The sequence below is a fragment of the Pleurodeles waltl genome, chromosome 4_1 (assembly GCF_031143425.1).
Source record: "Pleurodeles waltl isolate 20211129_DDA chromosome 4_1, aPleWal1.hap1.20221129, whole genome shotgun sequence".
Classification (NCBI taxonomy): domain Eukaryota; kingdom Metazoa; phylum Chordata; class Amphibia; order Caudata; family Salamandridae; genus Pleurodeles; species Pleurodeles waltl.
In genome coordinates, this window is record NC_090442.1 from 38,124,111 (window position 1) to 38,196,199 (window position 72,089).

Sequence of the window (72,089 nt, forward strand, 5' to 3'; positions counted from 1 at the left end):
TGTATGTAAAGATAAGTTGGGTGCTGCGAGAAAAAGACTCTACCATGTAGGGACTTGAACCCTCAATCTTCTGATGCGAAGTCAGACACCTTATCCATTAGGCCACATGGTCACTGACTGCAATATGATTGGGTGTTTAGGGTTAGGTGGTATGAATGGATGTGGAACATATCAATTACAGGTGCGCAGGACAGGATCCCATACCGTTCTTCATCTTCTTTCCATCAAAGGAGTTTTTTCAAACAATATCTAGATAATTTCCAAAGTTTCATATCTTATGATGTGCTTTTTTGCCGTTAATCCTCCTTTCTTCTTTTATTGAATACTCTGTTTTATGCTGCAATGGTATTTTTGGATTATTTGAAAAGAGAATGAAACTGCTTCGACAGTAGTTCAGACTTCCCATTTCTTGACTTGCTAATTTGCTCCCTGAATTAGCTTATACAAGTGACATGAACAGGGCCTTGACCTAAGCACGTACCTGAAAGCCTGTCACCACCTCTAGAAATAAAATTGACAGCAGCTCAAAACATTCATTTTGAAACAGAATATTTCAAGTGAGTCCAAGTTTAATTTCAATAAAGAAAGCTGTATAAAATGACACGCTGCACATTTGGGTAACCAGCATGAAACTGTTCATTGAAGAAGTGGAATGGTTCTGTTGCAATATACTATCACCCTGGCAAGCTGCTACGAGGAAGAGTAAACAATATGATTAGGTTTCAGCAAAAATGCATTAGTTCAGGGTGTGCACCTCAGAGAGACTTAAACTTACACCCCCTGGTCTGTGAGAGTAGTGCCCTATCCATTGCGGCATTGAGGGTAATCTGCAAGAAAGAGTTCCAAAATCATCCTTTCATCTCAGTTCATGGCCACATACAGTATTTCTGCAGTCATTCGTTTCACTTTTCTGTCTTTAATTAAACTGACCATTTTAAACATCCGGCACCCACCACTTCAATCTTACCGTTTTTGTGCTATCATAGGGCCTTGGAACTTTTGGCAAGTGGACAGAAGCAGTCAGAGAACCACATCACAATACATACTCCTTTGCCTGATACCTTTCACAACAAATTGCTCTTGGAAAAAGACGTTAACCGGTCCTTGCTCTCAGACAGACACAGAAAGCCTATCACCACCTCTACGAACATATTTCAATCAAACCAATAAATATAATTCAACAATTATGCCTCTGTATCAATATAACTACATCTCGAGACAGAAAGGAATTTAAAAAACAATCTGCCCATTTGAATAACCAGCAGAGTTTTAAGGACGTACAAATTGGAATGTGACAATTTCAGAGTTCCTCATTCATAAGAAGTCTGTGAGATAGTATCTCAGAAAGATCTCAAGTTTATAGCAAAAATGGTTGTAAGGGTGATTTTTACCACACAATTGCAACTAAGTGCCTCAATCTGCAAGAGACCAGTCCTTGACAGATTACACAACTGGGGCAACAGCAAAGGCAGCAATTGTGTCAATCCTTTATGATTCTTCTCTAGTACTATACTTTTTCTGAGGGACAATTTGCATTATTCCTGGAGAAAATCATAGAGCTTCTACCCATGCATAGTTTCTGCTTTCTGCACGCACACACTCCCTGCACTGAATCTACCCACAGTTCTGTTCGGAATGATTGTGCCATGTCATATTGTTGTATACGTATTGCATATCCGTGGCATTTATGAAGAGGTACTTTGGTATGGCAGAAAGACAGAAAAGTAGCAATGCTCAAGGCATAACGTGACTGATTGTGCAGTTTGCATTGGGCTTTCTTAATAAGTGAGAGTGAAAGGAGTATTGTAAGAGTGTGTTTCCAGTTTGTATGTAAAGATAAGTTGGGTGCTGTGAGAAAAAGACTCAACCATGAAGAGACTCGAACCCTCAATCTTCTGATCCGAAGTCAGACGCCTCATCCATTAGGCACATGGTCACTGACTGCAATATGTTTGGGTGTTTAGGGTTAGGTGGTATGAATGGATGTGGAACATATCAATTACAGGTGCGCAGGACAGGATCCCATACCGTTCTTCATCTTCTTTCCATCAAAGGAGTTTTTTCAAACAATATCTAGATAATTTCCAAAGTTTCATATCTTATGCTGTGCTTTTTTGCCGTTAATCCTCCTTTCTTCTTTTATTGAATACTCTGTTTTATGCTGCAATGGTATTTTTGGAATTTTTGAAAAGAGAATGAAACTGCTTTGACAGTAGTTCAGACTTCCCATTTCTTGACTTGCTAATTTGCTCCCTGAATTAGCTTATACAAGTGACATGAACAGGGCCTTGACCTAAGCACGTACCTGAAAGCCTGTCACCACCTCTAGAAATAAAATTGACAGCAGCTCAAAACATTCATTTTGAAAGAGAATATTTCAAGTGAGTCCAAGTTTAATTTCAATAAAGAAAGCTGTATAAAATGACACGCTGCACATTTGGGTAACCAGCATGAAACTTTTCATTGAAGAAGTGGAATGGTTCTGTTGCAATATACTATCACCCTGGCAAGCTGCTACGAGGAAGAGTAAACAATATGATTAGGTTTCAGCAAAAATGCATTAGTTCAGGGTGTGCACCTCAGAGAGACTTAAACTTACACCCCCTGGTCTGTGAGAGTAGTGCCCTATCCATTGCGGCATTGAGGGTAATCTGCAAGAAAGAGTTCCAAAGTCATCCTTTCATCTCAGTTCATGGCCACATACAGTATTTCTGCAGTCATTCGTTTCACTTTTCTGTCTTTAATTAAACTGACCATTTTAAACCTCCGGCACCCACCACTTCAATCTTACCGTTTTTGTGCTATCATAGGGCCTTGGAACTTTTGGCAAGTGGACAGAAGCAGTCAGAGAACCACATCACAATACATACTCCTTTGCCTGATACCTTTCACAACAAATTGCTCTTGGAAAAAGACGTTAACCGGTCCTTGCTCTCAGACAGACACAGAAAGCCTATCACCACCTCTACGAACATATTTCAATCAAACCAATAAATATAATTCAACAATTATGCCTCTGTATCAATATAACTACATCTCGAGACAGAAAGGAATTTAAAAAACAATCTGCCCATTTGAATAACCAGCAGAGTTTTAAGGACGTACAAATTGGAATGTGACAATTTCAGAGTTCCTCATTCATAAGAAGTCTGTGAGATAGTATCTCAGAAAGATCTCAAGTTTATAGCAAAAATGGTTGTAAGGATGATTTTTACCACACAATTGCAACTAGGTGCCTCAGTCTGCAAGAGACCAGTCCTTGACAGATTACTCAACTGGGGTAACAGCAAAGGCAGCAATTGTGTCAATCCTTTATGATTCTTTTCTAGTGCTATACTTTTTCTGAGGTACAATTTGCATTATTCCTGGAGAAAATCATAGAGCTTCTACCCATGCATAGTTTCTGCTTTCTGCACGCACACTCTCCCTGCACTGAATCTACCCACAGTTCTGTTCGGAATGATTGTGCCATGTCATATTGTTGTATACGTATTGCATATCCATGGCATTTATGAAGAGGTACTTTGGTATGGCAGAAAGACAGAAAAGTAGCAATGCTGAAGGCATAACGTGACTGATTTTGCAGTTTGCATTGGGCTTTCTTAATGAGTGAGAGTGAAAGGAGTATTGTAAGAGTGTGTTCCCAGTTTGTATGTAAAGATAAGTTGGGTGCTGTGAGAAAAAGACTCAACCATGAAGGGACTCGAACCCTCAATCTTCTGATTCGAAGTCAGACGCCTTATCCATTAGGCCATATGGTCACTGACTGCAATATGTTTGGGTGTTTAGGGTTAGGTGGTATGAATGGATGTGGAACATATCAATTACAGGTGCGCAGGACAGGATCCCATACCGTTCTTCATCTTCTTTCCATCAAAGGAGTTTTTTCAAACAATATCTAGATAATTTCCAAAGTTTCTTATCTTATGCTGTGCTTTTTTGCCGTTAATCCTCCTTTCTTCTTTTATTGAATACTCTGTTTTATGCTGCAATGGTATTTTGGGAATTTTTGAAAAGAGAATGAAACTGCTTTGACAGTAGTTCAGACTTCCCATTTCTTGACTTGCTAATTTGCTCCCTGAATTAGCTTATACAAGTGACATGAACAGGGCCTTGACCTAAGCACGTACCTGAAAGCCTGTCACCACCTCTAGAAATAAAATTGACAGCAGCTCAAAACATTCATTTTGAAAGAGAATATTTCAAGTGAGTCCAAGTTTAATTTCAATAAAGAAAGCTGTATAAAATGACACGCTGCACATTTGGGTAACCAGCATGAAACTTTTCATTGAAGAAGTGGAATGGTTCTGTTGCAATATACTATCACCCTGGCAAGCTGCTACGAGGAAGAGTAAACAATATGATTAGGTTTCAGCAAAAATGCATTAGTTCAGGGTGTGCACCTCAGAGAGACTTAAACTTACACCCCCTGGTCTGTGAGAGTAGTGCCCTATCCATTGCGGCATTGAGGGTAATCTGCAAGAAAGAGTTCCAAAATCATCCTTTCATCTCAGTTCATGGCCACATACAGTATTTCTGCAGTCATTCGTTTCACTTTTCTGTCTTTAATTAAACTGACCATTTTAAACCTCCGGCACCCACCACTTCAATCTTACCGTTTTTGTGCTATCATAGGGCCTTGGAACTTTTGGCAAGTGGACAGAAGCAGTCAGAGAACCACATCACAATACATACTCCTTTGCCTGATACCTTTCACAACAAATTGCTCTTGGAAAAAGACGTTAACCGGTCCTTGCTCTCAGACAGACACAGAAAGCCTATCACCACCTCTACGAACATATTTCAATCAAACCAATAAATATAATTCAACAATTATGCCTCTGTATCAATATAACTACATCTCGAGACAGAAAGGAATTTAAAAAACAATCTGCCCATTTGAATAACCAGCAGAGTTTTAAGGACGTACAAATTGGAATGTGACAATTTCAGAGCTCCTCATTCATAAGAAGTCTGTGAGATAGTATCTCAGAAAGATCTCAAGTTTATAGCAAAAATGGTTGTAAGGGTGATTTTTACCACACAATTGCAACTAGGTGCCTCAATCTGCAAGAGACCAGTCCTTGACAGATTACTCAACTGGGGCAACAGCAAAGGCAGCAATTGTGTCAATCCTTTATGATTCTTTTCTAGTACTATACTTTTTCTGAGGTACAATTTGCATTATTCCTGGAGAAAATCATAGAGCTTCTACCCATGCATAGTTTCTGCTTTCTGCACGCACACTCTCCCTGCACTGAATCTACCCACAGTTCTGTTCGGAATGATTGTGCCATGTCATATTGTTGTATACGTATTGCATATCCATGGCATTTATGAAGAGGTACTTTGGTATGGCAGAAAGACAGAAAAGTAGCAATGCTGAAGGCATAACGTGACTGATTTTGCAGTTTGCATTGGGCTTTCTTAATGAGTGAGAGTGAAAGGAGTATTGTAAGAGTGTGTTCCCAGTTTGTATGTAAAGATAAGTTGGGTGCTGTGAGAAAAAGACTCAACCATGAAGGGACTCGAACCCTCAATCTTCTGATCCGCAGTCAGATGCCTTATCCATTAGGCCATATGGTCACTGACTGCAATATGTTTGGGTGTTTAGGGTTAGGTGGTATGAATGGATGTGGAACATATCAATTACAGGTGCGCAGGACAGGATCCCATACCGTTCTTCATCTTCTTTCCATCAATGGAGTTTTTTCAAACAATATCTAGATAATTTCCAAAGTTTCTTATCTTATGCTGTGCTTTTTTGCCGTTAATCCTCCTTTCTTCTTTTATTGAATACTCTGTTTTATGCTGCAATGGTATTTTTGGAATTTTTGAAAAGAGAATGAAACTGCTTTGACAGTAGTTCAGACTTCCCATTTCTTGACTTGCTAATTTGCTCCCTGAATTAGCTTATACAAGTGACATGAACAGGGCCTTGACCTAAGCACGTACCTGAAAGCCTGTCACCACCTCTAGAAATAAAATTCACAGCAGCTCAAAACATTCATTTTGAAAGAGAATATTTCAAGTGAGTCCAAGTTTAATTTCAATAAAGAAAGCTGTATAAAATGACACGCTGCACATTTGGGTAACCAGCATGAAACTTTTCATTGAAGAAGTGGAATGGTTCTGTTGCAATATACTATCACCCTGGCAAGCTGCTACGAGGAAGAGTAAACAATATGATTAGGTTTCAGCAAAAATGCATTAGTTCAGGGTGTGCACCTCAGAGAGACTTAAACTTACACCCCCTGGTCTGTGAGAGTAGTGCCCTATCCATTGCGGCATTGAGGGTAATCTGCAAGAAAGAGTTCCAAAATCATCCTTTCATCTCAGTTCATGGCCACATACAGTATTTCTGCAGTCATTCGTTTCACTTTTCTGTCTTTAATTAAACTGACCATTTTAAACCTCCGGCACCCACCACTTCAATCTTACCGTTTTTGTGCTATCATAGGGCCTTGGAACTTTTGGCAAGTGGACAGAAGCAGTCAGAGAACCACATCACAATACATACTCCTTTGCCTGATACCTTTCACAACAAATTGCTCTTGGAAAAAGACGTTAACCGGTCCTTGCTCTCAGACAGACACAGAAAGCCTATCACCACCTCTACGAACATATTTCAATCAAACCAATAAATATAATTCAACAATTATGCCTCTGTATCAATATAACTACATCTCGAGACAGAAAGGAATTTAAAAAACAATCTGCCCATTTGAATAACCAGCAGAGTTTTAAGGACGTACAAATTGGAATGTGACAATTTCAGAGCTCCTCATTCATAAGAAGTCTGTGAGATAGTATCTCAGAAAGATCTCAAGTTTATAGCAAAAATGGTTGTAAGGGTGATTTTTACCACACAATTGCAACTAGGTGCCTCAATCTGCAAGAGACCAGTCCTTGACAGATTACTCAACTGGGGCAACAGCAAAGGCAGCAATTGTGTCAATCCTTTATGATTCTTTTCTAGTACTATACTTTTTCTGAGGTACAATTTGCATTATTCCTGGAGAAAATCATAGAGCTTCTACCCATGCATAGTTTCTGCTTTCTGCACGCACACTCTCCCTGCACTGAATCTACCCACAGTTCTGTTCGGAATGATTGTGCCATGTCATATTGTTGTATACGTATTGCATATCCATGGCATTTATGAAGAGGTACTTTGGTATGGCAGAAAGACAGAAAAGTAGCAATGCTGAAGGCATAACGTGACTGATTTTGCAGTTTGCATTGGGCTTTCTTAATGAGTGAGAGTGAAAGGAGTATTGTAAGAGTGTGTTCCCAGTTTGTATGTAAAGATAAGTTGGGTGCTGTGAGAAAAAGACTCAACCATGAAGGGACTCGAACCCTCAATCTTCTGATCCGAAGTCAGACGCCTTATCCATTAGGCCATATGGTCACTGACTGCAATATGTTTGGGTGTTTAGGGTTAGGTGGTATGAATGGATGTGGAACATATCAATTACAGGTGCGCAGGACAGGATCCCATACCGTTCTTCATCTTCTTTCCATCAAAGGAGTTTTTTCAAACAATATCTAGATAATTTCCAAAGTTTCTTATCTTATGCTGTGCTTTTTTGCCGTTAATCCTCCTTTCTTCTTTTATTGAATACTCTGTTTTATGCTGCAATGGTATTTTTGGAATTTTTGAAAAGAGAATGAAACTGCTTTGACAGTAGTTCAGACTTCCCATTTCTTGATTTGCTAATTTGCTCCCTGAATTAGCTTATACAAGTGACATGAACAGGGCCTTGACCTAAGCACGTACCTGAAAGCCTGTCACCACCTCTAGAAATAAAATTCACAGCAGCTCAAACATTCATTTTGAAAGAGAATATTTCAAGTGAGTCCAAGTTTAATTTCAATAAAGAAAGCTGTATAAAATGACACGCTGCACATTTGGGTAACCAGCATGACTCTTTTCAGTGAAGAAGTGGAATGGTTCTGTTGCAATATACTATCACCCTGGCAAGCTGCTACGAGGAAGAGTAAACAATATGATTAGGTTTCAGCAAAAATGTATTAGTTCAGGGTGTGCACATCAGATAGACTTAAACTTACACACCCTGGTCTGTGAGAGTAGTGCCCTATCCATTGCGGCATTGAGGGTAATCCGCAAGACAGTTCCAAAATCATCCTTTCATCTTAGTTCATGGCCACATACAGTATTTCTGCAGTCATTCGTTTCACTTTTCTGTCTTTAATTAAACTGACCATTTTAAACCTCCGGCACCCACCACTTCAATCTTACCGTTTTTGTGCTATCATAGGGCCTTTGAACTTTTGGCAAGTGGACAGAAGCAGTCAGAGAACCACATCACAATACATACTCCTTTGCCTGATACCTTTCACAACAAACTGCTCTTGGAAAAAGACGTTAACCGGTCCTTGCTCTCAGACAGACACAGAAAGCCTATCACCACCTCTATGAACATATTTCAATCAAACCAATATATATCATTCAACAATTATGCCTCTGTATCAATATAACTACAACTCGAGACAGAAAGGATTTTAAAAAACAATCTGCCCATTTGAATAACCAGCATAGTTTTAAGGACGTACAAATTGGAATGTGACAATTTCAGAGTTCCTCATTCATAAGAAGTTTGTGAGATAGTATCTCAGAAAGATCTCAAGTTTATAGCAAAAATGGTTGTAAGGGTGATTTTTACCACACAAATGCAACTAGGTGCCTCAATCTGCAAGAGACCAGTCCTTGACAGATTACACAATTTGGGCAACAGCAAAGGCTGCAATTGTTTCAAACCTTTATGGTTCTTCTCCAGTACTATTTTTTTTCTGAGGGACAATTAGCATTATTCCTGGAGAAAATCATAGAGCTTCTACCCATGCATAGTTTCTGCTTTCTGCACGCACACACTCCCTGCACTGAATCTACCCACAGTTCTGTTCGGAATGATTGTGCCATGTCATATTGTTGTATACGTATTGCATATCCGTGGCATTTATGAAGAGGTACTTTGGTATGGCAGAAAGACAGAAAAGTAGCAATGCTGAAGGCATAACGTGACTGATTGTGCAGTTTGCATTGGGCTTTCTTAATGAGTGAGAGTGAAAGGAGTATTGTAAGAGTGTTTTTCCAGTTTGTATGTAAAGATAAGTTGGGTGCTGTGAGAAAAAGAGTCAACTATGAAGGGACTTGAACCCTCAATCTTCTGATCCGAAGCCAGACGCCTTTTCCATTAGGCCACATGGTCACTGACTGCAATATGTTTGGGTGTTTAGGGTTAGGTGGTATGAATGGATGTGGAACATATCAATTACAGGTGCGCTGGACAGGATCCCATACCGTTCTTCATCTTCTTTCCATCAAAGGAGTTTTTTCAAACAATATCTAGATAATTTCCAAAGTTTCATATCTTATGATGTGCTTTTTTGCCGTTAATCCTCCTTTCTTCTTTTATTGAATACTCTGTTTTATGCTGCAATGGTATTTTTGGATTATTTGAAAAGAGAATGAAACTGCTTTGACAGTAGTTCAGACTTCCCATTTCTTGACTTGCTAATTTGCTCCCTGAATTAGCTTATACAAGTGACATGAACAGGGCCTTGACCTAAGCACGTACCTGAAAGCCTGTCACCACCTCACAGCAAAATTCACAGCAGCTCAAACTTTCATTTTGAAAGAGAATATTTCAAGTGAGTCCAAGTTTAATTTCAATAAAGAAAGCTGTATAAAATGACACGCTGCACATTTGGGTAACCAGCATGACTCTTTTCAGTGAAGAAGTGGAATGGTTCTGTTGCAATATACTATCACCCTGGCAAGCTGCTACGAGGAAGAGTAAACAATATGATTAGGTTTCAGCAAAAATGTATTAGTTCAGGGTGTGCACATCAGATAGACTTAAACTTACACACCCTGGTCTGTGAGAGTAGTGCCCTATCCATTGTGGCATTGAGGGTAATCCGCAAGACAGAGTTCCAAAATCATCCTTTCATCTTAGTTCATGGCCACATACAGTATTTCTGCAGTCATTCGTTTCACTTTTCTGTCTTTAATTAAACTGACCATTTTAAACCTCCGGCACCCACCACTTCAATCTTACCGTTTTTGTGCTATCATAGGGCCTTTGAACTTTTGGCAAGTGGACAGAAGCAGTCAGAGAACCACATCACAATACATACTCCTTTGCCTGATACCTTTCACAACAAACTGCTCTTGGAAAAAGACGTTAACCGGTCCTTGCTCTCAGACAGACACAGAAAGCCTATCACCACCTCTACGAACATATTTCAATCAAACCAATATATATCATTCAACAATTATGCCTCTGTATCAATATAACTACAACTCGAGACAGAAAGGATTTTAAAAAACAATCTGCCCATTTGAATAACCAGCATAGTTTTAAGGACGTACAAATTGGAATGTGACAATTTCAGAGTTCCTCATTCATAAGAAGTTTGTGAGATAGTATCTCAGAAAGATCTCAAGTTTATAGCAAAAATGGTTGTAAGGGTGATTTTTACCACACAAATGCAACTAGGTGCCTCAATCTGCAAGAGACCAGTCCTTGACAGATTACACAATTTGGGCAACAGCAAAGGCTGCAATTGTTTCAAACCTTTATGGTTCTTCTCCAGTACTATATTTTTTCTGAGGGACAATTAGCATTATTCCTGGAGAAAATCATAGAGCTTCTACCCATGCATAGTTTCTGCTTTCTGCACGCACACACTCCCTGCACTGAATCTACCCACAGTTCTGTTCGGAATGATTGTGCCATGTCATATTGTTGTATACGTATTGCATATCCGTGGCATTTATGAAGAGGTACTTTGGTATGGCAGAAAGACAGAAAAGTAGCAATGCTGAAGGCATAACGTGACTGATTGTGCAGTTTGCATTGGGCTTTCTTAATGAGTGAGAGTGAAAGGAGTATTGTAAGAGTGTTTTTCCAGTTTGTATGTAAAGATAAGTTGGGTGCTGTGAGAAAAAGACTCAACTATGAAGGGACTTGAACCCTCAATCTTCTGATCCGAAGCCAGACGCCTTTTCCATTAGGCCACATGGTCACTGACTGCAATATGTTTGGGTGTTTAGGGTTAGGTGGTATGAATGGATGTGGAACATATCAATTACAGGTGCGCAGGACAGGATCCCATACCGTTCTTCATCTTCTTTCCATCAAAGGAGTTTTTTCAAACAATATCTAGAAAATTTCCAAAGTTTCATATCTTATGATGTGCTTTTTTGCCGTTAATCCTCCTTTCTTCTTTTATTGAATACTCTGTTTTATGCTGCAATGGTATTTTTGGATTATTGGAAAAGAGAATGAAACTGCTTTGACAGTAGTTCAGACTTCCCATTTCTTGACTTGCTAATTTGCTCCCTGAATTAGCTTATACAAGTTACATGAACAGGGCCTTGACCTAAGCACGTACCTGAAAGCCTGTCACCACCTCTAGAAATAAAATTCACACCAGCTCAAAACATTCATTTTGAAAGAGAATATTTCAAGTGAGTCCAAGTTTAATTTCAATAAAGAAAGCTGTATAAAATGTCACGCTGCACATTTGGGTAACCAGCATGACTCTTTTCAGTGAAGAAGTGGAATGGTTCTGTTGCAATATGCTATCACCCTGGCAAGCTGCTACGAGGAAGAGTAAACAATATGATTAGGATTCAGCAAAAATGTATTAGTTCAGGGTGTGCACCTGAGATAGACTTAAACTTACACACCCTGGTCTGTGAGAGTAGTGCCCTATCCATTGCGGCATTGAGGGTAATCTGCAAGACAGAGTTCCAAAATCATCCTTTCATCTCAGTTCATGGCCACATACAGTATTTCTGCAGTCATTCGTTTCACTTTTCTGTCTTTAATTAAACTGACCATTTTAAACCTCCGGCACCCACCACTTCAATCTTACAGTTTTTGTGCTATCATAGGGCCTTGGAACTTTTGGCAAGTGGACAGAAGCAGTCAGAGAACCACATCACAATACATACTCCTTTGCCTGATACCTTTCACAACAAACTGCTCTTGGAAAAAGACGTTAACCGGTCCTTGCTCTCAGACAGACACAGAAAGCCTATCACCACCTCTACGAACATATTTCAATCAAACCAATATAAATCATTCAACAATTATGCCTCTGTATCAATATAACTACAACTCGAGACAGAAAGGAATTTAAAAAACAATCTGCCCATTTGAATAACCAGCAGAGTTTTAAGGACGTACAAATTGGAATGTGACAATTTCAGAGTTCCTCATTCATAAGAAGTCTGTGGGATAGTATCTCAGAAAGATCTCAGGATTATAGCAAAAATGTTTGTAAGGGTGATTTATACCACACAATTGCAACTAGGTGCCTCAATCTGCAAGAGATCAGTCCTTGACAGATTACACAATTGGGGCAACAGCAAAGGCAGCAATTGTGTCAATCCTTTATGATTCTTCTCTAGTACTATACTTTTTCTGAGGGACAATTTGCATTTTTCCTGGAGAAAATCATAGAGCTTCTACCCATGCATAGTTTCTGCTTTCTGCACGCACACACTCCCTGCACTGAATCTACCCACAGTTCTGTTCGGAATGATTGTGCCATGTCATATTGTTGTATACGTATTGCATATCCGTGGCATTTATGAAGAGGTACTTTGGTATGGCAGAAAGACAGAAAAGTAGCAATGCTGAAGGCATAACGTGACTGATTGTGCAGTTTGCATTGGGCTTTCTTAATGAGTGAGAGTGAAAGGAGTATTGTAAGAGTGTTTTTCCAGTTTGTATGTAAAGATAAGTTGGGTGCTGTGAGAAAAAGACTCAACCATGAAGGGACTCGAACCCTCAATCTTCTGATCCGAAGTCGGACGCCTTTTCCATTAGGCCACATGGTCACTGACTGCAATATGTTTGGGTGTTTAGGGTTAGGTGGTATGAATGGATGTGGAACATATGAATTACAGGTGCGCAGGACAGGATCCCATACCGTTCTTCATCTTCTTTCCATCAAAGGAGTTTTTTCAAAGAATATCTAGAAAATGTCCAAAGTTTCATATCTTATGATGTGCTTTTTTGCCGTTAATCCTCCTTTCTTCTTTTATTGAATACTCTGTTTTATGCTGCAATGGTATTTTTGGATTATTTGAAAAGAGAATGAAACTGCTTTGACAGTAGTTCAGACTTCCCATTTCTTGACTTGCTAATTTGCTCCCTGAATTAGCATATACAAGTGACATGAACAGGGCCTTGACCTAAGCACGTACCTGAAAGCCTGTCACCACCTCTAGAAATAAAATTCACAGCAGCTCAAAACATTCATTTTGAAAGAGAATATTTCAAGTGAGTCCAAGTTTAATTTCAATAAAGAAAGCTATATAAAATGACACGCTGCACATTTGGGTAACCAGCATGACTCTTTTCAGTGAAGAAGTGGAATGGTTCTGTTGCAATATACTATCACCCTGGCAAGCTGCTACGAGGAAGAGTAAACAATATGATTAGGTTTCAGCAAAAATTTATTAGTTCAGGGTGTGCACCTCAGATAGACTTAAACTTACACACCCTGGTCTGTGAGAGTAGTGCCCTATCCATTGCGGCATTGAGGGTAATCTGCAAGACAGAGTTCCAAAATCATCCTTTCATCTCAGTTCATGGCCACATACAGTATTTCTGCAGTCATTCGTTTCCCTTTTCTGTATTTAATTAAACTGACCATTTTAAACCTCCGGCACCCACCACTTCAATCTTACAGTTTTTGTGCTATCATAGGGCCTTGGAACTTTTGTCAAGTGGACAGATGCAGTCAGAGAACCACATCACAATACATACTCCTTTGCCTGATACCTTTCACAACAAACTGCTCTTGGAAAAAGACGTTAACCGGTCCTTGCTCTCAGACAGACACAGAAAGCCTATCACCACCTCTACGAACATATTTCAATCAAACCAATATATATCATTCAACAATTATGCCTCTGTATCAATGTAACTACAACTAGAGACAGAAAGGAATTTAAAAAACAATCTGCCCATTTGAATAACCAGCAGAGTTTTAAGGACGTACAAATTGGAATGTGACAATTTCAGAGTTCCTCATTCATAAGAAGTCTGTGAGATAGTATCTCAGAAAGATCTCAAGATTATAGCAAAAATGGTTGTAAGGATGATTGATACCACACAAATGCAACTAGGTGCCTCAATCTGCAAGAGACCAGTCCTTGACAGATTACACAATTTGGGCAACAGCAAAGGCTGCAATTGTGTCAATCCTTTATGATTCTTCTCCAGTACTATATTTTTTCTGAGGGACAATTAGCATTATTCCTGGAGAAAATCATGGAGCTTCTACGCATGTATAGTTTCTGCTTTCTGCACTCACACACTCCCTGCACTGCATCTACCCACAGTTCTGTTAAGAATGATTGTGCCGTGTCATATTGTTGCATACGTATTGTATATCCATGGCATTTATGAAGAGGTACCTTGGTATGGCAGAAAGACAGAAAAGTAGCAATGCTGAAGGCATAACGTGACTGATTGTGCAGTTTGCATTGGGCTTTCTTAATGAGTGAGAGTGAAAGGAGTATTGTAAGAGTGTTTTTCCAGTTTTTATGTAAAGATAAGTTGGGTGCTGTGAGAAAAAGACTCAACCATGAAGGGATTCGAACCCTCAATCTTCTGATTCGAAGTCAGACGCCTTATCCATTAGGCCACATGGTCACTGACTGCAATATGTTTGGGTGTTTAGGGTTAGGTGGTATGAATGGATGTGGAACATATCAATTACAGGTGCGCAGGACAGGATCCCATACCGTTCTTCATCTTCTTTCCATCAAAGGAGTTTTTTCAAACAATATCTAGATTATTTCCAAAGTTTCATATCTTATGATGTGCCTTTTTGCCGTTAATCCTCCTTTCTTCTTTTATTGAATACTCTGTTTTATGCTGCAATGGTATTTTTGGATTATTTGAAAAGAGAATGAAACTGCTTTGACAGTAGTTCAGACTTCCCATTTCTTGACTTGCTAATTTGCTCCCTGAATTAGCATATACAAGTGACATGAACAGGGCCTTGACCTAAGCACATACCTGAAAGCCTGTCACCACCTCTAGAAATAAAATTCACAGCAGCTCAAAACATTCATTTTGAAAGAGAATATTTCAAGTGAGTCCAAGTTTAATTTCAATAAAGAAAGCTATATAAAATGACACGCTGCACATTTGGGTAACCAGCATGACTCTTTTCAGTGAAGAAGTGGAATGGTTCTGTTGCAATATACTATCACCCTGGCAAGCTGCTACGAGGAAGAGTAAACAATATGATTAGGTTTCAGCAAAAATGTATTAGTTCAAGGTGTGCACCTCAGATAGACTTAAACTTACACTCCCTGGTCTGTGAGAGTAGTGCCCTATCCATTGCGGCATTGAGGGTAATCTGCAAGACAGAGTTCCAAAATCATCCTTTCATCTCAGTTCATGGCCACATACAGTATTTCTGCAGTCATTCGTTTCCCTTTTCTGTATTTAATTAAACTGACCATTTTAAACCTCCGGCACCCACCACTTCAATCTTACAGTTTTTGTGCTATCATAGGGCCTTGGAACTTTTGTCAAGTGGACAGATGCAGTCAGAGAACCACATCACAATACATACTCCTTTGCCTGATACCTTTCACAACAAACTGCTCTTGGAAAAAGACGTTAACCGGTCCTTGCTCTCAGACAGACACAGAAAGCCTATCACCACCTCTACGAACATATTTAAATCAAACCAATATATATCATTCAACAATTATGCCTCTGTATGAATGTAACTACAACTAGAGACAGAAAGGAATTTAAAAAACAATCTGCCCATTTGAATAACCAGCAGAGTTTTAAGGACGTACAAATTGGAATGTGACAATTTCAGAGTTCCTCATTCATAAGAAGTCTGTGAGATAGTATCTCAGAAAGATCTCAAGATTATAGCAAAAATGGTTGTAAGGGTGATTGATACCACACAAATGCAACTAGGTCCTCAATCTGCAAGAGACCAGTCCTTGACAGATTACACAATTTGGGCAACAGCAAAGGCTGCAATTGTGTCAATCCTTTATGATTCTTCTCCAGTACTATATTTTTTCTGAGGGACAATTAGCATTATTCCTGGAGAAAATCATGGAGCTTCTACGCATGTATAGTTTCTGCTTTCTGCACTCACACACTCCCTTCACTGCATCTACCCACAGTTCTGTTAAGAATGATTGTGCCGTGTCATATTGTTGCATACGTATTGCATATCCATGGCATTTATGAAGAGGTACCTTGGTATGGCAGAAAGACAGAAAAGTAGCAATGCTGAAGGCATAACGTGACTGATTGTGCAGTTTGCATTGGGCTTTCTTAATGAGTGAGAGTGAAAGGAATATTGTAAGAGTGTGTTTCCAGTTTGTATGTAAAGATAAGTTGGGTGCTGTGAGAAAAAGACTCAACCATGAAGGGACTCGAACCCTCAATGTTTTGATCCAAAGTCAGACGCCTTATCCATTAGGCCACATGGTCACTGACTGTAATATGTTTGGGTGTTTAGGGTTAGGTGGTATGAATAGATGTGGAACATATCAATTACAGGTGCGCAGGACAGGATCCCATACCGTTCTTCATCTTCTTTCCATCAAAGGAGTTTTTTCAAACAATATCTAGATAATTTCCAAAGTTTCATATCTTATGATGTGCTTTTTTGCCGTTAATCCTCCTTTCTTCTTTTATTGAATACTCTGTTTTATGCTGCAATGGTATTTTTGGATTATTTGAAAAGAGAATGAAACTGCTTTGACAGTAGTTCAGACTTCCCATTTCTTGACTTGCTAATTTGCTCCCTGAATTAGCTTATACAAGTGACATGAACAGGGCCTTGACCTAAGCACGTACCTGAAAGCCTGTCACCACCTCACAGCAAAATTCACAGCAGCTCAAAACTTTCATTTTGAAAGAGAATATTTCAAGTGAGTCCAAGTTTAATTTCAATAAAGAAAGCTGTATAAAATGACACGCTGCACATTTGGGTAACCAGCATGACTCTTTTCAGTGAAGAAGTGGAATGGTTCTGTTGCAATATACTATCACCCTGGCAAGCTGCTACGAGTAAGAGTAAACAATATGATTAGTTTTCAGCAAAAATGTATTAGTTCAGGGTGTGCACATCAGATAGACTTAAACTTACACACCCTGGTCTGTGAGAGTAGTGCCCTATCCATTGCGGCATTGAGGGTAATCTGCAAGACAGAGTTCCAAAATCATCCTTTCATCTCAGTTCATGGCCACATACAGTATTTCTGCAGTCATTCGTTTCACTTTTCTGTCTTTAATTAAACTGACCATTTTAAACCTCCGGCACCCACCACTTCAATCTTACCGTTTTTGTGCTATCATAGGGCCTTGGAACTTTTGGCAAGTGGACAGAAGCAGTCAGAGAACCACATCACAATACATACTCCTTTGCCTGATACCTTTCACAACAAACTGCTCTTGGAAAAAGACGTTAACCGGTCCTTGCTCTCAGACAGACACAGAAAGCCTATCACCACCTCTACGAACATATTTCAATCAAACCAATATATATCATTCAACAATTATGCCTCTGTATCAATATAACTACAACTCGAGACAGAAAGGATTTTAAAAAACAATCTGCCCATGTGAATAACCAGTATAGTTTTAAGGACGTACAAATTGGAATGTGACAATTTCAGAGTTCCTCATTCATAAGAAGTCTGTGAGATAGTATCTCAGAAAGATCTCAAGTTTATAGCAAAAATGGTTGTAAGGGTGATTTTTACCACACAATTGCAACTAGGTGCCTCAATCTGCAAGAGACCAGTCCTTGACAGATTACACAACTGGGGCAACAGCAAAGGCAGCAATTGTGTCAATCCTTTATGATTCTTCTCTAGTACTATACTTTTTCTGAGGGACAATTTGCATTTTTCCTGGAGAAAATCATAGAGCTTCTACCCATGCATAGTTTCTGCTTTCTGCACGCACACACTCCCTGCACTGAATCTACCCACAGTTCTGTTCGGAATGATTGTGCCATGTCATATTGTTGTATACGTATTGCATATCCGTGGCATTTATGAAGAGGTACTTTGGTATGGCAGAAAGACAGAAAAGTAGCAATGCTGAAGGCATAACGTGACTGATTGTGCAGTTTGCATTGGGCTTTCTTAATGAGTGAGAGTGAAAGGAGTATTGTAAGAGTGTTTTTCCAGTTTGTATGTAAAGATAAGTTGGGTGCTGTGAGAAAAAGACTCAACCATGAAGGGACTCGAACCCTCAATCTTCTGATCCGAAGTCGGACGCCTTGTCCATTAGGCCACATGGTCACTGACTGCAATATGTTTGGGTGTTTAGGGTTAGGTGGTATGAATGGATGTGGAACATATGAATTACAGGTGCGCAGGACAGGATCCCATACCGTTCTTCATCTTCTTTCCATCAAAGGAGTTTTTTCAAAGAATATCTAGAAAATGTCCAAAGTTTCATATCTTATGATGTGCTTTTTTGCCGTTAATCCTCCTTTCTTCTTTTATTGAATACTCTGTTTTATGCTGCAATGGTATTTTTGGATTATTTGAAAAGAGAATGAAACTGCTTTGACAGTAGTTCAGACTTCCCATTTCTTGACTTGCTAATTTGCTCCCTGAATTAGCATATACAAGTGACATGAACAGGGCCTTGACCTAAGCACGTACCTGAAAGCCTGTCACCACCTCTAGAAATAAAATTCACAGCAGCTCAAAACATTCATTTTGAAAGAGAATATTTCAAGTGAGTCCAAGTTTAATTTCAATAAAGAAAGCTATATAAAATGACACGCTGCACATTTGGGTAACCAGCATGACTCTTTTCAGTGAAGAAGTGGAATGGTTCTGTTGCAATATACTATCACCCTGGCAAGCTGCTACGAGGAAGAGTAAACAATATGATTAGGTTTCAGCAAAAATTTATTAGTTCAGGGTGTGCACCTCAGATAGACTTAAACTTACACACCCTGGTCTGTGAGAGTAGTGCCCTATCCATTGCGGCATTGAGGGTAATCTGCAAGACAGAGTTCCAAAATCATCCTTTCATCTCAGTTCATGGCCACATACAGTATTTCTGCAGTCATTCGTTTCCCTTTTCTGTATTTAATTAAACTGACCATTTTAAACCTCCGGCACCCACCACTTCAATCTTACAGTTTTTGTGCTATCATAGGGCCTTGGAACTTTTGTCAAGTGGACAGATGCAGTCAGAGAACCACATCACAATACATACTCCTTTGCCTGATACCTTTCACAACAAACTGCTCTTGGAAAAAGACGTTAACCGGTCCTTGCTCTCAGACAGACACAGAAAGCCTATCACCACCTCTACGAACATATTTCAATCAAACCAATATATATCATTCAACAATTATGCCTCTGTATCAATGTAACTACAACTAGAGACAGAAAGGAATTTAAAAAACAATCTGCCCATTTGAATAACCAGCAGAGTTTTAAGGACGTACAAATTGGAATGTGACAATTTCAGAGTTCCTCATTCATAAGAAGTCTGTGAGATAGTATCTCAGAAAGATCTCAAGATTATAGCAAAAATGGTTGTAAGGATGATTGATACCACACAAATGCAACTAGGTGCCTCAATCTGCAAGAGACCAGTCCTTGACAGATTACACAATTTGGGCAACAGCAAAGGCTGCAATTGTGTCAATCCTTTATGATTCTTCTCCAGTACTATATTTTTTCTGAGGGACAATTAGCATTATTCCTGGAGAAAATCATGGAGCTTCTACGCATGTATAGTTTCTGCTTTCTGCACTCACACACTCCCTGCACTGCATCTACCCACAGTTCTGATAAGAATGATTGTGCCGTGTCATATTGTTGCATACGTATTGTATATCCATGGCATTTATGAAGAGGTACCTTGGTATGGCAGAAAGACAGAAAAGTAGCAATGCTGAAGGCATAACGTGACTGATTGTGCAGTTTGCATTGGGCTTTCTTAATGAGTGAGAGTGAAAGGAGTATTGTAAGAGTGTTTTTCCAGTTTGTATGTAAAGATAAGTTGGGTGCTGTGAGAAAAAGACTCAACCATGAAGGGATTCGAACCCTCAATCTTCTGATTCGAAGTCAGACGCCTTATCCATTAGGCCACATGGTCACTGACTGCAATATGTTTGGGTGTTTAGGGTTAGGTGGTATGAATGGATGTGGAACATATCAATTACAGGTGCGCAGGACAGGATCCCATACCGTTCTTCATCTTCTTTCCATCAAAGGAGTTTTTTCAAACAATATCTAGATTATTTCCAAAGTTTCATATCTTATGATGTGCCTTTTTGCCGTTAATCCTCCTTTCTTCTTTTATTGAATACTCTGTTTTATGCTGCAATGGTATTTTTGGATTATTTGAAAAGAGAATGAAACTGCTTTGACAGTAGTTCAGACTTCCCATTTCTTGACTTGCTAATTTGCTCCCTGAATTAGCATATACAAGTGACATGAACAGGGCCTTGACCTAAGCACGTACCTGAAAGCCTGTCACCACCTCTAGAAATAAAATTCACAGCAGCTCAAAACATTCATTTTGAAAGAGAATATTTCAAGTGAGTCCAAGTTTAATTTCAATAAAGAAAGCTATATAAAATGACACGCTGCACATTTGGGTAACCAGCATGACTCTTTTCAGTGAAGAAGTGGAATGGTTCTGTTGCAATATACTATCACCCTGGCAAGCTGCTACGAGGAAGAGTAAACAATATGATTAGGTTTCAGCAAAAATTTATTAGTTCAGGGTGTGCACCTCAGATAGACTTAAACTTACACACCCTGGTCTGTGAGAGTAGTGCCCTATCCATTGCGGCATTGAGGGTAATCTGCAAGACAGAGTTCCAAAATCATCCTTTCATCTCAGTTCATGGCCACATACAGTATTTCTGCAGTCATTCGTTTCCCTTTTCTGTATTTAATTAAACTGACCATTTTAAACCTCCGGCACCCACCACTTCAATCTTACAGTTTTTGTGCTATCATAGGGCCTTGGAACTTTTGTCAAGTGGACAGATGCAGTCAGAGAACCACATCACAATACATACTCCTTTGCCTGATACCTTTCACAACAAACTGCTCTTGGAAAAAGACGTTAACCGGTCCTTGCTCTCAGACAGACACAGAAAGCCTATCACCACCTCTACGAACATATTTCAATCAAACCAATATATATCATTCAACAATTATGCCTCTGTATCAATGTAACTACAACTAGAGACAGAAAGGAATTTAAAAAACAATCTGCCCATTTGAATAACCAGCAGAGTTTTAAGGACGTACAAATTGGAATGTGACAATTTCAGAGTACCTCATTCATAAGAAGTCTGTGAGATAGTATCTCAGAAAGATCTCAAGATTATAGCAAAAATGGTTGTAAGGATGATTGATACCACACAAATGCAACTAGGTGCCTCAATCTGCAAGAGACCAGTCCTTGACAGATTACACAATTTGGGCAACAGCAAAGGCTGCAATTGTGTCAATCCTTTATGATTCTTCTCCAGTACTATATTTTTTCTGAGGGACAATTAGCATTATTCCTGGAGAAAATCATGTAGCTTCTACGCATGTATAGTTTCTGCTTTCTGCACTCACACACTCCCTGCACTGCATCTACCCACAGTTCTGTTAAGAATGATTGTGCCGTGTCATATTGTTGCATACGTATTGCATATCCATGGCATTTATGAAGAGGTACCTTGGTATGGCAGAAAGACAGAAAAGTAGCAATGCTGAAGGCATAACGTGACTGATTGTGCAGTTTGCATTGGGCTTTCTTAATGAGTGAGAGTGAAAGGAGTATTGTAAGAGTGTGTTTCCAGTTTGTATGTAAAGATAAGTTGGGTGCTGTGAGAAAAAGACTCAACCATGAAGGGCCTCGAACCCTCAATCTTCTGATCCGAAGTCAGACGCCTTATCCATTAGGCCACATGGTCACTGACTGTAATATGTTTGGGTGTTTAGGGTTAGGTGGTATGAATAGATGTGGAACATATCAATTACAGGTGCGCAGGACAGGATCCCATACCGTTCTTCATCTTCTTTCCATCAAAGGAGTTTTTTCAAACAATATCTAGATAATTTCCAAAGTTTCATATCTTATGATGTGCTTTTTTGCCGTTAATCCTCCTTTCTTCTTTTATTGAATACTCTGTTTTATGCTGCAATGGTATTTTTGGATTATTTGAAAAGAGAATGAAACTGCTTTGACAGTAGTTCAGACTTCCCATTTCTTGACTCGCTAATTTGCTCCCTGAATTAGCTTATACAAGTGACATGAACAGGGCCTTGACCGAAGCACGTACCTGAAAGCCTGTCACCACCTCACAGCAAAATTCACAGCAGCTCAAAACATTCATTTTGAAAGAGAATATTTCAAGTGAGTCCAAGTTTAATTTCAATAAAGAAAGCTGTATAAAATGACACGCTGCACATTTGGGTAACCAGCATGACTCTTTTCAGTGAAGAAGTGGAATGGTTCTGTTGCAATATACTATCACCCTGGCAAGCTGCTACGAGGAAGAGTAAACAATATGATTAGGTTTCAGCAAAAATGTATTAGTTCAGGGTGTGCACCTCAGATAGACTTAAACTTACACACCCTGGTCTGTGAGAGTAGTGCCCTATCCATTGCGGCATTGAGGGTAATCTGCAAGACAGAGTTCCAAAATCATCCTTTCATCTCAGTTCATGGCCACATACAGTATTTCTGCAGTCATTCTTTTCCCTTTTCTGTCTTTAATTAAACTGACCATTTTAAACCTCCGGCACCCACCACTTCAATCTTACAGTTTTTGTGCTATCATAGGGCCTTGGAACTTTTGTAAAGTGGACAGAAGCAGTCAGAGAACGACATCACAATACATACTCCTTTGCCTGATACCTTTCACAACAAACTGCTCTTGGAAAAAGACGTTAACCGGTCCTTGCTCTCAGACAGACACAGAAAGCCTATCACCACCTCTACAAACATATTTCAATCAAACCAATATATATCATTCAACAATTATGCCTCTGTATCAATATAACTACAACTAGAGACAGAAAGGAATTTAAAAAACAATCTGCCCATTTGAATAACCAGCAGAGTTTTAAGGACGTACAAATTGGAATGTGACAATTTCAGAGTTCCTCATTCATAAGAAGTCTGTGAGATAGTATCTCAGAAAGATCTCAAGATTATAGCAAAAATGGTTGTAAGGGTGATTGATACCACAAATATGCAACTAGGTGCCTCAATCTGCAAGAGACCAGTCCTTGACAGATTACACAATTTGGGCAACAGCAAAGGCTGCAATTGTGTCAATCCTTTATGATTCTTCTCCAGTACTATATTTTTTCTGAGGGACAATTAGCATTATTCCTGGAGAAAATCATGGAGCTTCTACGCATGCATAGTTTCTGCTTTCTGCACTCACACACTCCCTGCACTGCATCTACCCACAGTTCTGTTAAGAATGATTGTGCCGTGTCATATTGTTGCATACGTATTGCATATCCATGGCATTTATGAAGAGGTACCTTGGTATGGCAGAAAGACAGAAAAGTAGCAATGCTGAAGGCATAACGTGACTGATTGTGCAGTTTGCATTGGGCTTTCTTAATGAGTGAGAGTGAAAGGAGTATTGTAAGAGTTTGTTTCCAGTTTGTATGTAAAGATAAGTTGGGTGCTGTGAGAAAAAGACTCAACCATGAAGGGACTCGAACCCTCAATCTTCTGATCTGAAGTCAGACGCCTTATCCATTAAGCCACATGGTCACTGACTGTAATATGTTTGGGTGTTTAGGGTTAGGTGGTATGAATGGATGTGGAACATGTCAATTACAGGTGCGCAGGACAGGATCCCATACCGTTCTTCATCTTCTTTCCATCAAAGGAGTTTTTTCAAACAATATCTAGATAATTTCCAAAGTTTCATATCTTATGATGTGCTTTTTTGCCGTTAATCCTCCTTTCTTCTTTTACTGAATACTCTGTTTTATGCTGCAATGGTATTTTTGGATTATTTGAAAAGAGAATGAAACTGCTTTGACAGTAGTTCAGACTTCCCATTTCTTGACTTGCTAATTTGCTCCCTGAATTAGCTTATACAAGTGACATGAACAGGGCCTTGACCGAAGCACGTACCTGAAAGCCTGTCACCACCTCTAGAAATAAAATTCACAGCAGCTCAAAACATTCATTTTGAAAGAGAATATTTCAAGTGAGTCCAAGTTTAATTTCAATAAAGAAAGTTGTATAAAATGACACGCTGCACATTTGGGTAACCAGCATGACTCTTTTCAGTGAAGAAGTGGAATGGTTCTGTTGCAATATACTATCACCCTGGCAAGCTGCTACGAGGAAGAGTAAAGAATATGATTAGGTTTGAGCAAAAATGTATTAGTTCAGGGTGTGCACTTCAGATAGACTTAAACTTACACACCCTGGTCTGTGAGAGTAGTGCCCTATCCATTGCGGCATTGAGGGTAATCTGCAAGACAGAGTTCCAAAATCATCCTTTCATCTCAGTTCATGGCCACATACAGTATTTCTGCAGTCATTCGTTTCACTTTTCTGTCTTTAATTAAACTGACCATTTTAAACCTCCGGCACCCACCACTTCAATCTTACAGTTTTTGTGCTATCATAGGGCCTTGGAACTTTTGTCAAGTGGACAGAAGCAGTCGGACAACCACATCACAATACATACTCCTTTGCCTGATACCTTTCACAACAAACTGCTCTTGGAAAAAGACGTTAACCGGTCCTTGCTCTCAGACAGACACAGAAAGCCTATCACCACCTCTACGAACATATTTCAATCAAACCAATATATATCATTCAACAATTATGCCTCTGTATCAATATAACTACAACTAGAGACAGAAAGGAATTTAAAAAACAATCTGCCCATTTGAATAACCAGCAGAGTTTTAAGGACGTACAACTTGGAATGTGACAATTTCAGAGTTCCTCATTCATAAGAAGTCTGTGAGATAGTATCTCAGAAAGATCTCAAGATTATAGCAAAAATGGTTGTAAGGGTGATTGATACCACACAAATGCAACTAGGTGCCTCAATCTGCAAGAGACCAGTCCTTGACAGATTACACAATTTGGGCAACAGCAAAGGCTGCAATTGTGTCAATCCTTTATGATTCTTCTCCAGTACTATATTTTTTCTGAGGGACAATTAGCATTATTCCTGGAGAAAATCATGGAGCTTCTACGCATGCATAGTTTCTGCTTTCTGCACTCACACACTCCCTGCACTGCATCTACCCACAGTTCTGTTAAGAATGATTGTGCTGTGTCATATTGTTGCATACGTATTGCATATCCATGGCATTTATGAAGAGGTACCTTGGTATGGCAGAAAGACAGAAAAGTAGCAATGCTGAAGGCATAACGTGACTGATTGTGCAGTTTGCATTGGGCTTTCTTAATGAGTGAGAGTGAAAGGAGTATTGTAAGAGTGTGTTTCCAGTTTGTATGTAAAGATAAGTTGGGTGCTGTGAGAAAAAGACTCAACCATGAAGGGACTCGAACCCTCAATCTTCTGATCCGAAGTCAGACGCCTTATCCATTAGGCCACATGGTCACTGACTGTAATATGTTTGGGTGTTTAGGGTTAGGTGGTATGAATGGATGTGGAACATATCAATTACAGGTGCGCAGGACAGGATCCCATACCGTTCTTCATCTTCTTTCCATCAAAGGAGTTTTTTCAAACAATATCTAGATAATTTCCAAAGTTTCATATCTTATGATGTTCTTTTTTGCCGTTAATCCTCCTTTCTTCTTTTATTGAATACTCTGTTTTATGCTGCAATGGTATTTTTGGATTATTTGAAAAGAGAATGAAACTGCTTTGACAGTAGTTCAGACTTCCCATTTCTTGACTTGCTAATTTGCTCCCTGAATTAGCTTATACAAGTGACATGAACAGGGCCTTGACCGAAGCACGTATCTGAAAGCCTGTCACCACCTCACAGCAAAATTCACTGCAGCTCAAAACATTCATTTTGAAAGAGAATATTTCAAGTGAGTCCAAGTTTAATTTCAATAAAGAAAGCTGTATAAAATGACACGCTGCACATTTGGGTAACCAGCATGACTCTTTTCAGTGAAGAAGTGGAATGGTTCTGTTGCAATATACTATCACCCTGGCAAGCTGCTACGAGGAAGAGTAAACAATATGATTAGGTTTCAGCAAAAATGTATTAGTTCAGGGTGTGCACCTCAGATAGACTTAAACTTACACACCCTGGTCTGTGAGAGTAGTGCCCTATCCATTGCGGCATTGAGGGTAATGTGCAAGACAGAGTTCCAAAATCATCCTTTCATCTCAGTTCATGGCCACATACAGTATTTCTGCAGTCATTCGTTTCACTTTTCTGTCTTTAATTAAACTGACCATTTTAAACCTCCGGCACCCACCACTTCAATCTTACAGTTTCTGTGCTATCATAGGGCCTTGGAACTTTTGGCAAGTGGACAGAAGCAGTCAGAGAACCACATCACAATACATACTCCTTTGCCTGATACCTTTCACAACAAATTGCTGTTGGAAAAAGACGTTAACCAGTCCTTGCTCTCAGACAGACACCGAAAGCCTATCACCACCTCTACGAACATATTTCAATCAAACCAATATATATCATTCAACAATTATGCCTTGTATCAATATAACTACAACTCGAGACAGAAAGGAATTTAAAAAACAATCTGCCCATTTGAATAACCAGCATAGTTTTAAGGACGTACAAATTGGAATGTGACAATTTCAGAGTTCCTCATTCATAACAAGTCTGTGGGACAGTATCTCAGAAATATCTCAAGTTTATAGCAAAAATGGTTGTAAGGGTGATTTATACCACACAATTGCAACTAGGTGCCTCAATCTGCAAGAGACCAGTCCTTGACAGATTACACAATTTGGGCAACAGCAAAGGCTGCAATTGTGTCAATCCCTTATGATTCTTCTCCAGTACTATATTTTTTCTGAGGGACAATTAGCATTATTCCTGGAGAAAATCATAGAGCTTCTACGCATGCATAGTTTCTGCTTTCTGCACGCACACACTTCCTGCACTGCATCTACCCACAGTTCTGTTAAGAATGATTGTGCTGTGTCATATTGTTGCATACGTATTGCATATCCATGGCATTTAAGAAGAGGTACTTTGGTATGGCAGAAAGACAGAAAAGTAGCAATGCTGAAGGCATAACGTGACTGATTGTGCAGTTTGCATTGGGCTTTCTTAATGAGTGAGAGTGAAAGGAGTATTTTAAGAATGTGTTTCCAGTTTGTATGTAAAGATAAGTTGGGTGCTGTGAGAAAAAGACTCAACCATGAAGGGAGTCGAACCCTCAATCTTCTGATCTGAAGTCAGACGCCTTATCCATTAGGCCACATGGTCACTGCCTGTAATATGTTTGGGTGTTTAGGGTTAGGTGGTATGAATGGATGTGCAACATATCAATTAGAGGTGCGCAGGACAGGATCCCATACCGTTCTTCATCTTCTTTCCATCAAAGGAGTTTTTTCAAACAATATCTAGATAATTTCCAAAGTTTCATATCTTATGATGTGCTTTTTTGCCGTTAATCCTCCTTTCTTCTTTTATTGAATACTCTGTTTTATGCTGCAATGGTATTTTTGGATTCTTTGAAAAGAGAATGAAACTGCTTTGACAGTAGTTCAGACTTCCCATTTCTTGACTTGCTAATTTGCTCCCTGAATTAGCTTATACAAGTGACATGAACAGGGCCTTGACCTAAGCACGTACCTGAAAGCCTGTCACCACCTCACAGCAAAATTCACAGCAGCTCAAAACATTCATTTTGAAAGAGAATATTTCAAGTGAGTCCAAGTTTAATTTCAATAAAGAAAGCTGTATAAAATGACACGCTGCACATTTGGGTAACCAGCATGACTCTTTTCAGTGAAGAAGTGGAATGGTTCTGTTGCAATATACTATCACTCTGGCAAGCTGCTACGAGGAAGAGTAAACAATATGATTAGGTTTCAGCAAAAATGTATTAGTTCAGGGTGTGCACCTCAGATAGACTTAAACTTACACACCCTGGTCTGTGAGAGTAGTGCCCTATCCATTGCGGCATTGAGGGTAATGTGCAAGACAGAGTTCCAAAATCATCCTTTCATCTCATTTCATGGCCACATACAGTATTTCTGCAGTCATTCGTTTCACTTTTCTGTCTTTAATTAAACTGACCATTTTAAACCTCCTGCACCCACCACTTCAATCTTACCGTTTTTGTGCTATCATAGGGCCTTGGAACTTTTGGCAAGTGGACAGAAGCAGTCAGAGAACCACATCACAATACATACTCCTTTGCCTGATACCTTTCACAACAAACTGCTCTTGGAAAAAGACGTTAACCGGTCATTGCTCTCAGACAGACACAGAAAGCCTTTCACCACCTCTACGAACATATTTCAATCAAACCAATATATATAATTCAACAATTATGCCTCTGTATCAATATAACTACAACTCGAGACAGAAAGGAATTTAAAAAACAATCTGCCCATTTGAATAACCAGCAGAGTTTTAAGGACGTACAAATTGGAATGTGACAATTTCAGATTTCCTCATTCATAAGTAGTCTGTGAGATAGTATCTCAGAAAGATCTCAAGTTTATAGCAAAAATGGTTGTAAGGGTGATCTTTACCACACAATTGCAACTAGGTGCCTCAATCTGCAAGAGACCAGTCCTTGACAGATTACACAACTGGGGCAACCGCAAAGGCAGCAATTGTGTCAATCCTTTATGATTCTTCTCTAGTACTATACTTTTTCTGAGGGACAATTAGCATTATTCCTGGAGAAAATCATAGAGCTTCTACGCATGCATAGTTTCTGCTTTCTGCACGCACACACTTCCTGCACTGCATCTACCCACAGTTCTGTTAAGAATGATTGTGCCATGTCATATTGTTGCATACGTATTGCATATCCATGGCATTTAAGAAGAGGTACTTTGGTATGGCAGAAAAACAGAAAAGTAGCAATGCTGAAGGCATAACGTGACTGATTGTGCAGTTTGCATTGGGCTTTCTTAATGAGTGAGAGTGAAAGGAGTATTTTAAGAATGTGTTTCCAGTTTGTATGTAAAGATAAGTTGGGTGCTCTGAGAAAAAGACTCAACCATGAAGGGACTCGAACCCTCAAGCTTCTGATCTGAAGTCAAACGCCTTATCCATTAGGCCACATGGTCACTGACTGTATTATGTTTGGGTGTTTAGGGTTAGGTGGTATGAATGGATGTGGAACATATCAATTACAGGTGCGCAGGACAGGATCCCATACCGTTCTTCATCTTCTTTCCATCAAAGGAGTTTTACAAACAATATCTAGATAATTTCCAAAGTTTCATATCTTATGATGTGCTTTTTTGCCGTTAATCCTCCTTTGTTCTTTTATTGAATACTCTGTTTTATGCTGCAATGGTATTTTTGGATTATTTGAAAAGAGAATGAAACTGCTTTGACAGTAGTTCAGACTTCCCATTTCTTGACTTGCTAATTTGCTCCCTGAATTAGCTTATACAAGTGACATGAACAGGGCCTTAACCTAAGCACGCACCTGAAAGCCTGTCACCACCTCTAGAAATAAAATTCACAGCAGCTCAAAACTTTCATTTTGAAAGAGAATATTTCAAGTGAGTCCAAGTTTAATTTCAATAAAGAAAGCTGTATAAAATGACACGCTGCACATTTGGGTAACCAGCATGACTCTTTTCAGTGAAGAAGTGGAATGGTTCTGTTGCAATATACTATCACCCTGGCAAGCTGCTACGAGGAAGAGTAAACAATATGATTAGGTTTCAGCAAAAATGTATTAGTTCAGGGTGCGCACCTCAGATAGACTTAAACTTACACACCCTGGTCTGTGAGAGTAGTGCCCTATCCATTGCGGCATTGAGGGTAATGTGCAAGACAGAGTTCCAAAATCATCCTTTCATCTCAGTTCATGGCCACATACAGTATTTCTGCAGTCATTCGTTTCACTTTTCTGTCTTTAATTAAACTGACCATTTTAAACCTCCGGCACCCACCACTTCAATCTTACCGTTTTTGTGCTATCATAGGGCCTTGGAACTTTTGGCAAGTGGACAGAAGCAGTCAGAGAACCACATCACAATACATACTCCTTTGCCTGATACCTTTCACAACAAACTGCTCTTGGAAAAAGACGTTAACCGGTCATTGCTCTCAGACAGACACAGAAAGCCTTTCACCACCTCTACGAACATATTTCAATCAAACCAATATATAATTCAACAATTATGCCTCTGTATCAATATAACTACAACTCGAGACAGAAAGGAATTTAAAAAACAATCTGCCCATTTGAATAACCAGCATAGTTTTAAGGACGTACACATTGGAATGTGACAATTTCGAGTTCCTCATTCATAAGAAGTCTGTGGGATAGTATCTCAGAAAGATCTCAGGATTATAGCAAAAATGGTTGTAAGGGTGATTTATACCACACAATTGCAACTAGGTGCCTCAATCTGCAAGAGACCAGTCCTTGACAGATTACACAATTGGGGCAACAGCAAAGGCAGCAATTGTGTCAATCCTTTATGATTCTTCTCCAGTACTATATTTTTTCTGAGGGACAATTTGCATTATTCCTGGAGAAAATCATAGAGTTTCAACGCATGCATAGTTTCTGCTTTCTGCACGCCCACACTCCATCTACCCACAGTTCTGTTAAGAATGATTGTGCTGTGTCATATTGTTGCATACGTATTGCATATCCGTGGCAGTTATGATGAGGTACTTTGGTATGGCAGAAAGACAGAAAAGTAGCAATGCTGAAGGCATAACGTGACTGATTGTGCAGTTTGTATTGGGCTTTCTTAATGAGTGAGAGTGAAAGGAGTATTGTAAGAGTGTGCCTCCAGTTTGTATGTAAAGATAAGTTGGGTGCTGTGAGAAAAAGACTCAACCATGAAGGGACTCGAATCCTCAATTTTCTGATGCGAAGTCAGACGCCTTATCCATTAGGCCACATGGTCACTGACTGCAATATGTTCGGGTGTTTAGGGTTAGGTGTATGATTGGATGTGGAACATATCACTTACAGGTGCACAGGACAGGATCCCATACCGTTCTTCATCTTCTTTCCATCAAAGGAGTTTTTTCAAACAATATCTAGATAATTTCCAAAGTTTCATATCTTATGCTGTGCTTTTTTGCCGTTAATCCTCCTTTCTTCTTTTATTGAATACTATTTTTTATGCTGCAATGGCATTTTTGGATTATTTGAAAAGAGAATGAAACTGCTTTGACAGTAGCTCAGACTTCCCATTTCTTGACTTGCTAATTTGCTCCCTGAATTAGCTTATACAAGTGACATGAACAGGGCCTTGACCAAAGCACGTACCTGAAAGCCTGTCACCACCTCTAGAAATAAAATTCACAGCAGCACAAAACATTCATTTTGAAAGAGAATATTTCAAGTGAGTCCAAGTTTAATTTCAATAAAGAAAGCTGTATAAAATGACACGCTGCACATTTGGGTAACCAGCATGACTCTTTTCAGTGAAGAAGTGGAATGGTTCTGTTGCAATATACTATCACCCTGGCAAGCTGCTACGAGGAAGAGTAAACAATATGATTAGGTTTCAGCAAAAATGTATTAGTTCAGGGTGTGCACCTCAGATAGACTTAAACTTACACACCCTGGTTTGTGAGAGTAGTGCCCTATCCATTGCGGCATTGAGGGTAATCTGCAAGACAGAGTTCCAAAATCATCCTTTCATCTCAGTTCATGGCCACATACAGTATTTCTGCAGTCATTCGTTTCACTTTTCTGTCTTTAATTAAACTGACCATTTTAAACCTCCGGCACCTACCACTTCAATCTTACAGTTTTTGTGCTATCATAGGGCCTTGGAACTTTTGGCAAGTGGACAGAAGCAGTCAGAGAACCACATCACAATACATACTCCTTTGCCTGATACCTTTCACAACAAACTGCTCTTGGAAAAATACGTTAACCGGTCCTTGCTCTCAGACAGACACAGAAAGCCTATCACCACCTCTACGAACATATTTCAATCAAACCAATATATATCATTCAACAATTATGCCTCTGTATCAATATAACTACAACTCGAGACAGAAAGGAATTTAAAAAACAATCTGCATATTTGAATAACCAGCAGAGTTTTAAGGACGTACAAATTGGAGTGTGACAATTTCAGAGTTCCTCATTCATAAGAAGTCTGTGAGATAGTATCTCAGAAAGATCTCAAGTTTATAGCAAAAATGGTTGTAAGGGTGATTTTTACCACACAATTGCAACTAGGTGCCTCAATCTGCAAGAGACCAGTCCTTGACAGATTACACAACTGGGGCAACATCAAAGGTAGCAATTGTGTCAATCCTTTATGATTCTTCTCTAGTACTATACTTTTTCTGAGGGACAATTTGCATTATTCCTGGAGAAAATCATAGAGCTTCTACCCATGCATAGTTTCTGCTTTCTGCACGCACACACTCCCTGCACTGAATCTACCCACAGTTCTGTTCGGAATGATTGTGCCATGTCATACTGTTGTATACGTATTGCATATCCGTAGCATTTATGAAGAGGTACTTTGGTATGGCAGAAAGACAGAAAAGTAGCAATGCTGAAGGCATAACGTGACTGATTGTGCAGTTTGCATTGGGCTTTCTTAATGAGTGAGAGTGAAAGGAGTATTGTAAGAGTGTGTTTCCAGTTTGTATGTAAAGATAAGTTGGGTGCTGTGAGAAAAAGACTCAACCATAAACGGACTCGAACCCTCAATCTTCTGACCCGAAGTCAGATGCCTTATCCATTAGGCCACATGGTCACTGACTGTAATATGTTTGGGTGTTTAGGGTTAGGTGGTATGAATGGATGTGGAACATATCAATTACAGGTGCGCAGGACAGGACCCCATACCGTTCTTCATCTTCTTTCCATCAAAGGAGTTTTTTCAAACAATATCTAGATAATTTCCAAAGTTTCATATCTTATGATGTGCTTTTTTGCCGTTAATCCTCCTTTCTTCTTTTATTGAATACTCTGTTTTATGCTGCAATGGTATTTTTGGATTATTTGAAAAGAGAATGAAACTGCTTTGACAGTAGTTCAGACTTCCCATTTCTTGATTTGCTAATTTGCTCCCTGAATTAGCTTATACAAGTGACATGAACAGGGCCTTGACCGAAGCACGTACCTGAAAGCCTGTCACCACCTCACAGCAAAATTCACAGCAGCTCAAAACATTCATTTTGAAAGAGAATATTTCAAGTGAGTCCAAGTTTAATTTCAATAAAGAAAGCTGTATAAAATGACACGCTGCACATTTGGGTAACCAGCATGACTCTTTTCAGTGAAGAAGTGGAATGGTTCTGTTGCAATATACTATCACCCTGGCAAGCTGCTACGAGGAAGAGTAAACAATATGATTAGGTTTCAGCAAAAATGTATTAGTTCAGGGTGTGCACCTCAGATAGACTTAAACTTACACACCCTGGTCTGTGAGAGTAGTGCCCTATCCATTGCGGCATTGAGGGTAATGTGCAAGACAGAGTTCCAAAATCATCCTTTCATCTCAGTTCATGGCCACATACAGTATTTCTGCAGTCATTCGTTTCACTTTTCTGTCTTTAATTAAACTGACCATTTTAAACCTCCGGCACCCACCACTTCAATCTTACAGTTTTTGTGCTATCATAGGGCCTTGGAACTTTTGGCAAGTGGACAGAAGCAGTCAGAGAACCACATCACAATACATACTCCTTTGCCTGATACCTTTCACAACAAATTGCTCTTGGAAAAAGACGTTAACCGGTCCTTGCTCTCAGACAGACACAGAAAGCCTATCACCACCTCTACGAACATATTTCAATCAAACCAATATATATCATTCAACAATTATGCCTTGTATCAATATAACTACAACTCGAGACAGAAAGGAATTTAAAAAACAATCTGCCCATTTGAATAACCAGCATAGTTTTAAGGACGTACAAATTGGAATGTGACAATTTCAGAGTTCCTCATTCATAAGAAGTCTTTGAGATAGTATCTCAGAAAGATCTCAAGTTTATAGCAAAAATGGTTGTAAGGGTGATTTATACCACACAATTGCAACTAGGTGCCTCAATCTGCAAGAGACCAGTCCTTGACAGATTACACAATTGGGGCAACAGCAAAGGCAGCAATTGTGTCAATCCTTTATGATTCTTCTCCAGTACTAAATTTTTTCTGAGGGACAATTTGCATTATTCCTGGAGAAAATCATAGAGTTTCTACGCATGCATAGTTTCTGCTTTCTGCACGCACACACTCCCTGCACTGCATCTACCCACAGTTCTGTTAAGAATGATTGTGCCGTGTCATATTGTTGCATACGTATTGCATATCCGTGGCATTTATGAAGAGGTACTTTGGTATGGCAGAAAGACAGAAAAGTAGCAATGCTGAAGGCATAACGTGACTGATTGTGCAGTTTGTATTGGGCTTTCTTACTGAGTGAGAGTGAAAGGAGTATTATAAGAGTGTGCCTCCAGTTTGTATGTAAAGATAAGTTGGGTGCTGTGAGAAAAAGACTCAACCACGAAGGAACTCCAAACCTCAATCTCCTGATCCGAAGTCAGACACGTTATCCATTAGGCCACATTGTCACTGACTGCAATATGTTTGGGTGTTTAGGGTTAGGTGGTATGATTGGATGTGGAACATATCAATTACAGGTGCGCAGGACAGGATCCCATACCATTCTTCATCTTCCCTCCATCAAAGGAGTTTTTTCAAACAATATCCAGATAATTTCCAAAGTTTCATATCTTATGATGTGCTTTTTTGCCGTTAATCCTCCTTTCTTCTTTTATTGAATACTCTGTTTTATGCTGCAATGGTATTTTTGGATTATTTGAAAAGAGAATGAAACTGCTTTGACAGTAGTTCAGACTTCCCATTTCTTGACTTGCTAATTTGCTCCCTGAATTAGCTTATACAAGTGACATGAACAGGGCCTTGACCTAAGCACGTACCGGAAAGCCTGTCACCACCTCTAGAAATAAAATTCACAGCAGCTCAAAACATTCATTTTGAAAGAGAATATTTCAAGTGAGTCCAAGTTTAATTTCAATAAAGAAAGCTGTATAAAATGACACGCTGCACATTTGGGTAACCTGCATGACTCTTTTCAGTGAAGAAGTGGAATGGTTCTGTTGCAATATACTATCACCCTGGCAAGCTGCTACGAGGAAGAGTAAACAATATGATTAGGTTTCAGCAAAAATGTATTAGTTCAGGGTGTGCACCTCAGATAGACTTAAACTTACACACCCTGGTCTGTGAGAGTAGTGCCCTATCCAATGCGGCATTGAGGGTAATCTGCAAGACAGAGTTCCAAAATCATCCTTTCATCTCAGTTCATGGACGCATACAGTATTTCTGCAGTCATTCGTTTCACTTTTCTGTCTTTAATTAAACTGACCATTTTAAACCTCCGGCACCCACCACTTCAATCTTACCGTTTTTGTGCTATCATAGGGCCTTGGAACTTTTGGCAAGTGGACAGAAGCAGTCAGAGAACCACATCACAATACATACTCCTTTGCCTGATACCTTTCACAACAAACTGCTCTTGGAAAAAGACGTTAACCGGTCCTTGCTCTCAGACAGACACAGAAAGCCTATCACCACCTCTACGAACATATTTCAATCAAACCAATATATATCATTCAACAATTATGCCTTTGTATCAATATAACTACAACTAGAGACAGAAAGGAATTTAAAAAACAATATGCCCATTTGAATAACCAGTAGAGTTTTAAGGACGTACAAATTGGAATGTTACAATTTCAGAGTTCCTCATTCATAAGAAGTCTGTGAGATAGTATCTCAGGAAGATCTCAAGATTATACCAAAAATGGTTGTAAGGGTGATTTATACCACACAATTGCAACTAGGTGCCTCAATCTGCAAGAGACCAGTCCTTGACAGATTACACAATTTGGGCAACAGCAAAGGCTGCAATTGTGTAAATCCTTTATGATTCTTCTCCAGTACTATATTTTTCTGAGGGACAATTAGCATTATTCCTGGAGAAAATCATAGAGCTTCTACGCATGCATAGTTTCTGCTTTCTGCACGCACACACTTCCTGCACTGCATCTACCCACAGTTCTGTTAAGAATGATTGTGCCATGTCATGTTGTTGCATACGTATTGCATATCCATGGCATTTATGAAGAGGTACTTTGGTATGGCAGAAAGACAGAAAAGTAGCAATGCTGAAGGCATAACGTGACTGATTGTGCAGTTTGCATTGGGCTTTCTTAATGAGTGAGAGTGAAAGGAGTATTGTAAGAGTGTGTTTCCAGTTTGTATGTAAAGATAAGTTGGGTGCTGTGAGAAAAAGACTCAACCATGAACGGACTCGAACCCTCAATCTTCTGATCCGAAGTCAGATGCCTTATCCATTAGGCCACATGGTCACTGACTGTAATATGTTTGGGTGTTTAGGGTTAGGTGGTATGAATGGATGTGGAACATATCAATTACAGGTGCGCAGGACAGGATCCCATACCGTTCTTCATCTTCTTTCCATCAAAGGAGTTTTTTCAAACAATATCTAGATAATTTCCAAAGTTTCATATCTTATGATGTGCTTTTTTGCCGTTAATCCGCCTTTCTTCTTTTATTGAATACTCTGTTTTATGCTGCAATGGTATTTTTGGATTATTTGAAAAGAGAATGAAACTGCTTTGACAGTAGTTCAGACTTCCCATTTCTTGATTTGCTAATTTGATCCCTTAATTAGCTTATACAAATGACATGAACAGGGCCTTGACCGAAGCACGTACCTGAAAGCCTGTCACCACCTCACAGCAAAATTCACAGCAGCTCAAAACATTCATTTTGAAAGAGAATATTTCAAGTGAGTCCAAGTTTAATTTCAATAAAGAAAGCTGTATAAAATGACACGCTGCATATTTGGGTAACCAGCATGACTCTTTTCAGTGAAGAAGTGGAATGGTTCTGTTGCAATATACTATCACCCTGGCAAGCTGCTACGAGGAAGAGTAAACAATATGATTAGGTTTCAGCAAAAATGTATTAGTTCAGGGTGTGCACCTCAGATAGACTTAAACTTACACACCCTGGTCTGTGAGAGTAGTGCCCTATCCATTGCGGCATTGAGGGTAATGTGCAAGACAGAGTTCCAAAATCATCCTTTCATCTCAGTTCATGGCCACATACAGTATTTCTGCAGTCATTCGTTTCACTTTTCTGTCTTTAATTAAACTGACCATTTTAAACCTCCGGCACCCACCACTTCAATCTTACCGTTTTTGTGCTATCATAGGGCCTTGGAACTTTTGGCAAGTGGACAGAAGCAGTCAGAGAACCACATCACAATACATACTCCTTTGCCTGATACCTTTCACAACAAATTGCTCTTGGAAAAAGACGTTAACCGGTCCTTGCTCTCAGACAGACACAGAAAGCCTATCACCACCTCTACGAACATATTTCAATCAAACCAATATATATCATTCAACAATTATGCCTTGTATCAATATAACTACAACTCGAGACAGAAAGGAATTTAAAAAACAATCTGCCCATTTGAATAGCCAGCAGAGTTTTAAGGACGTACAAATTGGAATGTGACAATTTCAGAGTTCCTCATTCATAAGAAGTCTTTGAGATAGTATCTCAGAAAGATCTCAAGTTTATAGCAAAAATGGTTGTAAGGGTGATTTATACCACACAATTGCAACTAGGTGCCTCAATCTGCAAGAGACCAGTCCTTGACAGATTACACATTTGGGGCAACAGCAAAGGCAGCAATTGTGTCAATCCTTTATGATTCTTCTCCAGTACAAAAATTTTTCTGAGGGACAACTTGCATTATTCCTGGAGAAAATCATAGAGTTTCTACGCATGCATAGTTTCTGCTTTCTGCACGCACACACTCCCTGCACTGCATCTAACCACAGTTCTGTTAAGAATGATTGTGCCGTGTCATATTGTTGCATACGTATTGCATACCCGTGGCATTTATGAAGAGGTACTTTGGTATGGCAGAAAGACAGAAAAGTAGCAATGCTGAAGGCATAACGTGACTGATTGTGCAGTTTGTATTGGGCTTTCTTACTGAGTGAGAGTGAAAGGAGTATTGTAAGAGTGTGCCTCCAGTTTGTATGTAAAGATAAGTTGGGTGCTGTGAGAAAAAGACTCAACCACGAAGGAACTCAAAACCTCAATCTCCTGATCCGAAGTCAGACACGTTATCCATTAGGCCACATTGTCACTGACTGCAATATGTTTGGGTGTTTAGGGTTAGGTGGTATGATTGGATGTGGAACATATCAATTACAGGTGCGCAGGACAGGATCCCATACCGTTCTTCATCTTCTTTCCATCAAAGGAGTTTTTTCAAACAATATCTAGATAATTTCCAAAGTTTCATATCTTATGATGTGCTTTTTTGCCGTTAATCCTCCTTTCTTCTTTTATTGAATACTCTGTTTTATGCTGCAATGGTATTTTTGGATTATTTGAAAAGAGAATGAAACTGCTTTGACAGTAGTTCAGACTTCCCATTTCTTGACTTGCTAATTTGCTCCCTGAATTAGCTTATACAAGTGACATGAACAGGGCCTTGACCTAAGCACGTACCTGAAAGCCTGTCACCACCTCTAGAAATAAAATTCAGAGCAGCTCAAAACATTCATTTTGAAAGAGAATATTTCAAGTGAGTCCAAGTTTAATTTCAATAAAGAAAGCTGTATAAAATGACACGCTGCACATTTGGGTAACCAGCATGACTCTTTTCAGTGAAGAAGTGGAATGGTTCTGTTGCAATATACTATCACCCTGGCAAGCTGCTACGAGGAAGAGTAAACAATATGATTAGGTTTCAGCAAAAATGTATTAGTTCAGGGTGTGCACCTCAGATAGACTTAAACTTACACACCCTGGTCTGTGAGAGTAGTGCCCTATCCATTGCGGCATTGAGGGTAATCTGCAAGACAGAGTTCCAAAATCATCCTTTCATCTCAGTTCATGGCCACATACAGTATTTCTGCAGTCATTCGTTTCACTTTTCTGTCTTTAATTAAACTGACCATTTTAAACCTCCGGCACCCACCACTTCAATCTTACTGTTTTTGTGCTATCATAGGGCCTTGGAACTTTTGGCAAGTGGACAGAAGCAGTCAGAGAACCACATCACAATACATACTCCTTTGCCTGATACCTTTCACAACAAACTGCTCTTGGAAAAAGACTTTAACCGGTCCTTGCTCTCAGACAGACACAGAAAGCCTATCACCACCTCTACGAACATATTTCAATCAAACCAATATATATCATTCAACAATTATGCCTCTGTATCAATATAACTACAACTCGAGACAGAAAGGAATTTAAAAAACAATCTGCCCATTTGAATAACCAGCAGAGTTTTAAGGACGTACAAATTGGAATGTGACAATTTCAGAGTTCCTCATTCATAAGAAGTCTGTGAGATAGTATCTCAGAAAGATCTCAAGTTTATAGCAAAAATGGTTGTAAGGGTGATTTTTACCACACAATTGCAACTAGGTGCCTCAATCTGCAAGAGACCAGTCCTTGACAGATTACACAACTGGGGCAACAGCAAAGGCAGCAATTGTGTCAATCCTTTATGATTCTTCTCTAGTACTATACTTTTTCTGAGGGACAATTTGCATTATTCCTGGAGAAAATCATAGAGCTTCTACGCATGCATAGTTTCTGCTTTCTGCACGCACACACTCCCTGCACTGAATCTACCCACAGTTCTGTTCGGAATGATTGTGCCATGTCATATTGTTATATATGTATTGCATATCCGTAGCATTTATGAAGAGGTACTTTGGTATGGCAGAAAGACAGAAAAGTAGCAATGCTGAAGGCATAACGTGACTGATTGTGCAGTTTGCATTGGGCTTTCTTAATGAGTGAGAATGAAAGGAGTATTGTAAGAGTGTGATTCCAGTTTGACTGTAAAGATAAGTTGGGTGCTGTGAGAAAAAGACTCAACCATGAAGGGACTCGAACCCTCAATCTTCTGATCCAAAGTCAGACACCTTATCCATTAGGCCACATGGCCACTGACTGCAATATGTTTGGGTGTTTAGGGTTAGGTGGTATGAATGGATGTGGAACATATCAATTACAGGTGCGCAGGACAGGATCCCATACCGTTCTTCATCTTCTTTCCATCAAAGGAGTTTTTTCAAACAATATCTAGATAATTTCCAATTTTCAATATAACTACAACTCGAGACAGAAAGGAATTTAAAAAACAATCTGCCCATTTGAATAACCAGCATAGTTTTAAGGACGTACAAATTGGAATGTGACAATTTCAGAGTTCCTCATTCATAAGAAGTCTGTGGGATAGTATCTCAGAAAGATCTCAAGTTTATAGCAAAAATGGTTGTAAGGGTGATTTATACCACACAATTGCAACTAGGTGCCTCAATCTGCAAGAGACCAGTCCTTGACAGATTACACAATTGGGGCAACAGCAAAGGCTGCAATTGTGTCAATCCTTTATGATTCTTCTCCAGTACTATATTTTTCTGAGGGACAATTAGCATTATTCCTGGAGAAAATCATAGAGCTTCTACGCATGCATAGTTTCTGCTTTCTGCACGCACACTTCCTGCACTGCATCTACCCACAGTTCTGTTAAGAATGATTGTGCCATGTCATGTTGTTGCATACGTATTGCATATCCATGGCATTTATGAAGAGGTACTTTGGTATGGCAGAAAGACAGAAAAGTAGCAATGCTGAAGGCATAACGTGACTGATTGTGCAGTTTGCATTGGGCTTTCTTAATGAGTGAGAGTGAAAGGAGTATTGTAAGAGTGTGTTTCCAGTTTGTATGTAAAGATAAGTTGGGTGCTGTGAGAAAAAGACTCAACCATGAACGGACTCGAACCCTCAATCTTCTGATCCGAAGTCAGATGCCTTATCCATTAGGCCACATGGTCACTGACTGTAATATGTTTGGGTGTTTAGGGTTAGGTGGTATGAATGGATGTGGAACATATCAATTACAGGTGCGCAGGACAGGATCCCATACCGTTCTTCATCTTCTTTCCATCAAAGGAGTTTTTTCAAACAATATCTAGATAATTTCCAAAGTTTCATATCTTATGATGTGCTTTTTTGCCGTTAATCCGCCTTTCTTCTTTTATTGAATACTCTGTTTTATGCTGCAATGGTATTTTTGGATTATTTGAAAAGAGAATGAAACTGCTTTGACAGTAGTTCAGACTTCCCATTTCTTGATTTGCTAATTTGATCCCTTAATTAGCTTATACAAATGACATGAACAGGGCCTTGACCGAAGCACGTACCTGAAAGCCTGTCACCACCTCACAGCAAAATTCACAGCAGCTCAAAACATTCATTTTGAAAGAGAATATTTCAAGTGAGTCCAAGTTTAATTTCAATAAAGAAAGCTGTATAAAATGACACGCTGCATATTTGGGTAACCAGCATGACTCTTTTCAGTGAAGAAGTGGAATGGTTCTGTTGCAATATACTATCACCCTGGCAAGCTGCTACGAGGAAGAGTAAACAATATGATTAGGTTTCAGCAAAAATGTATTAGTTCAGGGTGTGCACCTCAGATAGACTTAAACTTACACACCCTGGTCTGTGAGAGTAGTGCCCTATCCATTGCGGCATTGAGGGTAATGTGCAAGACAGAGTTCCAAAATCATCCTTTCATCTCAGTTCATGGCCACATACAGTATTTCTGCAGTCATTCGTTTCACTTTTCTGTCTTTAATTAAACTGACCATTTTAAACCTCCGGCACCCACCACTTCAATCTTACCGTTTTTGTGCTATCATAGGGCCTTGGAACTTTTGGCAAGTGGACAGAAGCAGTCAGAGAACCACATCACAATACATACTCCTTTGCCTGATACCTTTCACAACAAATTGCTCTTGGAAAAAGACGTTAACCGGTCCTTGCTCTCAGACAGACACAGAAAGCCTATCACCACCTCTACGAACATATTTCAATCAAACCAATATATATCATTCAACAATTATGCCTTGTATCAATATAACTACAACTCGAGACAGAAAGGAATTTAAAAAACAATCTGCCCATTTGAATAGCCAGCAGAGTTTTAAGGACGTACAAATTGGAATGTGACAATTTCAGAGTTCCTCATTCACAAGAAGTCTTTGAGATAGTATCTCAGAAAGATCTCAAGTTTATAGCAAAAATGGTTGTAAGGGTGATTTATACCACACAATTGCAACTAGGTGCCTCAATCTGCAAGAGACCAGTCCTTGACAGATTACACATTTGGGGCAACAGCAAAGGCAGCAATTGTGTCAATCCTTTATGATTCTTCTCCAGTACAAAATTTTTTCTGAGGGACAACTTGCATTATTCCTGGAGAAAATCATAGAGTTTCTACGCATGCATAGTTTCTGCTTTCTGCACGCACACACTCCCTGCACTGCATCTAACCACAGTTCTGTTAAGAATGATTGTGCCGTGTCATATTGTTGCATACGTATTGCATACCCGTGGCATTTATGAAGAGGTACTTTGGTATGGCAGAAAGACAGAAAAGTAGCAATGCTGAAGGCATAACGTGACTGATTGTGCAGTTTGTATTGGGCTTTCTTACTGAGTGAGAGTGAAAGGAGTATTGTAAGAGTGTGCCTCCAGTTTGTATGTAAAGATAAGTTGGGTGCTGTGAGAAAAAGACTCAACCACGAAGGAACTCAAAACCTCAATCTCCTGATCCGAAGTCAGACACGTTATCCATTAGGCCACATTGTCACTGACTGCAATATGTTTGGGTGTTTAGGGTTAGGTGGTATGATTGGATGTGGAACATATCAATTACAGGTGCGCAGGACAGGATCCCATACCGTTCTTCATCTTCTTTCCATCAAAGGAGTTTTTTCAAACAATATCTAGATAATTTCCAAAGTTTCATATCTTATGATGTGCTTTTTTGCCGTTAATCCTCCTTTCTTCTTTTATTGAATACTCTGTTTTATGCTGCAATGGTATTTTTGGATTATTTGAAAAGAGAATGAAACTGCTTTGACAGTAGTTCAGACTTCCCATTTCTTGACTTGCTAATTTGCTCCCTGAATTAGCTTATACAAGTGACATGAACAGGGCCTTGACCTAAGCACGTACCTGAAAGCCTGTCACCACCTCTAGAAATAAAATTCAGAGCAGCTCAAAACATTCATTTTGAAAGAGAATATTTCAAGTGAGTCCAAGTTTAATTTCAATAAAGAAAGCTGTATAAAATGACACGCTGCACATTTGGGTAACCAGCATGACTCTTTTCAGTGAAGAAGTGGAATGGTTCTGTTGCAATATACTATCACCCTGGCAAGCTGCTACGAGGAAGAGTAAACAATATGATTAGGTTTCAGCAAAAATGTATTAGTTCAGGGTGTGCACCTCAGATAGACTTAAACTTACACACCCTGGTCTGTGAGAGTAGTGCCCTATCCATTGCGGCATTGAGGGTAATCTGCAAGACAGAGTTCCAAAATCATCCTTTCATCTCAGTTCATGGCCACATACAGTATTTCTGCAGTCATTCGTTTCACTTTTCTGTCTTTAATTAAACTGACCATTTTAAACCTCCGGCACCCACCACTTCAATCTTACTGTTTTTGTGCTATCATAGGGCCTTGGAACTTTTGGCAAGTGGACAGAAGCAGTCAGAGAACCACATCACAATACATACTCCTTTGCCTGATACCTTTCACAACAAACTGCTCTTGGAAAAAGACTTTAACCGGTCCTTGCTCTCAGACAGACACAGAAAGCCTATCACCACCTCTACGAACATATTTCAATCAAACCAATATATATCATTCAACAATTATGCCTCTGTATCAATATAACTACAACTCGAGACAGAAAGGAATTTAAAAAACAATCTGCCCATTTGAATAACCAGCAGAGTTTTAAGGACGTACAAATTGGAATGTGACAATTTCAGAGTTCCTCATTCATAAGAAGTCTGTGAGATAGTATCTCAGAAAGATCTCAAGTTTATAGCAAAAATGGTTGTAAGGGTGATTTTTACCACACAATTGCAACTAGGTGCCTCAATCTGCAAGAGACCAGTCCTTGACAGATTACACAACTGGGGCAACAGCAAAGGCAGCAATTGTGTCAATCCTTTATGATTCTTCTCTAGTACTATACTTTTTCTGAGGGACAATTTGCATTATTCCTGGAGAAAATCATAGAGCTTCTACGCATGCATAGTTTCTGCTTTCTGCACGCACACACTCCCTGCACTGAATCTACCCACAGTTCTGTTCGGAATGATTGTGCCATGTCATATTGTTATATATGTATTGCATATCCGTAGCATTTATGAAGAGGTACTTTGGTATGGCAGAAAGACAGAAAAGTAGCAATGCTGAAGGCATAACGTGACTGATTGTGCAGTTTGCATTGGGCTTTCTTAATGAGTGAGAATGAAAGGAGTATTGTAAGAGTGTGATTCCAGTTTGACTGTAAAGATAAGTTGGGTGCTGTGAGAAAAAGACTCAACCATGAAGGGACTCGAACCCTCAATCTTCTGATCCAAAGTCAGACACCTTATCCATTAGGCCACATGGCCACTGACTGCAATATGTTTGGGTGTTTAGGGTTAGGTGGTATGAATGGATGTGGAACATATCAATTACAGGTGCGCAGGACAGGATCCCATACCGTTCTTCATCTTCTTTCCATCAAAGGAGTTTTTTCAAACAATATCTAGATAATTTCCAATTTTCAATATAACTACAACTCGAGACAGAAAGGAATTTAAAAAACAATCTGCCCATTTGAATAACCAGCATAGTTTTAAGGACGTACAAATTGGAATGTGACAATTTCAGAGTTCCTCATTCATAAGAAGTCTGTGGGATAGTATCTCAGAAAGATCTCAAGTTTATAGCAAAAATGGTTGTAAGGGTGATTTATACCACACAATTGCAACTAGGTGCCTCAATCTGCAAGAGACCAGTCCTTGACAGATTACACAATTGGGGCAACAGCAAAGGCAGCAATTGTGTCAATCCTTTATGATTCTTCTCCAGTACTATATTTTTTCTGAGCGACAATTAGCATTATTCCTGGAGAAAATCATAGAGCTTCTACGCATACATAGTTTCTGCTTTCTGCACGCACACACTCCCTGCACTGCATCTATCCACAGTTCTGTTAAGAATGATTGTGCGGTGTTATATTGTTGCATACGTATTGCATATCAATGGCATTTATGAAGAGGTACTTTGGTATGGCAGAAAGACAGAAAAGTAGCAATGCTGAAGGCATAACGTGACTGATTGTGCAGTTTGCATTGGGCTTTCTTAATGAGTGAGAGTGAAAGGAGTATTGTAAGAGTGTGTTTCCAGTTTGTATGTAAAGATAAGTTGGGTGCTGTGAGAAAAAGATTCAACCATGAAGGGACTCGAACCCTCAATCTTCTGATCCAAAGTCAGACGTCTTATCCATTAGGCCACATGGTCACTGACTGTAATATGTTTGGGTGTTTAGGGTTAGGTGGTATGATTGGATGTGGAACATATCAATTACAGGTGCGCAGGACAGGATCCCATACCATTCTTCATCTTCCCTCCATCAAAGGAGTTTTTTCAAACAATATCCAGATAATTTCCAAAGTTTCATATCTTATGATGTGCTTTTTTGCCGTTAATCCTCCTTTCTTCTTTTATTGAATACTCTGTTTTATGCTGCAATGGTATTTTTGGATTATTTGAAAAGAGAATGAAACTGCTTTGACAGTAGTTCAGACTTCCCATTTCTTGACTTGCTAATTTGCTCCCTGAATTAGCTTATACAAGTGACATGAACAGGGCCTTGACCTAAGCACGTACCGGAAAGCCTGTCACCACCTCTAGAAATTAAATTCACAGCAGCTCAAAACATTCATTTTGAAAGAGAATATTTCAAGTGAGTCCAAGTTTAATTTCAATAAAGAAAGCTGTATAAAATGACACGCTGCACATTTGGGTAACCAGCATGACTCTTTTCAGTGAAGAAGTGGAATGGTTCTGTTGCAATATACTATCACCCTGGCAAGCTGCTACGAGGAAGAGTAAACAATATGATTAGGTTTCAGCAAAAATGTATTAGTTCAGGGTGCGCACCTCAGATAGACTTAAACTTACACACCCTGGTCTGTGAGAGTAGTGCCCTATCCATTGCGGCATTGAGGGTAATCTGCAAGACAGAGTTCCAAAATCATCCTTTCATCTCAGTTCATGGCCACATACAGTATTTCTGCAGTCATTCGTTTCACTTTTCTGTCTTTAATTAAACTGACCATTTTAAACCTCTGGCACCCACCACTTCAATCTTACCGTTTTTGTGCTATCATAGGGCCTTGGAACTTTTGGCAAGTGGACAGAAACAGTCAGAGAACCACATCGCAATACATACTCCTTTGCCTGATACCTTTCACAACAAACTGCTCTTGGAAAAAGACGTTAACCGGTCCTTGCTCTCAGACAGACACAGAAAGCCTATCACCACCTCTACGAACATATTTCAATCAAACCAATATATATCATTCAACAATTATGCCTTTGTATCAATATAACTACAACTCGAGACAGAAAGGAATTTAAAAAACAATCTGCCCATTTGAATAACCAGCAGAGTTTTAAGGACGTACAAATTGGAATGTGACAATTTCAGAGTTCCTCATTCATAAGAAGTCTTTGAGATAGTATCTCAGAAAGATCTCAAGTTTATAGCAAAAATGGTTGTAAGGGTGATTTATACCACACAATTGCAACTAGGTGCCTCAATCTGCAAGAGACCAGTCCTTGACAGATTACACAATTGGGGCAACAGCAAAGGCAGCAATTGTGTCAATCCTTTATGATTCTTCTCCAGTACTATATTTTTTCTGAGGGACAATTTGCATTATTCCTGGAGAAAATCATAGAGTTTCTACGCATGCATAGTTTCTGCTTTCTGCTCGCACACACTCCCTGCACTGAATCTACCCACAGTTCTGTTCGGAATGATTGTGCCATGTCATATTGTTATATATGTATTGCATATCCGTAGCATTTATGAAGAGGTACTTTGGTATGGCAGAAAGACAGAAAAGTAGCAATGCTGAAGGCATAACGTGACTGATTGTGCAGTTTGCATTGGGCTTTCTTAATGAGTGAGAATGAAAGGAGTATTGTAAGAGTGTATTTCCAGTTTGTATGTAAAGATAAGTTGTGTGCTGTGAGAAAAAGACTCAACCGTGAAGGGACTCGAACCCTCAATCTTCTGATCCAAAGTCAGACACCTTATCCATTAGGCCACATGGTCACTGACTGCAATATGTTTGGGTGTTTAGGGTTAGGTGGTATGAATGGATGTGGAACATATCAATTACAGGTGCGCAGGACAGGATCCCATACCGTTCTTCATCTTCTTTCCATCAAAGGAGTTTTTTCAAACAATATCTAGATAATTTCCAATTTTCAATATAACTACAACTCGAGACAGAAAGGAATTTAAAAAACAATCTGCCCATTTGAATAACCAGCAGAGTTTTAAGGACGTACAAATTGGAATGTGACAATTTCAGAGTTCCTCATTCATAAGAAGTCTGTGAGATAGTATCTCAGAAAGATCTCAAGTTTATAGCAAAAATGGTTGTAAGGGTGATTTTTACCACACAATTGCAACTAGGTGCCTCAATCTGCAAGAGACCAGTCCTTGACAGATTACTCAATTGGGGCAACAGCAAAGGCAGCAATTGTGTCAATCCTTTATGATTCTTCTCCAGTACTATATTTTTTTTGAGCGACAATTAGCATTATTCCTGGAGAAAATCATAGAGCTTCTACGCATACATAGTTTCTGCTTTCTGCACGCACACACTCCCTGCACTGCATCTATCCACAGTTCTGTTAAGAATGATTGTGCGGTGTTATATTGTTGCATACGTATTGCATATCCATTGCATTTATGAAGAGGTACTTTGGTATGGTAGAAAGACAGAAAAGTAGCAATGCTGAAGGCATAACGTGACTGATTGTGCAGTTTGCATTGGGCTTTCTTAATGAGTGAGAGTGAAAGGAGTATTGTAAGAGTGTGTTTCCAGTTTGTATGTAAAGATAAGTTGGGTGCTGTGAGAAAAAGATTCAACCATGAAGGGACTCGAACCCTCAATCTTCTGATCCAAAGTCAGACGTCTTACCCATCAGGCCACATGGTCACTGACTGCAATATATTTGGGTGTTTAGGGTTAGGTGGTATGATTGGATGTGGAACATATCAATTACAGGTGCGCAGGACAGGATCCCATACCATTCTTCATATTCCCTCCATCAAAGGAGTTTTTTCAAACAATATCCAGATAATTTCCAAAGTTTCATATCTTATGATGTGCTTTTTTGCCGTTAATCCTCCTTTCTTCTTTTATTGAATACTCTGTTTTATGCTGCAATGGTATTTTTGGATTATTTGAAAAGAGAATGAAACTGCTTTGACAATAGTTCAGACTTCCCATTTCTTGACTTGCTAATTTGCTCCCTGAATTAGCTTATACAAGTGACATGAACAGGGCCTTGACCTAAGCACGTACCGGAAAGCCTGTCACCACCTCTAGAAATAAAATTCACAGCAGCTCAAAACATTAATTTTGAAAGAGAATATTTCAAGTGAGTCCAAGTTTAATTTCAATAAAGAAAGCTGTATAAAATGACACGCTGCACATTTGGGTAACCAGCATGACTCTTTTCAGTGAAGAAGTGGAATGGTTCTGTTGCAATATACTATCACCCTGGCAAGCTGCTACGAGGAAGAGTAAACAATATGATTAGGTTTCAGCAAAAATGTATTAGTTCAGGGTGCGCACCTCAGATAGACTTAAACTTACACACCCTGGTCTGTGAGAGTAGTGCCCGATCCATTGCGGCATTGAGGGTAATCTGCAAGACAGTGTTCCAAAATCATCCTTTCATCTCAGTTCATGGCCACATACAGTATTTCTGCAGTCATTCGTTTCACTTTTCTGTCTTTAATTAAACTGACCATTTTAAACCTCTGGCACCCACCACTTCAATCTTACCGTTTTTGTGCTATCATAGGGCCTTGGAACTTTTGGCAAGTGGACAGAAGCAGTCAGAGAACCACATCACAATACATACTCCTTTGCCTGATACCTTTCACAACAAACTGCTCTTGGAAAAATCCGTTAACCGGTCCATGCTCTCAGACAGACACAGAAAGCCTATCACCACCTCTACGAACATATTTCAATCAAACCAATATATATCATTCAACAATTATGCCTCTGTATCAATATAACTACAACTCGAGACAGAAAGGAATTTAAAAAACAATCTGCCCATTTGAATAACCAGCAGAGTTTTAAGGACGTACAAATTGGAATGTGACAATTTCAGAGTTCCTCATTCATAAGAAGTCTGTGAGATAGTATCTCAGAAAGATCTCAAGTGTATAGCAAAAATGGTTGTAAGGGTGATTTTTACCACACAATTGCAACTAGGTGCCTCAATCTGCAAGAGACCAGTCCTTAACAGATTACACAACTGGGGCAACAGCAAAGGCAGCAATTGTGTCAATCCTTTATGATTCTTCTCTAGTACTATACTTTTTCTGAGGGACAATTTGCATTATTCCTGGAGAAAATCATAGAGCTTGTACCCATGCATAGTTTCTGCACGCACACACTCCCTGCACTGAATCTACCCACAGTTCTGTTCAGAATGATTGTGCCATGTCATATTGTTGTATACGTATTGCATATCCGTGGCATTTATGAAGAGGTACTTTGGTATGGCAGAAAGACAGAAAAGTAGCAATGCTGAAGGCATAACGTGACTGATTGTGCAGTTTGCATTGGGCTTTCTTAATGAGTGAGAGTGAAAGGAGTATTTTAAGAGTGTATTTCCAGTATGTATGTAAAGATAAGTTGGGTGCTGTGAGAAAAAGACCAAACCATGAAGGGACTCGAACCCTCAATCTTCTGATCCGAAGTCAGACACCTTATCCATTAGGCCACATGGTCACTGACTGCAATATGTTTTGGTGTTTAGGGTTAGGTGGTATGAATGGATGTGGAACATATCAATTACAGGTGCGCAGGACAGGATCCCATACAGTTCTTCATCTTCTTTTCATCAAAGGAGTTTTTTCAAACAATATCTAGATAATTTCCAAAGTTTCATATCTTATGATGTCCTTTTTTGCCGTTAATCCTCCTTCTTCTTTTATTGAATACTCTGTTTTATGCTGCAATGGTATTTTTGGATTATTTGAATAGAGAATGAAACTGCTTTGACAGTAGTTCAGACTTCCCATTTCTTGACTTGCTAATTTGCTCCCTGAATTAGCTTATACAAGTGACAGGAACAGGGCCTTGACCTAAGCACATACCTGAAAGCCTGTCACCACCTCTAGAAATAAAATTCACAGCAGCTCAAAACATTCATTCTGAAAGAGAATATTTCAAGTGAGTCCAAGTTTAATTTCAATTAAGAAAGCTGTGTAAAATGACACGCTGCACATTTGGGTAACCAGCATGACACTTTTGAGTGAAGAAGTGGAATTTTTCTATTGCAATATACTATCACCCTGGCAAGCTGCTACGAGGAAGAGTAAACAATATGATTAGGTTTCAGCAAAAATGTATTAGTTCAGGGTGTGCACCTCAGATAGACTTAAACTTACACCCCCTGGTCTGTGAGAGTAGTGCCCTATCCATTGCGGCATTGAGGGTAATCTGCAAGACAGAGTTCCAAAATCATCCTTTCATCTCAGTTCATGGCCACATACAGTATTTCTGCAGTCATTCGTTTCACTTTTCTGTCTTTAATTAAACTGACCATTTTAAACCTCCGGCACCCAACACTTCAATCTTACCGTTTTTGTGCTATCATAGGGCCTTGGAACTTTTGGCAACTGGACAGAAGCAGTCAGAGAACCACATCACAATACATACTCCTTTGCCTGATACCTTTCACAACAAACTGCTCTTGGAAAAAGACGTTAACCGGTCCTTGCTCTCAGACAGACACAGAAAGCCTATCACCACCTCTACGAACATATTTCAATCAAACCAATATATATCATTCAGCAATTATGCCTCTGTATCAATATAACTACAACTCGAGACAGAAAGGAATTAAAAAAACAATCTGCCCATTTGAATAACCAGCATAGTTTTAAGGACGTACAAATTGGAATGTGACAATTTCAGAGTTCCTCATTCATAAGAAGTCTGTGAGATTGTATCTCAGAAAGATCTCAAGTTTATAGCAAAAATGGTTGTAAGGGTGATTTTTACCACACAATTGCAACTAGGTGCCTCAATCTGCAAGAGACCAGTCCTTGACAGATTACACAACTGGGGCAACAGCAAAGGCAGCAATTGTGTCAACCCTTTATGATTCTTCTCTAGTACTATATTTTTTCTGAGGGACAATTTGCATTATTCCTGGAGAAAATCATAGAGCTTCTACCCATGCATAGTTTCTGCTTTCTGCACGCACACACTCCCTGCACTGAATCTACCCACAGTTCTGATCAGAATGATTGTGCCATGTCATATTGTTGTATACGTATTGCATATCCGTGGCATTTATGAAGAGGTACTTTGGTATGGCAGAAAGACAGAAAAGTAGCAATGCTGAAGGCATAACGTGACTGATTGTGCAGTTTGCATTGGGCTTTCTTAATGAGTGAGAGTGAAAGGAGTATTGTAAGAGTGTGTTTCCAGTTTGTATGTAAAGATAAGTTGGGTGCTGTGAGAAAAAGACTCAACCACGAAGGGACTGGAACCCTCAATCTTCTGATCTGAAGTCAGACGCCTTATCCATTAGGCCACATGGTCACTGACTGCAATATGTTTGGGTGTTTAGGGTTAGGTGGTATGAATGGATGTGGAACATATCAATTACAGGTGCGCAGGACAGGATCCCATACCGTTCTTCATCTTCTTTCCATCAAAGGAGTTTTTTCAAACAATATCTAGATAATTTCCAATTTTCAATATAACTACAACTCGAGACAGAAAGGAATTTAAAAAACAATCTGCCCATTTGAATAACCAGCAGAGTTTTAAGGACGTACAAATTGGAATGTGACAATTTCAGAGTTCCTCATTCATAAGAAGTCTGTGAGATAGTATCATAGAAAGATCTCAAGTTTATAGCAGAAATGGTTGTAAGGGTGATTTATACCACACAATTGCAACTAGGTGCCTCAATCTGCAAGAGGCCAGTCCTTGACAGATTACTCAATTGGGGCAACAGCAAAGGCAGCAATTGTGTCAATCCTTTATGATTCTTCTCCAGTACTATATTTTTTCTGAGCGACAATTAGCATTATTCCTGGAGAAAATCATAGAGCTTCTACGCATACATAGTTTCTGCTTTCTGCACGCACACACTCCCTGCACTGCATCTATCCACAGTTCTGTTAAGAATGATTGTGCGGTGTTATATTGTTGCATACGTATTGCATATCCATTGCATTTATGAAGAGGTACTTTGGTATGGTAGAAAGACAGAAAAGTAGCAATGCTGAAGGCATAACGTGACTGATTGTGCAGTTTGCATTGGGCTTTCTTAATGAGTGAGAGTGAAAGGAGTATTGTAAGAGTGTGTTTCCAGTTTGTATGTAAAGATAAGTTGGGTGCTGTGAGAAAAAGATTCAACCATGAAGGAACTCGAACCCTCAATCTTCTGATCCAAAGTCAGACGTCATACCCATCAGGCCACATGGTCACTGACTGCAATATATTTGGGTGTTTAGGGTTAGGTGGTATGATTGGATGTGGAACATATCAATTACAGGTGCGCAGGACAGGATCCCATACCATTCTTCATCTTCCCTCCATCAAAGGAGTTTTTTCAAACAATATCCAGATAATTTCCAAAGTTTCATATCTTATGATGTGCTTTTTTGCCGTTAATCCTCCTTTCTTCTTTTATTGAATACTCTGTTTTATGCTGCAATGGTATTTTTGGATTATTTGAAAAGAGAATGAAACTGCTTTGACAGTAGTTCAGACTTCCCATTTCTTGACTTGCTAATTTGCTCCCTGAATTAGCTTATACAAGTGACATGAACAGGGCCTTGACCTAAGCACGTACCGGAAAGCCTGTCACCACCTCTAGAAATAAAATTCACAGCAGCTCAAAACATTCATTTTGAAAGAGAATATTTCAAGTGAGTCCAAGTTTAATTTCAATAAAGAAAGCTGTATAAAATGACACGCTGCACATTTGGGTAACCAGCATGACTCTTTTCAGTGAAGAAGTGGAATGGTTCTGTTGCAATATACTATCACCCTGGCAAGCTGCTACGAGGAAGAGTAAACAATATGATTAGGTTTCAGCAAAAATGTATTAGTTCAGGGTGCGCACCTCAGATAGACTTAAACTTACACACCCTGGTCTGTGAGAGTAGTGCCCTATCCATTGCGGCATTGAGGGTAATCTGCAAGACAGTGTTCCAAAATCATCCTTTCATCTCAGTTCATGGCCACATACAGTATTTCTGCAGTCATTCGTTTCACTTTTCTGTCTTTAATTAAACTGACCATTTTAAACCTCTGGCACCCACCACTTCACTTACCGTTTTTGTGCTATCATAGGGCCTTGGAACTTTTGGCAAGTGGACAGAAGCAGTCAGAGAACCACATCACAATACATACTCCTTTGCCTGATACCTTTCACAACAAACTGCTCTTGGAAAAATACGTTAACCGGTCCATGCTCTCAGACAGACACAGAAAGCCTATCACCACCTCTACGAACATATTTCAATCAAACCAATATATATCATTCAACAATTATGCCTCTGTATCAATATAACTACAACTCGAGACAGAAAGGAATTTAAAAAACAATCTGCCCATTTGAATAACCAGCAGAGTTTTAAGGACGTACAAATTGGAATGTGACAATTTCAGAGTTCCTCATTCATAAGAAGTCTGTGAGATAGTATCTCAGAAAGATCTCAAGTTTATAGCAAAAATGGTTGTAAGGGTGATTTTTACCACACAATTGCAACTAGGTGCCTCAATCTGCAAGAGACCAGTCCTTAACAGATTACACAACTGGGGCAACAGCAAAGGCAGCAATTGTGTCAATCCTTTATGATTCTTCTCTAGTACTATACTTTTTCTGAGGGACAATTTGCATTATTCCTGGAGAAAATCATAGAGCTTCTGCCCATGCATAGTTTCTGCTTTCTGCACGCACACACTCCCTGCACTGAATCTACCCACAGTTCTGTTCAGAATGATTGTGCCATGTCATATTGTTGTATACGTATTGCATATCCGTGGCATTTATGAAGAGGTACTTTGGTATGGCAGAAAGACAGAAAAGTAGCAATGCTGAAGGCATAACGTGACTGATTGTGCAGTTTGCATTGGGCTTTCTTAATGAGTGAGAGTGAAAGGAGTATTTTAAGAGTGTATTTCCAGTATGTATGTAAAGATAAGTTAGGTGCTGTGAGAAAAAGACCAAACCATGAAGGGACTCGAACCCTCAATCTTCTGATTCGAACTCAGACACCTTATCCATTAGGCCACATGGTCACTGACTACAATATGTTTGGGTGTTTAGGGTTAGGTAGTATGAATGGATGTGGAACATATCAATTACAGGTGCGCAGGACAGGATCCCATACAGTTCTTCATCTTCTTTCCATCAAAGGAGTTTTTTCAAACAATATCTAGATAATTTCCAAAGTTTCATATCTTATGATGTCCTTTTTTGCCGTTAATCCTCCTTCTTCTTTTATTGAATACTCTGTTTTATGCTGCAATGGTATTTTTGGATTATTTGAATAGAGAATGAAACTGCTTTGACAGTAGTTCAGACTTCCCATTTCTTGACTTGCTAATTTGCTCCCTGAATTAGCTTATACAAGTGACATGAACAGGGCCTTGACCTAAGCACGTACCTGAAAGCCTGTCACCACCTCTAGAAATAAAATTCACAGCAGCTCAAAACATTCATTCTGAAAGAGAATATTTCAAGTGAGTCCAAGTTTAATTTCAATTAAGAAAGCTGTGTAAAATGACACGCTGCACATTTGGGTAACCAGCATGACACTTTTGAGTGAAGAAGTGGAATGGTTCTATTGCAATATACTATCACCCTGGCAAGCTGCTACGAGGAAGAGTAAACTATATGATTAGGTTTCAGCAAAAATGTATTAGTTCAGGGTGTGCACCTCAGATAGACTTAAACTTACACCCCCTGGTCTGTGAGAGTAGTGCCCTATCCATTGCGGCATTGAGGGTAATCTGCAAGACAGAGTTCCAAAATCATCCTTTCATCTCAGTTCATGGCCACATACAGTATTTCTGCAGTCATTCGTTTCACTTTTCTGTCTTTAATTAAACTGACCATTTTAAACCTCCGGCACCCACCACTTCAATCTTACCGTTTTTCTGCTATCATAGGGCCTTGGAACTTTTGGCAACTGGACAGAAGCAGTCAGAGAACCACATCACAATACATACTCCTTTGCCTGATACCTTTCACAACAAACTGCTCTTGGAAAAAGACGTTAACCGGTCCTTGCTCTCAGACAGACACAGAAAGCCTATCACCACCTCTACGAACATATTTCAATCAAACCAATATATATCATTCAGCAATTATGCCTCTGTATCAATATAACTACAACTCGAGACAGAAAGGAATTAAAAAAACAATCTGCCCATTTGAATAACCAGCATAGTTTTAAGGACGTACAAATTGGAATGTGACAATTTCAGAGTTCCTCATTCATAAGAAGTCTGTGAGATTGTATCTCAGAAAGATCTCAAGTTTATAGCAAAAATGGTTGTAAGGGTGATTTTTACCACACAATTGCAACTAGGTGCCTCAATCTGCAAGAGACCAGTCCTTGACAGATTACACAACTGGGGCAACAGCAAAGGCAGCAATTGTGTCAACCCTTTATGATTCTTCTCTAGTACTATATTTTTTCTGAGGGACAATTTGCATTATTCCTGGAGAACATCATAGAGCTTCTACCCATGCATAGTTTCTGCTTTCTGCACGCACACACTCCCTGCACTGAATCTACCCACAGTTCTGTTCAGAATGATTGTGCCATGTCATATTGTTGTATACGTATTGCATATCCGTGGCATTTATGAAGAGGTACTTTGGTATGGCAGAAAGACAGAAAAGTAGCAATGCTGAAGGCATAACGTGACTGATTGTGCAGTTTGCATTGGGCTTTCTTAATGAGTGAGAGTGAAAGGAGTATTGTAAGAGTGTGCCTCCAGTTTGTATGTAAAGATAAGTTGGGTGCTGTGAGAAAAAGACTCAACCACGAAGGGACTGGAACCCTCAATCTTCTGATCTGAAGTCAGACGCCTTATCCATTAGGCCACATGGTCACTGACTGCAATATGTTTGGGTGTTTAGGGTTAGGTGGTATGAATGGATGTGGAACATATCAATTACAGGTGCGCAGGACAGGATCCCATACCGTTCTTCATCTTCTTTCCATCAAAGGAGTTTTTTCAAACAATATCTAGATAATTTCCAAAGTTTCAAATCTTATGATGTGCTTTTTTGCCGTTAATCCTCCTTTCTTCTTTTATTGAATACTCTGTTTTATGCTGCAATGGTATTTTTGGATTATTTGAAAAGAGAATGAAACTGCTTTGACAGTAGTTCAGACTTCCCATTTCTTGACTTGCTAATTTGCTCCCTGAATTAGCTTATACAAGTGACATGAACAGGGCCTTGACCTAAGCACGTACCTGAAAGCCTGTCACCACCTCTAGAAATAAAATTCACAGCAGCTCAAAACATTCATTTTGAAAGAGAATATTTCAAGTGAGTCCAAGTTTAATTTCAATAAAGAAAGCTGTATAAAATGACACGCTGCACATTTGGGTAACCAGCATGACTCTTTTCAGTGAAGAAGTGGAATGGTTCTGTTGCAATATACTATCACCCTGGCAAGCTGCTACGAGGAAGAGTAAACAATATGATTAGGTTTCAGCAAAAATTTATTAGTTCAGGGTGTGCACCTCAGATAGACTTAAACTTACACCCCCTGGTCTGTGAGAGTAGTGCCCTGTCCATTGCCGCATTGAGGGTAATCTGCAAGACAGAGTTCCAAAATCATCCTTTCATCTCAGTTCATGGCCACATACAGTATTTCTGCAGTCATTCGTTTCACTTTTCTGTCTTTAATTAAACTGACCATTTTAAACCTCCGGCACCCACAACTTCAATCTTACAGTTTTTGTGCTATCATAGGGCCTTGGAACTTTTGGCAAGTGGACAGAAGCAGTCAGAGAACCACATCACAATACATACTCCTTTGCCTGATACCTTTCACAACAAATTGCTCTTGGAAAAAGACGTTAACCGGTCCTTGCTCTCAGACAGACACAGAAAGCCTATCACCACCTCTACAAACATATTTCAATCAAACCAATATATATCATTCAACAATTATGCCTCTGTATCAATATAACTACAACTCGAGACAAAAAGGAATTTAAAAAACAATCTGCCCATTTGAATAACCAGCAGAGCTTTAAGGACGTACAAATTTCAATGTGACAATTTCAGAGTTCCTCATTCATAAGAAGTCTGTGGGATAGAATCTGAGAAAGATCTCAAGTTTATAGCAAAAATGGTTGTAAGGGTGATTTATACCACACAATTGCAACTAGATGCCTCAATCTGCAAGAGACCAGTCCTTGACAGATTACACAATTGGGGCAACAGCAAAGGCAGCAATTGTGTCAATCCTTTATGATTCTTCTCCAGTACTATATTTTTTCTGTGGGACAATTTGCATTATTCCTGGAGAAAATCATAGAGTTTCTACGCATGCATAGTTTCTGCTTTCTGCACGCACACACTCCCTGCACTGCATCTACCCACAGTTCTGTTAAGAATGATTGTGCCATGTCATATTGTTGCATACGTATTGCATATCCGTGGCATTTATGAAGAGGTACTTTGGTATGGCAGAAAGACAGAAAAGTAGCAATGCTGAAGGCATAACGTGACTGATTGTGCAGTTTGTATTGGGCTTTCTTAATGAGTGAGAGTGAAAGGAGTATTGTAAGAGTGTGCCTCCAGTTTTTATGTAAAGATAAGTTGTGTGCTGTGAGAAAAAGAGTCAACCACGAAGGGACTCGAACCCTCAATCTTCTGATCCGAAGTCAGACGCCTTATCCATTAGGCCACATGGTCACTGACTGCAATATGTTTGGGTGTTTAGGGTTAGGTGTATGATTGGATGTGGAACATATCAATTACAGGTGCGCAGGACAGGATCCCATACCGTTCTTCATCTTCTTTCCATCAAAGGAGTTTTTTCAAACAATATCTAGATAATTTCCAAAGTTTCATATCTTATGATGTGCTTTTTTGCCGTTAATCCTCCTTTCTTCTTTTATTGAATACTCTGTTTTATGCTGCAATGGTATTTTTGGATTATTTGAAAAGAGAATGAAACTGCTTTGACAGTAGTTCAGACTTCCTGTTGGACTTTTGCTTATGCAGGGTCATCCCCAGTCTTTTTCGCCTCCTGCCTCCTATTTTTTTCTGACATGTTGCTGTTGGCTTTTCAACTCTGAGCACTTTACCACTGCTAACCAGTGCTAAAGTGCATATGCTCTCCTGTTTAAATTGTATGTAAGTGGTTTATCCATGATTGGCATATTTGATTTACTAGTAAGTCCCTAGTAAGGTGCACTAGAGGTGCCAGGGCCTGTAAATCAAATGCTACTAGTGGGCCTGCAGCACTGGTTGTGCCACCCACATAAGTAGCTCTGTAATCATGTCTCAGACCTGCCACTGCAGTGTCTGTGTGTGTATTCTTACACTGTAAATTCGACTTGGCAAGTGTACCCACTTGCCAGGCCTAAACCTTCCCTTTCCTTACATGTAAGGCACCCCTAAGGTAGGCCCTAGGTAGCCCCAAGGGCAGGGTGCAGTGTATGGATAAGGTAGGACATATAGTAATGTGGTTTATATGTCCTGACAGTGAAATACTGCCAATTTCGTTTTCACTGTTGCAAGGTCTGTCTCTCTCTCATAGGATAATATGGGGGCTACCTTTAAATATGATTAAAGTGTAGATTCCCCTAGAGAGTAGATGGACATGTGGAGTTTGGGATCCCTGAACTCACAATTTAAAAATACATCTTTTAGTAAAGTTGATTTTAAGATTGTGCGTTTGGAAATGCCACTTTTAGAAAGTGAGCATTTTCTTGCTTAAACCATTCTGTGACTCTGCCTGGTTTGTGGATTCCCTGTCTGGGTCAGTTTGACAGTTGGGTTGTTTTTCACCTCACACCAGACAGTGACACAAAGGGAGCTGGGGTGTGATCTGCATTTCCTGATTAGCCATCTCTGCTAGGAGGGAGGGGTGGAGTGGTCACTCTCATCTGAAAGGACTGTGCCTGCCTCTGACAATGCTGTCTCCAGCCCCCTGGTGTGTGTCTGAGGCCTTGCCTGGGCAAGGCAGGATTTCACAAGAAGGTGTGAGTCCCCTTTGAAGAAAGGTGACTTCAAAGACTAAAATGGGTATAAGAAGGGCACCCAAACTTACAAACTTTAGAAACACTTCTGGAACCAAGAGGAACCTCTGCCTGGAGAAGAGCTGATAGCTGAGGAAAAAGTGCTGCCCTGCCTGTGACTGTGCTTTGTGGAGCTTTCCTGCAGTGCTGCTTCTGCCAGAGTAAGAGGGCAAAGACTGGACTTTGTGTGCCTTCCATCTTGAAGAAGAAATCTCCAAGGGCTTGATGTAGAGCTTGCCTCCTGTTGTTGAAGTCTCAGGGATAGCAAAGACTTCTTCCTGCCAGCACCTGGAGTCTCTGGAGAGACCCCTACTCTGCTCTGTGGTGCCCTTCCAGTTCCTGGGACCCTGAAAGGAGAGGCTGGCAGCCTAAGGACAAAAATACACGCACCGAGCGCTGTGCGGAGAAAAGATGGACGCGAATCCGATCGCGGCTGAGAAAACGACGCGACGCCGGTTCCGCAGCTGAGAAACGACGCCGCAGGAAACGCGACCGAAAAACCGACGCCCGGAGCAGGAGAAACGACGCGCAGCATCGCTGACGGAGGCTGAGAGATCGCACCCTGCGCCGCGGGACTTTCGGATCGTCGTGTGGCTGGCTTTTTCAACACGCACCGCCGTGCCGAGTTGTTTTCGACGCACACAGCCGTGCAGGGTTACTTTCGACGCACACCGCCCGTGCGGGGTTATTTTTGACGCAAACCAGGTACATTTTCACGCTAGCAGCGCTAGTGTGGTGTTACAACTACCTAAAGACTCTTTTTTATTTTTAAACCTTTAAAAAAATCATAACTTGACTTGTGTATGTTGGATTTTTGTCGTTTTGGTCTTGTTTTGTCTAGATAAATATTTCCTATTTTTCTAAACTGGTGTTGTGTCATTTTGTAGTGTTTTCATTAAGTTACTGTGTGTGTTGGTACAAATACTTTACACCTAGCACTCTGAGGTTAAGCCTACTGCTCTGCCAAGCTACCAAGGGGGTAAGCAGGGGTTAGCTGAGGGTGATTCTCTTTTATCCTAACTAGAGTGAGGGTCCTTGCTTGAACAGGGGGTAACCAGACTGTCAACCAAAGACCCCATTTCTAACATTGGTGACCAGCGGTCGGGATTGGACTTGTATTTGTACTTGACATACAGTAATTAAGTGTACACTACTGTTTTGATCTCAGACCACTACGTGACCACTTACTACTTGTTTGGTGATCTTTTGATTTTTCTCTTAAGGACTCTTTTTATTCTACTTCCATGATTTTGCTGATCCCTTGACTGATTCTTTTTACTTCATTGGGAAATTATTTTTTTCTGCCTTTTGGAACTTTGCACTTGTGACCATCATGTCTCAATCTGGAGATGCAACAGCTGGAGCTGTGTTTGAAATGGAGAAACTGAAGGAGTACTCAGTTGCTCAATTGAAACAGTTCCTTAAAGATCTTGACTGTCCCACTGAGAGCGCCACCAGGGAGGGGGAGCTGCAACAGGCACAGAGGGCTTGGGTGACAATCAAGAAGGCTGGAGGGCACACAGAGGAGGAGAATATGGGTGGAGAAGTGCAGAGGATACACAGTGGTGTAGTGGAGGAACCTGTTACGCCTGGGGGGAGGGTCCCCAGGAGGGGTGGCAGGGTGTCACCCAAGGGTCTGACTCCTGAAGAGTTACAGGACAGACAGGCAGAGAGGGAGTACCAATGGGAGCTGAAAAAGCTCGATTGGGAGTTGGAAGAAAGGAGGAGGAACTTAGAGATTAAAAAAATGATTTATGCTTACGAGCTTAAATTGAAAGAGCTGGAAGTCATGAGGGCTGAGTCCAGCTGGAATGGTGGCAGCAACAATTGTATATCCAGTGATGCTGCAGAAGTGCACATGCCCAGAGAGGTGGTGCCCTACTTGAAGGAGGGAGTTAACACACGCCAGGAGGTTCAGGGGTATGAGGTAGCTCCAGTGATGCACAGGGTCCCTGAGGTGGATTGGGGAACTGGCATGGGGAGTCATATTCCTACTGGTGGGAGGGACACTCTACTGACTCTAGGTGAGAGTGACAGGGAGAGGGGTTCCCCCCAGGTAGAAGTCCTGGTTATGGAGTGTGAAAACATCCCAGAAGAGTGTGGGTTGAGTGTCAGGGACAGTCAGGTACTGTCTCACCAGCCTCAGGAGGGTGATGTGGGGTGCTTTTTCAAGGCAGAGTCACTGGATGGTTGGGTGAAGGGTACTTTGGTTAATTCATGTGAGGGGCTGAGTGATGTAATTGCTGGAGAGCATATGTCTAGTCCTTATTTTCCAGAGCTATGCCAACACCAGGTGGAGTGTGAGTTCTCTGACCCCAGGGAGCTTACAATGGAGGCAGACTTCTGGGTGAGTACCAGAGAGTCTGAAGAGGCATTTGGGGGTGCTCCTGAGAGGAGTGGTCTAGGTAGTTCCCAACCAGGTGAGGTAGGGAAGGATTGTAGTGTCCCAGGTAGGTCCCAGTGTAGTGGGATGGGTGAGGGACCCCATGTCCAGTCTCAGAGGAGAGGGAATGGGGATGGGTTGAGGCCCAAGGTGCCCGAGATCCGGTCCCAGGTCCTGGAGGGTTCCCTGCGGGAACACCAGGAGGGGAGCCTAGCCTGTACCATAGGGCCATCTGTTGAGGGAGACCCCACAGTGTCAGGAGAACTTGGGGGGGCGGCTGTAGCCAGCGTCCCACCAGTTCTGGTGTCTGGCAGTACCACTCCTAGTGAGGGGGTGCAGAAGTCCAGACAGAGGGTTGAGAGGGGGTTGCGGACCCCAGTGGAGAACCTGGAGGGTCAGGGGCCAGCTCTGAGAGCAGAGCCCCCCATGAATGACCTTGGTAAGACCATTTCTGGGTTGGGGGGAATCCAGACTCTGTCAGATGGGCAGAGGTCAGGAGACCTGCGCCAGCCAGACTCTTGTGTGGCCCTTCGGGACAGTGTGTCCCTTGAGGGGGGTAAGTGTGCCCCCCTGGAAGTCCTGGTGTGCCAGGCAATGGTTCAACCGCAGGGTGGTGACTCTGGGTTGAATGATCAGGTTCAGGCGGTAAACTCTGACCTGATGGGGGGTAAGTGTGCTCCCAAGGAAGTCCTGGTGTGCCAGGCAGTGGTTCAACCGCAGGGTGGTGACCCTGGGTTGGATGACCAGGTTCAGAGGGTAAACTCTGACCTGGTAGGGGGTAGGTATGCCCCCCAGGAAGTCCTGGTTTGCCAGGCAGTGATCCAGTCTGTGGGTACAGACCCTGGATTGGGAGGCCAGGTTAAGGGTGTCCCCCCTGACCTGGAGGAAGGGGCTACTGCTAACAGTGCCCCTACCATGTTGTCTTCTGGGGGGGCCACTCCTAGTTGGGTGGTCCAGGACCCCAGAGGAGAGGGCAGGGGGAGGGAAGCCTCACCCCTGGCCCTGGTCCAACCTGAAGGTACAGACCCCAGGTTGGAGGATCAGTTGCAGGTTAACATCCCTGCAATGGTGGAAGAATTGTGCAGGACTGCTTCTACAAGCACCCTGACAGTTTTTGACTCTGGGGGTGCTGCGTCTGCCGGGAGGTTACAGAGCCCCAGAGGGGAGGACCAGGGTCAGGTTGTCATCCCTGACCTGGTGGAAGAGAGAGTGGTCAAAGGGTGCCAGGCACCTGGGGCTACCACCCCCCACTCTCCACAGTCACAGTGGTTAGAGAGGCCTGAGGTCGGGCTCTCATCCCTGACAGTTGTCTGGGGCCACTGTGGCTTGCTGTCCTGGTGGACAGAGTTGCCCCTGGGGGGGGGAGGACGAGAGTCACACCCCGGGGGTGGAGTGGGCAACACCACTGTGTTGGCCCTGGTGGTACTATCTGCCCATTGCAATACATCTGTGAGCAAAGTAAAGTTAGGTGTTGCACAGATGGTGTCTGTAGATGTGGAGAAGGGTTCCCCATGGGTTAGCTTAGTGGGCCCTGAGAGTATGGACAGAGGGATCCAACTGGAGTCAGGAAGGCGTAGAACTGGAACATGCCCCTGCTGTTGTGGGCCTGGGTCCCTGTTCTATCGCCCCAATCAGGGAAGTACATCAAGGTATTGATTGTTCTCCCCTGGCTTTAGGCTGGTAGGGGGTCGTGTTGGACTTTTGCTTATGCAGGGTCATCCCCAGTCTTTTTCGCCTCCTGCCTCCTATTTTTTTCTGACATGTTGCTGTTGGCTTTTCAACTCTGAGCACTTTACCACTGCTAACCAGTGCTAAAGTGCATATGCTCTCCTGTTTAAATTGTATGTAAGTGGTTTATCCATGATTGGCATATTTGATTTACTAGTAAGTCCCTAGTAAGGTGCACTAGAGGTGCCAGGGCCTGTAAATCAAATGCTACTAGTGGGCCTGCAGCACTGGTTGTGCCACCCACATAAGTAGCTCTGTAATCATGTCTCAGACCTGCCACTGCAGTGTCTGTGTGTGTATTCTTACACTGTAAATTCGACTTGGCAAGTGTACCCACTTGCCAGGCCTAAACCTTCCCTTTCCTTACATGTAAGGCACCCCTAAGGTAGGCCCTAGGTAGCCCCAAGGGCAGGGTGCAGTGTATGGATAAGGTAGGACATATAGTAATGTGGTTTATATGTCCTGACAGTGAAATACTGCCAATTTCGTTTTCACTGTTGCAAGGTCTGTCTCTCTCTCATAGGATAATATGGGGGCTACCTTTAAATATGATTAAAGTGTAGATTCCCCTAGAGAGTAGATGGACATGTGGAGTTTGGGATCCCTGAACTCACAATTTAAAAATACATCTTTTAGTAAAGTTGATTTTAAGATTGTGCGTTTGGAAATGCCACTTTTAGAAAGTGAGCATTTTCTTGCTTAAACCATTCTGTGACTCTGCCTGGTTTGTGGATTCCCTGTCTGGGTCAGTTTGACAGTTGGGTTGTTTTTCACCTCACACCAGACAGTGACACAAAGGGAGCTGGGGTGTGATCTGCATTTCCTGATTAGCCATCTCTGCTAGGAGGGAGGGGTGGAGTGGTCACTCTCATCTGAAAGGACTGTGCCTGCCTCTGACAATGCTGTCTCCAGCCCCCTGGTGTGTGTCTGAGGCCTTGCCTGGGCAAGGCAGGATTTCACAAGAAGGTGTGAGTCCCCTTTGAAGAAAGGTGACTTCAAAGACTAAAATGGGTATAAGAAGGGCACCCAAACTTACAAACTTTAGAAACACTTCTGGAACCAAGAGGAACCTCTGCCTGGAGAAGAGCTGATAGCTGAGGAAAAAGTGCTGCCCTGCCTGTGACTGTGCTTTGTGGAGCTTTCCTGCAGTGCTGCTTCTGCCAGAGTAAGAGGGCAAAGACTGGACTTTGTGTGCCTTCCATCTTGAAGAAGAAATCTCCAAGGGCTTGATGTAGAGCTTGCCTCCTGTTGTTGAAGTCTCAGGGATAGCAAAGACTTCTTCCTGCCAGCACCTGGAGTCTCTGGAGAGACCCCTACTCTGCTCTGTGGTGCCCTTCCAGTTCCTGGGACCCTGAAAGGAGAGGCTGGCAGCCTAAGGACAAAAATACACGCACCGAGCGCTGTGCGGAGAAAAGATGGACGCGAATCCGATCGCGGCTGAGAAAACGACGCGACGCCGGTTCCGCAGCTGAGAAACGACGCCGCAGGAAACGCGACCGAAAAACCGACGCCCGGAGCAGGAGAAACGACGCGCAGCATCGCTGACGGAGGCTGAGAGATCGCACCCTGCGCCGCGGGACTTTCGGATCGTCGTGTGGCTGGCTTTTTCAACACGCACCGCCGTGCCGAGTTGTTTTCGACGCACACAGCCGTGCAGGGTTACTTTCGACGCACACCGCCCATGCGGGGTTATTTTTGACGCAAACCAGGTACATTTTCACGCTAGCAGCGCTAGTGTGGTGTTACAACTACCTAAAGACTCTTTTTTATTTTTAAACCTTTAAAAAAATCATAACTTGACTTGTGTATGTTGGATTTTTGTCGTTTTGGTCTTGTTTTGTCTAGATAAATATTTCCTATTTTTCTAAACTGGTGTTGTGTCATTTTGTAGTGTTTTCATTAAGTTACTGTGTGTGTTGGTACAAATACTTTACACCTAGCACTCTGAGGTTAAGCCTACTGCTCTGCCAAGCTACCAAGGGGGTAAGCAGGGGTTAGCTGAGGGTGATTCTCTTTTATCCTAACTAGAGTGAGGGTCCTTGCTTGAACAGGGGGTAACCAGACTGTCAACCAAAGACCCCATTTCTAACACTTCCCATTTCTTGACTTGCTAATTTGCTCCCTTAATTAGCTTATACAAGTGACATGAACAGGGCCTTGACCTAAGCACGTACCTGAAAGCCTGTCACCACCTCTAGAAATAAAATTCACAGCAGCTCAAAACATTCATTTTGAAAGAGAATATTTCAAGTGAGTCCAAGTTTAATTTCAATAAAGAAAGCTGTTTAAAATGACACGCTGCACATTTGGGTAACCAGCATGACTCTTTTCAGTGAAGAAGTGGAATGGTTCTGTTGCAATATACTATCACCCTGGCAAGCTGCTACGAGGAAGAGTAAACTATATGATTAGGTTTCAGCAAAAATGTATTAGTTCAGGGTGTGCACCTCAGATAGACTTAAACTTACACCCCCTGGTCTGTGAGAGTAGTGCCCTATCCATTGCGGCATTGAGGGTAATCTGCAAGACAGAGTTCCAAAATCATCCTTTTATCTCAGTTCATGGCCACATACAGTATTTCTGCAGTCATTCGTTTCACTTTTCTGTCTTTAATTAAACTGACCATTTTAAACCTCCGGCACCCACCACTTCAATCTTACAGTTTTTGTGCTATCATAGGGCCTTGGAACTTTTGGCAAGTGGACAGAAGCAGTCAGAGAACCACATCACAATACATTCTCCTTTGCCTGATACCTTTCACAACAAATTGCTCTTGGAAAAAGACGTTAACCGGTCCTTGCTCTCAGACAGACACAGAAAGCCTATCACCACCTCTACGAACATATTTCAATCAAACCAATATATATCATTCAACAATTATGCCTCTGTATCAATATAACTACAACTCGAGACAAAAAGGAATTTAAAAAACAATCTGCCCATTTGAATAACCAGCAGAGCTTTAAGGACGTACAAATTTCAATGTGACAATTTCAGAGTTCCTCATTCATAAGAAGTCTGTGGGATAGAATCTGAGAAAGATCTCAAGTTTATAGCAAAAATGGTTGTAAGGGTGATTTATACCACACAATTGCAACTAGATGCCTCAATCTGCAAGAGACCAGTCCTTGACAGATTACACAATTGGGGCAACAGCAAAGGCAGCAATTGTGTCAATCCTTTATGATTCTTCTCCAGTACTATATTTTTTCTGTGGGACAATTTGCATTATTCCTGGAGAAAATCATAGAGTTTCTACGCATGCATAGTTTCTGCTTTCTGCACGCACACACTCCCTGCACTGCATCTACCCACAGTTCTGTTAAGAATGATTGTGCCATGTCATATTGTTGCATACGTATTGCATATCCGTGGCATTTATGAAGAGGTACTTTGGTATGGCAGAAAGACAGAAAAGTAGCAATGCTGAAGGCATAACGTGACTGATTGTGCAGTTTGTATTGGGCTTTCTTAATGAGTGAGAGTGAAAGGAGTATTGTAAGAGTGTGCCTCCAGTTTTTATGTAAAGATAAGTTGTGTGCTGTGAGAAAAAGACTCAACCACGAAGGGACTCGAACCCTCAATCTTCTGATTCGAACTCAGACACCTTATCCATTAGGCCACATGGTCACTGACTGCAATATGTTTGGGTGTTTAGGGTTAGGTAGTATGAATGGATGTGGAACATATCAATTACAGGTGCGCAGGACAGGATCCCATACAGTTCTTCATCTTCTTTCCATCAAAGGAGTTTTTTCAAACAATATCTAGATAATTTCCAAAGTTTCATATCTTATGATGTCCTTTTTTGCCGTTAATCCTCCTTCTTTTTTTATTGAATACTCTGTTTTATGCTGCAATGGTATTTTTGGATTAATTGAATAGAGAATGAAACTGCTTTGACAGTAGTTCAGACTTCCCATTTCTTGACTTGCTAATTTGCTCCCTGAATTAGCTTATACAAGTGACATGAACAGGGCCTTGACCTAAGCACGTACCTGAAAGCCTGTCACCACCTCTAGAAATAAAATTCACAGCAGCTCAAAACATTCATTTTGAAAGAGAATATTTCAAGTGAGTCCAAGTTTAATTTCAATAAAGAAAGCTGTATAAAATGACACGCTGCACATTTGGGTAACCAGCATGACTCTTTTCAGTGAAGAAGTGGAATGGTTCTGTTGCAATATACTATCACCCTGGCAAGCTGCTACAAGGCAGAGTAAACAATATGATTAGGTTTCAGCAAAAATGTATCAGTTCAGGGTGTGCACCTCAGATAGACTTAAACTTACACACCCTGGTCTGTGAGAGTAGTGCCCTATCCATTGCGGCATTGAGGGTAATCTGCAAGACAGAGTTCCAAAATCATCCTTTCATCTCAGTTCATGGTCACATACAGTATTTCTGAAGTCATTCGTTTAACTTTTCTGTCTTTAATTAAACTGACCATTTTAAACCTTCGGCACCCACCACTTCAATCTTACAGTTTTTGTGCTATCATAGGGCCTTGGAACTTTTGGCAAGTGGACAGAAGCAGTCAGAGAACCACATCACAATACATACTCCTTTGCCTGATACCTTTCACAAGAAACTGCTCTTGGAAAAAGACGTTAACTGGTCCTTGCTCTCAGACAGACACAGAAAGCCTATCACCACCTCTACGAACATATTTCAATCAAACCAATATATATAATTCAACAATTATGCCTCTGTATCAATATAACTACAACTCGAGACAGAAAGGAATTTAAAAAACAATCTGCCCATTTGAATAACCAGCAGAGTTTTAAGGACGTACAAATTGGAATGTGACAATTTCAGAGTTCCTCATTCATAAGAAGTCTGTGAGATAGTATCTCAGAAAGATCTCAAGTTTATAGCAAAAATGGTTGTAAGGGTGATTTTTATCACACAATTACAACTAGGTGCCTCAATCTGCAAGAGACCAGTCCTTGACAGATTACACAACTGGGGCAACAGCAAAGGCAGCAATTGTGTCAATCCTTTATGATTCTTCTCTAGTACAATACTTTTTCTGAGGGACAATTTGCATTATTCCTGGAGAAAATCATAGAGCTTCTACCCATGCATAGTTTCTGCTTTCTGCACGCACACACTCCCTGCACTGAATCTACCCACAGTTCTGTTCAAAATGATTGTGCCATGTCATATTGTTGTATACGTATTGCATATCCAAGGCATTTATGAAGAGGTACTTTGGTATGGCAGAAAGACAGAAAAGTAGCAATGCTGAAGGCATAACGTGACTGATTGTGCAGTTAGCATTGGGCTTTCTTAACCCCTTCGCTGCCAGGCCTTTTCCCCCTCCTGTGCCGAGCCTTTTTTTAGCTATTTGGAGCAGTTCGCGCTTAGGCCCTCATAACTTTTTGTTCACATAAGCTACCCACGCCAAATTTGCGTCCTTTTTTTCCAACATCCTAGGGATTCTAGAGGTACCCAGACTTTGTGCATTCCCCAGAAGGAGGCCAAGAAATTAGCCAAAAAACAGTGAAAATTTCGTTGTTTTCAAAAAAATTGGAAAAATGGGCTGCAGAAGAAGGCTTGTGGTTTTTTCCCTGAAAAGGGCATCAACAAAGGGTTTGCGGTGATAAAATCACCAGCTTCCCAGGTTTCAGGAACAGGAAGACTTGAATCAGAAAACCCAATTTTTCAACACAATTTTGGCATTTTACGGGGACATACCCCATTTTTACGATTTTTTGTGCTTTCAGCCTCCTTCCAGTCAGTGACAGAAATGGGCATGAAACCAATGCTGGATCCCAGAAACCGCAACATTTTTGAAAAGTAGACAAAAATCTGAATTCAGCAAGGGGTCATTTGTGTAGATCCTACAAGGGTTTCCTACAGAAAATAACAACTGAAAAAGAAAAATATTGAAATTGAGGTGAAAAAAACATCAATTTTTCTCTACGTTTTACTCTGTAACTTTTTCCAGCAATGTCAGAATTTCGAAAGCAATATACCGTTACGTCTGCTGGACTCTTCTGGTTGCGGGGATATACAGGGCTTATAGGTTCATCAAGAACTCTAGGTACCCAGAGCCAATAAATGACCTGCACCCTGCAGTGGGTTTTCAATCTATGCCGGGTATACAGCAATTCATTTGCTGAAATATAAAGAGTAAGAAATAGCTATCAAGAAAACCTTTGTATTTCCAAAATGGACACAAGATAAGGTGTTGAGAAGCAGTGGTTATTTGCACATCTCTGAATTCCGGGGTGCCCATACTAGCATGTGAATTACAGGGCATTTCTCAAATAGACGTCTTTTTTACACACTGTCTTACATTTGGAAGGAAAAAATGTAGAGAAAGACAAGGGGCAATAACACTTGTTTTGCTATTCTATGTTCCCCCAAGTCTCCCGATAAAAATGATACCTCACCTGTGTGGGTAGGCCTAGCGCCCGCGACAGGATATGCCCCAAAACACAACGTGGACACATCACAGAAAACAGAGGTGTTTTTTGCAAAGTGCCTACCTGTAGATTTTGGCCTGTAGCTCAGCCGCCACCTAGGGAAACCTACCAAACCTGTGCATTTCTGAAAACTAGAGACCTAGGGGAATCCAAGATGGGGTGACTTGTGTGGCTCGGACCAGGTTCTGTTACCCAGAATCCTTTGCAAACCTCAAAATGTGGCTAAAAAAACACATGTTCCTCACATTTCTGTGGCAGAAAGTTCTGGAATCTGAGAGGAGCCACGAATTTCCTTCCACCCAGCGTTCCCCCACGTCTCCCGATAAAAATGATACCTCACTTGTGTGGGTAGGCCTAGCGCCCGTGACAGGAAAGGCCCCAAAGCGCAACGTGGACACAGCCAAATTGGTGAAGGAAAACAGAGGTGTTTTTTGCAAAGTGCCTACCTGTAGATTTTGTCCTGTAGCTCAGCCGCCACATAGGGAAACCTACCAAACCTGTGCATTTCTGAAAACTAGAGACCTAGGGGAATCCAAGATGGGGTGACTTGTGTGGCTCGGACCAGGTTCTGTTACCCAGAATCCTTTGCAAACCTCAAAATTTGGCTAAAAAAACACATGTTCCTAACATTTCTGTGGCAGAAAGTTCTGGAATCTGAGAGGAGCCACAAATTTCCTTCCACCCAGCGTTCCCCCACGTCTCCCGATAAAAATGATACCTCACTTGTGTGGGTAGGCCTAGCGCCCGCGACAGGAAAGGCCCCAAAGCGCAACGTGGACACAGCCAAATTGGTGAAGGAAAACAGAGGTGTTTTTTGCAAAGTGCCTACCTGTAGATTTTGGCCTGTAGCTCAGCCGCCACCTAGGGAAACCTACCAAACCTGTGCATTTCTGAAAACTAGAGACCTAGGGGAATCCAAGATGGGGTGACTTGTGTGGCTCGGACCAGGTTCTGTTACCCAGAATCCTTTGCAAACCTCAAAATTTGGCTAAAAAAACACATGTTTCTCACATTTCTGTGGCAGAAAGTTCTGGAATCTGAGAGGAGCCACGAATTTCCTTCCACCCAGCGTTCCCCCACGTCTCCCGATAAAAATGATACCTCACTTGTGTGGGTAGGCCTAGCGCCCGCGACAGGAAATGCCCCAAAGCGCAACGTGGACACAGCCAAATTGGTGAAGGAAAACAGAGGTGTTTTTAGCAAAGTGCCTACCTGTAGATTTTGGCCTGTAGCTCAGCAGCCACCTAGGGAAACCTACCAAACCTGTGCATTTCTGAAAACTAGAGACCTAGGGGAATCCAAGATGGGGTGACTTGTGTGGCTCGGACCAGGTTCTGTTACCCAGAATCCTTTGCAAACCTCAAAATTTGGCTAAAAATACACATGTTTCTCACATTTCTGTGGCAGAAAGTTCTGGAATCTGAGAGGAGCCACGAATTTCCTTCCACCCAGCGTTCCCCCACGTCTCCCGATAAAAATGATACCTCACTTGTGTGGGTAGGCCTAGCGCCCGCGACAGGAAATGCCCCAAAGCGCAACGTGGACACAGCCAAATTGGTGAAGGAAAACAGAGGTGTTTTTTGCAAAGTGCCTACCTGTAGATTTTGGCCTGTAGCTCAGCCGCCACCTAGGGAAACCTACCAAACCTGTGCATTTCTGAAAACTAGAGACCTAGGGGAATCCAAGATGGGGTGACTTGTGTGGCCCGGACCAGGTTCTGTTACCCAGAATCCTTTGCAAACTTCAAAATTTGGCTAAAAAAACACATGTTCCTCACATTTCTGTGGCAGAAAGTTCTGGAATCTGAGAGGAGCCACAAATTT

At 40.7% G+C, this 72,089-nt stretch overlaps 15 non-coding genes across 15 annotated transcripts; all 15 read right to left on the reverse strand.

The window, feature by feature from the left end:
• Window positions 1–3,688: 3,688 nt before the first annotated feature.
• Window positions 3,689–3,761, reverse strand: TRNAR-UCG (transfer RNA arginine (anticodon UCG)). Its single transcript has one exon. It is a non-coding gene; the product is annotated as a tRNA-Arg (tRNA).
• Window positions 3,762–5,513: 1,752 nt separating this feature from the next.
• Window positions 5,514–5,586, reverse strand: TRNAR-GCG (transfer RNA arginine (anticodon GCG)). Its single transcript has one exon. It is a non-coding gene; the product is annotated as a tRNA-Arg (tRNA).
• Window positions 5,587–7,338: 1,752 nt separating this feature from the next.
• TRNAR-UCG (transfer RNA arginine (anticodon UCG)) lies at window positions 7,339–7,411 on the reverse strand. The gene has a single exon. It is a non-coding gene; the product is annotated as a tRNA-Arg (tRNA).
• Window positions 7,412–12,807: 5,396 nt separating this feature from the next.
• TRNAR-UCG (transfer RNA arginine (anticodon UCG)) lies at window positions 12,808–12,880 on the reverse strand. Its single transcript has one exon. It is a non-coding gene; the product is annotated as a tRNA-Arg (tRNA).
• A 1,752-nt stretch (window positions 12,881–14,632) lies between these two features.
• TRNAR-UCG (transfer RNA arginine (anticodon UCG)) lies at window positions 14,633–14,705 on the reverse strand. The gene has a single exon. It is a non-coding gene; the product is annotated as a tRNA-Arg (tRNA).
• A 3,574-nt stretch (window positions 14,706–18,279) lies between these two features.
• On the reverse strand, window positions 18,280–18,352 carry TRNAR-UCG (transfer RNA arginine (anticodon UCG)). Its single transcript has one exon. It is a non-coding gene; the product is annotated as a tRNA-Arg (tRNA).
• Window positions 18,353–20,104: 1,752 nt separating this feature from the next.
• TRNAR-UCG (transfer RNA arginine (anticodon UCG)) lies at window positions 20,105–20,177 on the reverse strand. Its single transcript has one exon. It is a non-coding gene; the product is annotated as a tRNA-Arg (tRNA).
• A 1,752-nt stretch (window positions 20,178–21,929) lies between these two features.
• TRNAR-UCG (transfer RNA arginine (anticodon UCG)) lies at window positions 21,930–22,002 on the reverse strand. Its single transcript has one exon. It is a non-coding gene; the product is annotated as a tRNA-Arg (tRNA).
• A 3,575-nt stretch (window positions 22,003–25,577) lies between these two features.
• On the reverse strand, window positions 25,578–25,650 carry TRNAR-UCG (transfer RNA arginine (anticodon UCG)). The gene has a single exon. It is a non-coding gene; the product is annotated as a tRNA-Arg (tRNA).
• Window positions 25,651–40,151: 14,501 nt separating this feature from the next.
• TRNAQ-UUG (transfer RNA glutamine (anticodon UUG)) lies at window positions 40,152–40,224 on the reverse strand. Its single transcript has one exon. It is a non-coding gene; the product is annotated as a tRNA-Gln (tRNA).
• A 4,466-nt stretch (window positions 40,225–44,690) lies between these two features.
• On the reverse strand, window positions 44,691–44,763 carry TRNAQ-UUG (transfer RNA glutamine (anticodon UUG)). The gene has a single exon. It is a non-coding gene; the product is annotated as a tRNA-Gln (tRNA).
• Window positions 44,764–45,585: 822 nt separating this feature from the next.
• TRNAQ-UUG (transfer RNA glutamine (anticodon UUG)) lies at window positions 45,586–45,658 on the reverse strand. The gene has a single exon. It is a non-coding gene; the product is annotated as a tRNA-Gln (tRNA).
• Window positions 45,659–47,410: 1,752 nt separating this feature from the next.
• Window positions 47,411–47,483, reverse strand: TRNAQ-UUG (transfer RNA glutamine (anticodon UUG)). Its single transcript has one exon. It is a non-coding gene; the product is annotated as a tRNA-Gln (tRNA).
• Window positions 47,484–50,123: 2,640 nt separating this feature from the next.
• On the reverse strand, window positions 50,124–50,196 carry TRNAR-UCG (transfer RNA arginine (anticodon UCG)). Its single transcript has one exon. It is a non-coding gene; the product is annotated as a tRNA-Arg (tRNA).
• Window positions 50,197–58,314: 8,118 nt separating this feature from the next.
• On the reverse strand, window positions 58,315–58,387 carry TRNAR-UCG (transfer RNA arginine (anticodon UCG)). The gene has a single exon. It is a non-coding gene; the product is annotated as a tRNA-Arg (tRNA).
• Window positions 58,388–72,089: the final 13,702 nt, after the last annotated feature.